At 52.4% G+C, this 70,589-nt stretch overlaps 1 protein-coding gene and 1 long non-coding RNA gene across 2 annotated transcripts; one reads left to right on the forward strand and one right to left on the reverse strand.

Annotated features, from left to right (window-relative positions):
* Positions 1-6,890: 6,890 nt before the first annotated feature.
* Positions 6,891-7,558, reverse strand: LOC137463826 (serine/threonine-protein kinase pim-3-like). The gene is made up of 2 exons (XM_068175218.1): positions 7,102-7,558; positions 6,891-7,045 (listed from the first exon to the last, which is right to left on the reverse strand). Exons 1-2 carry the CDS (start codon positions 7,556-7,558, stop codon positions 6,891-6,893), a joined length of 612 nt encoding a protein of 203 aa, XP_068031319.1.
* A 32,039-nt stretch (positions 7,559-39,597) lies between these two features.
* On the forward strand, positions 39,598-41,075 carry LOC137463856 (uncharacterized). Its single transcript, XR_010993990.1, has 3 exons — positions 39,598-39,976; positions 40,125-40,245; positions 40,844-41,075. It is a non-coding gene; the product is annotated as an uncharacterized lncRNA (long non-coding RNA).
* The last annotated feature ends 29,514 nt before the right edge of the window (positions 41,076-70,589 follow it).

The following is a 70,589-nucleotide window of genomic DNA, read 5'->3' on the forward strand; positions in this document are numbered from 1 at the left end:
GGTACTTGGATTCACTGTCAATTGGAGATTGCACATATCAATGTATTAACAGGGAAAAAAACCCTAAACACGATCTGAATAATGGTTTCTCACTGTCTTTGTAAATAAAATACATTCACTTCAACTACACTACTGGAATCTGCCTAATTAACCACAAATTATTTGAACACTTACATTATTCCCAGAGGTTTGGCTTGTTAATCTGTTCTGAATGTTAATGAGCTCTGGGACACTGAATTCCTGAACTGAAGAGCTGAAGGCTGAAGAAGCCTCTGGAGCAGTAAAATTCAGCAGCAGCCTCCAAGTTGCTGAGGATGTCAGCAGCCCCCACTGAGGCCATCCCTGCCCAGAGACCGTGGGGGAATGGGCAGACAAGGAGAGCGTCCCTGGGGCTGGGGCAGCAGAACTCAGAGGCACCAGCGGCTCCAGCTGGGAAATGGAGTGTGGAATGTGGCTGTGAAAGCCCTGCCTGGGCTGTGCCAAGCAGCACACACAAGCCCTGACCCCCATCCCCCAAACAACTCTCTCAAGGAGACATTTAAAAGGAATTACAATTGTTTGTGTCCTCTGAGTTGGATGCACTGGAGAAATACCAACAAGAGATTCTCTGGAGCTCCAAACAACAAAACAGCCTTTACTGGCAACTTTAGAAAACCAGAGAAACTTTGGCAAAAGGTTTAGCATGACATTCAATCAACAAAAACACTTCCCAAAGCATTACCTTGGCCCATTCAACTTCACAGACTATTAGTTCATTCAATTTTAAGTTAATCAACATTTGCACGAGGACCGAAATAGAAGAAAGAGACACAGAAAGAGAGAAAGACAAAAAATATACAGAGAAGCACCCACAGAGCTACCAACTCCTGGATTCCAGCAGTGTTCAGATAGAAATTTCAAGAGGAGGTAGGGTCAAGACGTGTGCTTGCCTCATGGTCAGCCTTAATTTTCCCTTGGTGTTCCGGGGCCCTTCCCCCAGGTGGGACTTGGGGTCATTTGGTCACTCAGGAGCTGGGCTGGGGGCTCCAGAGGTGGCTGTGGAGCATTGCCTGTGCTGTGCCAGGGACTGGCAGACACTGCTGGGCTGGGATAGAGGCTCTGGGGGGATTGGGGTTCCAGGGCAGGGCAGGGCTGGGGTTCCAGGGCAGGGCAAGGCTGGACCTGCCTCTTCCTCCCCACACATGAAATGTTTCCAGCCAACAATCTCCTCCAGTCTGTCACAACAAGGCAGTGTTGGAGGTGAAACCCCAGTTCTTGACATGGGCACCTGGACGAGAAGGACAGTTCTTTTCCATAGCAATGAAAACCCCAGTTCTTGGCTCATTTCTGGTTTGATTGCCTGGATTCTGTTTGGTTTTGTTGTCGCTTTGTTTCCTTTTCTGTGCCTGCAGTATCCAGTCAGGAGCAGAGTGACTCTTGCCAAGGAACTTTGTGGTGCTGTCACTTAATATTAAATCTGGTTTTTGCTGATCCCTTGCTGGGGATTTTTTCAGCGCTCTCAAGCCCTCATTGGTAACAGGGTGAAGGAGCCCTGGCCCAGGCTCTGGCCCTGGGGGACACGGGGACGCTGCCGGGGGGTCCCTGTCCCCCTGTCCCACCCCCCACAGCCCCAGCCCCCGTCCCCGTGTCAGGCTCTGGGGTCGATCTCGTGGAACATCCTCTGGGGGAGGCTGCGGCGCCGGGGGCGGGGGGACCCGGGGGAACAGGGGACCCCTCTGTGCACGAGCAGCGTTGGACTTCTCTGGGGGGAACTGGGAGGGGGGGCTGGGGTGGAATGACCTCCCCAGTGACCTCACACAGCCCCTGTGATGTCACACAGCCCCTGTGATGTCACAGAACCGACTCTGAGATGTCACCCTGTGATGTCATACAGCTGCTCTGTGATGTCACAGAAGACTGTGAGATGTCACAATGTCACCCTGCAATATCACTATTTGTTCTTTGGTGTCACAGCCTGCTCTATGACATTTCACAGCCACCCGGTGATGTCACAACCCACTCTCTGTTGTCACAGAGCCACCCTCTATGATGGCAGGATCTGCTCTATTGCCTTATACCCTTCTCTATGACGTCACAGCCTGCCCTGTGATGTCACAACCCCCTCAGTGATGCCACAAAACCCTCCCTGTCGTGTCATACTGCCACTCTGTAATGTCACAGCACACACTTTGACCTCACTGCCTGCTCTATGATGTCATACAGCCATGCAATCATGTCACAGCCTCCTCTGTGATGTCACACAGTCCCCTCTGTCATGCCATAGCTGCTTGATGACCTCACACTCTGTGATGTCATAGCCCAGTCTGTGACCTCACACAACCCACTCTGTGCAGTCTCACAGCCCCTCTCTGACATCACAGCTGCTCTGTGCCTCCGTGACACAGCCACAGAGGTGCTGCTGTGACACAGCCCCCTCTGGGACACCCCACAGCCCCTGCCAGTGCTGAGCCCCTGTGAGCTCTGTCTGTGCCCTGCTCGTGTCCCTGGGATGCCCTGGCAGTGCCCCAGCCCTGCTGGGCTGTGCACAGGAGCTGCTCCTGGCCAGAGCTGTCTCTCTGCAGCGCTGCCCTTGCCAGGAGCTGCCTCTGGGCCAGGAGCCCAGCCCAGCTCAGCAGCACAGACACAGCACAAGGACTTTAATGACCTCTGGGGCTTTGGTGCTGTTTGCATCAGACCCAGTCCCTTGAAGTGTGCTCAAAGAACTTCTCAAGAACTCAAAAAGTCGGATTCAAATTCCAAATTTCTTTAACTGTTAATGGGTTCCACTCAAGGACACAATTCATATCAAAGTGTCCCCAGGCCCCAGGCAGAGCAGAGAACTGGAGGCACTGATGACAGGTGGGGACAAACAAGGCAAAGGTGTCTCTGGTGCTGAGCAAACCTGGATGTGTTTCAGGCATGCAAAGGGCCAAGGCTGAGCCCCAGCCCCTAACAAGGAGATCCTGTCCCTCCCTCCTTGCTCAGGGCTCTTCCCGGGATGGGCACTGCCATGTGGGGATGTGCAATGCCAAGGGCAGGACCATGGGGCGGCCCCTGCCAGGCTGCTGAGCAGGGACAAGGAGGCCATGAGGCCCCAGGGCTGCAAGGGTCACTTGTCCCCTCGTGGCCTCAGGCCCAGGGCCAGCAGCCATGGCCAAAGGGCTGCACAGGTTGGCTCTGTCAGGGCCTTGCAGCTGCTGCACATCCCTGTGCCCTCTGCAGCCCAGGCTGTCCTGCGGTGTCCCTGCCCTGGCCTCTGTCCCTGCAGGCTGTCGTCATCCCCCGGCTGCCCCACCTCGCTGGCCCCTTCCTTTGCTGACAGCTCTGCCTCCTGCCTGCCCCTGCCTGGCCACACAAAACCTTGGCCTTGAGACCCAAAGGGTTCATTCCATTTTTACCGTGCCTGTGAACTTCCAGCACAGGAACAAGGCATGCAGGGGCTGCTTTCCCAGCAAGGATGGCTGGAAGACAAGAAGAACACATCTGGCTCAAGGGTGCAGTGATAGAGAAAACAAGGACTGAATCTGGGAACTTGGGGTGGGATTTATGGAAATGGGTAAATTGTAATTGGCATTTAGCGACTGTAGATGAGCAACACACTGGTAGAATTACATGTCCACGTCAGGTTAGGATTTATCCCTCACTGGGCCTCAGGCCTGAATAAATGATCCCCTCTTAAATAGCAAATGAGTGTTAAGGAGCCTCATTCTGACATTTCGTGTTTCAGAAACACGTGGCTTTTGCTCCTCTCTTCTACCTGAGAGCTTCCTGGGCAGGGGCAATTCTTCCAATTGCATCGGCATGGCTAGGGCTGGAAAGGGCAGCGAGCAGATGGATTCAGCTTCTCCTGGCAGCCCCTGAGATGCCAGTTGTCATTTGTGTGCGCCGAGGATTCTGCTTCAGACTCGGAACTTGTGCAGCTGCTCCTCGGGCGCTGCTCGCACGCAGGCGCAGCGGTGCTGCAGCAGCTGTCCCGCACACAGGGAGGGCTCTGCAGCCTCCCCAAGGCCACCAAGGAGCGGAGGAGGGAACGTGCCCGGCATCTGCTGCAGGTCCGTGGGGCTGCGGGGCATCCTTGGGTCTCTTGGATAGGGGAGGGAGCGGGGCAAACGGAATCCAGATGAGACAGGGATCAGACAGCCCCACGCCAGGCAGCGTTTTCTCCTCTGAGAGCTCCTCCGAGCTGAGCGAGCTGGTGAAGCCTGCGGAGCAAATGAGACCCGGGAGTGAGGGAAAGGCTGGCTGGGAAGGAGTCAGATAAACCCGTGTGGGCACTTCCCTTTCCAAGGGGCTCCTGGGCAGACGAAGGAGACAAGAAGGAGGCCCCACCTCAAGACTTTCCTTTTTTTCCTTCAGGAGCTCTATTGCAGTCACTGCACACAAGAGTTGACTTGATCCCCTTGATGCCAGGGAGCACCAAGAGCTTGAACCTCGCTGGAGTCCAGCCCTGCCTGCCTATCACTGAGCAGAGGGAAAAGATGAAGAAACTGGGCAGGGCTTGAGCCAAATTGGCATTTTGCCACTTGTGATTTCCTCCCAGCTTTTGCAGCAGGGCGACAACCCCATGGCTGCAAACCACTCCCTTTTGCAAGGCAGACGTGGACCTCGCTGGTAGCTCAGGGCTCTTGAAGGGGCTGCTGCAGTTGGCAACAGGAGCTGTTGTTGAACTTTTCACATTGCTTAACCCCCCCTGCCAAATGCCATCAAGTGGCTGAGGAAGGACACAAAAAGATTAGCCTGGAGGAAGGGAGGCCAAAACCTTGGAAAAGGATGAAAGAAATGCTGTGATCGTGACATGACAAAAAAAAAACAATTTATTTTTGACAGCAAATGAGCACCCACTGCCCTCCAGCCCTCCCAGACTGGCAGGCCGAGCAGAGCCGTTTCCACGGCATGAGGTGCTGGCAGCCTGCGGAGAGAAACCAGAGAGCCACAGTCAGTCACAGAAGGCTCCTGTCCCCCTGTCCCACCATGGCCTGGGCCCGGGCCAGGCTGCTGGCTGTGCTCAGAGCCCAAACCTCCCGAGCCATTCTCTGTTTCGAGAGAAGGGCAGCGTGGCAGGCCATGTTCCACCTCCTCTGCTTAAGCACAGCACAGCAGCCTCCTCAGCAGCTGCAAGGGTGGGATGCCCGTGTGCCTGCTGCCCTCTGCCCGAAGCCCTTCTGCCAGCCCAGCTGTGGAGCCGGGTGCCCACCTCTGGAGACCTGCTGCCAGGAGAGGAGCCGATCCCGCACAAGGTTCTCGTCCTTCTTGAAGGGGATGTCCCTGCAGACCGTGGCCCCTGGGGTAGCGCTGGCACTGGAGGTGCTCCACGGACGGTGCAGGCGCTTCCCCGTCCGGTCTGGGCACCAGGTGTAATCTTCCTGGGAAAACAAAGAACAATTTCATGAAATCAATTCTAAACAAGACCTGGAAACAAGAAGAAGCTACAAAGCCTGTCACCGTTTCACGGGCCTGAGGAGGGTCTGAGCACTCCATGCGAGAATTAAACCTGTCCATGGGTGGGGAAAAACCCCACCTTTCCCGCCCTTAAACGCACCCCTTCCTCAAGGGCCTGCAAATCAGATCAGCTGGGGCACGGCTTCAGAACCCGTCCCCCTCTGCTGCCCCCATCCACATGGATGGATGCTTTGTCAGGCTGGCTGCCCCCGCCCCAGCCCATGCCAGGCTGGCTGGCAGAAGCTGTCAGCAAGGCCAGGAGCCGGCTCCCCTTCCACAACACCCGTCCCCTGCCCCACCAAAAAGCAGCTTGGCGGCCAGGGGAAAAATTAATATTCCCCAGGGCCGCCGAGCGGGGAACCTGCGGCGCGTGGCCAGCCCGAGCCCTGCCATGCCTGGAAGCACGAGCATCCCCCCGCCCCTGCGCCGGCTGGGGACTCATCTTGATTTCATCGGGGCGCAGAGCGTGTCCTCCAGGAAGGGGCCGCAGCCAAAGCCACTCAGCTTTGCCCCGCCAGCAGCCAGCTCGAGGATGGTGTTCCCAGCTCCACGTGGTGCTCCAGAAGAACACACCAGCTGTGCCTCGGCTCGCGGGCTCATCTCGATGCCATTGAGCTGCAGGGGGATGTTTCCCCTGTTCCAGTCCGTGGCACCTTCACTGCACTGCCACCCCTTCTCCAATGGGACGGGGAGCACTGAGACGCTCCCTCCACAACTCGCTGGGGACCAGCGGAAGCATCTCCTTGGCTGCGCTCTCTCCTCCGGGCCGCGTCCACAGGGAAACGCTCCGGGGTTTTCTTGGAGTGCCACGAGACGTGTGCAGCGGGTACTTGCTGGGCTCCTGGATCCTACTGAGCAGAGGGATGGATCTCTGCTGTCTCCTGGGCCAGGCAGGGCTCCTGCAGCCAAGAATGCTCAAAAAGGTCTTCCAGTGATGGCCTGTCTGCGGGTTCCATGGATAAACACCACCTGATGAGGTGCTGGCACTCTGCAGAGAAACCAGAAACCGCCACTCAGCGGGACAAGGCTCCTGTCCGTGCTCTCCCACATTCCACGGTGCCCAGGCCACACTAGGAATGCTTGGAGCTGCAGCCAAAAGCTTCCCATCGATCCTCCCTTCCGGAGGAGAGCAGCACAGAGGCACACGTGCCACCTCCTCCAGCTAACCCAGGAGATCAACCTCCTCACTAGCTGCTGGAGCGGGACGCTTCTGTGCCAGCTGCCCCCTCCCAACCCCGCTCTTCCTCCCGAGCCTTGAAGGCGCATCCCCACCTTGAGACACCCGGGGCGGGAAGAAGAGCTGGCCTTGGACGATGTCCCTGTTTGTATGGAAAGGAAGGTCCCCGCAGACCAGGTCATAAAGCAGGATGCCCAGGGACCAGATGGTGGCTGGCTGGCCATGGTAGCAGCCAAAGAGGATCCACTCCGGTGGGCAGTACTCCGGCGTTCCTATGGGACACGGGCACAGCTCATCAGGCCCATGCTGCTCCGTCCCTCCCTCCCTCCCTCCCAGCCAGCTCCCGTCCCACAACAGCCAGCCTCTGCCCCGCCGAAAAGCAACTTGGCTGCAGCCGGCTGAAGAAGGATTCCCCCTCCTGCCCTTTCTCCCTGCCTCCCTCTTCCCCCTCTGCCAGCAAAGGGGGGAACCTCCGCTGCCCGGCTGGGCCCCGGCTTTGGGTTCACCTGACATCTGGGTGTAGAACGTGTCCTGGAGGATCGTGCCGCAGCTGAAGTCGATGAGCTTGGCCTCGCCCGTGGCCAGGTCGACGAGGACGTTCTCGGCCTTGATGTCGCGGTGCAGGACGCCGCGGCTGGTGCAGTGCCGCACGGCCTCCAGCACCTGGCGGAACAGCCCCCGCGCCACGGGCTCCGTCAGGAACCCCCGCTCGGCCAGGAAGTCCCAGAGGTCCTGACAGCGCTGCGGACGCTCCATGACCAGCGCGAAGCCGTCGGGCAGCTCGAACCAGTCCAGGAGCCGCACGACGCCGCGGAAGCCAGGGCACGACACCATCCACAGCAGTGCCAGCTCCATGGGCACAAGGGCGCCGTTGTGCTGCGGGGGGACCGCGATGCCCTCAGCGGGGCCGATGCTGCGCCGCGCCTTGGGCACCCCCTGCCTGGCCCCAGCGCCGCTGGCCATTGCCCGGCCCGGGACGCTGCGCAGCCCCCGCTCACTCCCCGCTCGCTGCCCTCGCAGCGTTCCGGCTGCCACCCTGCCGGGCCTCGCCTCAGCCCCGCCCGGCACGCCCCGCCGGCTTCTCCCACTGGCCCCGCTCACTCACCAGCCGCGCCCACTCCGAGATGCGATCCCGGCGCACTCGCTTGATGGCCACCTGCAAGCCAAGGCGAGCGCCGGGCTGAGCTCCCCGCCCGCCGCTCGCCGCCCGCCGCCCCTTCCGCTCCGGCCCCGTCTCTTACCGGGGCGCCGTCGGCGAGCCGGGTCCCGGAGTAAACGCTGCCGCAGCCGCCGCTCCCCAGCAGCGGGCCCTCCCGGTAGAGCTGCTCCAGGGCAGGCTTCTCCGCCCGTGCGGGCGGCACCGCGCTCCCGCTCTTCTGCCCCGGGAACCCGACCGCCCGGCGCGCTGCTGCTTGCCGAGCCGCCCCGGGCTGCGGCGGCTCGGGGCCGGCGGCCGAGCCGAGCAGCGGCGGAGCTCGGAGCGGGGAAGCTGCTGGCGACGCTGTCGGGGCCGGGGCGGGCGCGGGGCGGCAGCGGGGCGGCTGCGGGCGGAACCGCGGGAGGGGCTTGGTTCGGGGCCGGGGCCCCAGCCGGGGCCAGCCCAGAGCCCGCGCCAGGCGGAGCCAAAAGACCGCGCTGCTCCGCCAGCACCAGAGCAAGAGGCACTTCCAGAAGTGCCACAGCCAGTACGGAGAGAGCCCGGCCGAGGCGGCTCCGCGGCGGGACGGGCAGGGGCGGGCACGGGGCGGCCCCGCCGAGCGGCGCCTTGCGGGACGCGGCATGAGCCGGGCTGGGAGAGGCAGAACACGGACGGGACGGGACGGGAATAGAGTGAGTGTGAGAGGGAGAAGGGGATGGGGAGCGAGTGGAAAGTCGAGCGGAAAACCGATCGAGAGAAGCGCTGCTGCTGCTGCTGCTGCTGCTGCTGCTGCTGCTGCTGCTGCTGCTGCTGCGGAACCGCCGGAGCTCGCGAACGTTCTTCCGTTGCCTCCGCGAACCCAACGGAGGAGCCGCCGCGCGCCCCGCGGAACGAAAGAGAGAAACTAACAAATAAAACCCCAAAGTAATTCCTATTAGAGAAGTAACCAAATCAAACAATGTAGCAATAAAGAAGCGTGTTGGCTTGTGGCTTCTTTCTTCTTTGGCTGAGACGAAGCATTTCATGGGGAAGAATTGCCTCTTCAGACACTTTTGCGAGAGTGGACAGGAGTGGAGCATTTAATTTTCAAGTAGAAAAGGGAAATCGTATCAGTAATGTCATCTCTTTTCATCCTCTGTTGAGACAGTTGCAGGCTGCCAAAAGACATGGTCTGCAATGTGGAGCTTGGGGCCAAGATCCTTTTTCTGCCAGAGGATGAGGAGGGGAAGTATCCCAGAATCATGGAGTCGTGGCATGGTTTGGTTTGGAAAGGATCTGAAAAATCACACGGCTGCAACCCCCCTGCTGTGGCTGGGGACCCCTTGCACTAGCCCAGCTTGTCTAGAGCTCCATGCAGCCTGGCCTTGAACACTGTCAGGGACGGGACAGCCACACCTTCTCTGGGCAACCTGTTCCAGGAGAGACTTTTTTCTGAATTCCTTACCTAAACCGACTCTCTTTCCACCTGGATCCATTCTCCCTTGTCCTGTCCTTGCCTGCCCTTGTACAAAGTCCCTGTCCATCTTTCCTGTAGCTTGCCCTCAGGTACTGGAAGGCCACAGTTGGGTCAAGTCTAAGTCTCTTGCCCAGGCTGAAGAAGCCAAGCTGTGTCAGCCCTTAGTTGCAGGAGAGAAGTGTTCTAGATATATATTATAATATTGGCTTTTCGCAAATATTAAAATGGATTTTATATATGTGATGTTAAAGTAACTTTGTTCCAAATATATAGTTTTAAATTTTGTTGTTAATTAGGCTTAGACACAGTAGTGCAATAGCTGATGGAAGTATGCTTGTGTTAAAATGCCTGCTTGGATGGGATAACATCCAATGAACACAGGATGAGCACACCTGTACAGATCTGCCAACCATCAGCACTCACCGTCTGAAGGCAGTGCGGACCAAGGCCCGAACTGGAAGGGATAAAGAGAAGGAGCCAAACCCCAGCCAAGGAACACGCATGCTCTGAAAAGGCAGACCCAAAGAGGGGCCATGTAAAATAGTTGTTGGAAAATGTAAACTCGTTTATGGATATGCATAAGGGGCTATGAATATGCAGCAGGCTGGTGTAAGGGAAAAGGTATTTAAGGGGGATCCCTGAAGGTAACAGGGTGGTCTTGGCTGAGTGCCAAGATGCACCCGGTCATAAATAATCTTTGCTCCATGGTCCTTGTCTCCTATTGTCTTTTATTAAACTTTTTACATTTTGACAGGAGAGTGAACGTGTTTTTCACATGGACTACATATGCTTATACAAATTCTAGGAAGACTAGTAATTTTTTCTACAATAATTGGGTTAATCATCACAAACAAACATCCATTTTGCAGCATCTCTTGTTAATAGAAGTTGATTCAATCTTCTTTCTTGATTCAGTCTTCTTGCAGTCTTCAAAGCTCTGTTTGTTCTTGCCAAGGCATTCTGATTATCAAATTTTTTATGCTAATCAGGTCTGAAGTACATCAACTCACTTCTGTCCTGGCAGCATGGGTGTGTCAACTCAAGGAGGGAAACACTAGCCGAGAGGATTACAGTAAGGTGAAGGTAGACTCAGCCTCCGGTGACCGAGCTACCGGGTATGATCTGTCAGATCCCCTTGAAGGTACCGCTAGTATGAATGCCCAGGGAAGAAAGGATAACCAGGGCTAGAGGGGCCCTGCCTCGAGCCAGGGAGAGGCACGGGAAAACCGGATCTTTGGTCAGTGTAGATCCGATGGCCGGGCACATCAGAACCACAAAAATGCGACACCTTAGTTGATACCATTGGGACATGTGGGGGCAGAACCTGTTTCCATTGCTGGGGTGACGGGGGGATCACAGCAATTGGCCCTGTTGGGAGCTGAGGTGAGCCTGACTGGGAAGGAGTGGCAGAAACATCCTATTGTGACCAGCCCAGAGGCCCTGGGTATTCTGGGCATAGACTTCCTCCAGAACATTCCCGAGTACAGCCAGATTGTGAGCCCTCCCTACCTGGTCACCTACAAGAAGAACGATTTCCTCTGGGGCCCTGAACACCAACAAGCTTTCGCCCAGATCAAGCAGGAGATTGCTCAGGCAGTTGCCCTTGGCCCAGTCAGGATGGGACCAGAGATGAAGAATGTGCTCTACTCTGCAGCTGGGAACAATGGCTTGTCCTGGAGCCTTTGGCAGAAGGTGCCTGGGGAAACTCAAGGCCGACCACTGGGATTCTGCAGCTGAAATTACAGAGGGTCTGAAGCCAACTGCACTCCCACAGAGAAGCAAATCTTGGCTGCCTATGAAGGAGTTCAAGCTGCCTCTGAGGTGATTGCCACAGAAGCACAACTCCTCCTGGCACCCTGACTGACGGCACTGGGGTGGATGTTTAAAGGAAAGGTTCCCACTACCCTCTACGACACTGCTGCCACATGGAGCAAATGGATTACTCTCATCATGCAGCACACCCGGATTGGAAACCTGAATCACCCTGGGATTTTGGAGATAATTACAAACTGGCTGCTGGTGACAACTTTGGTCTCATTGACGGAGAGCAGCAGGAACTAGTGACAAGGGCTAAAGGAGCTCCACCATGCAACCAACTACCAGCAGAGGAAACTCAATACTCTGTTTTCACTGACGGTTCCTGTGGCATCGTAGGGATGAACTGGAAGTGGAAAGCAGCCATATGGAGCCCCACACAACACATAGCACAAGCTACCAAAGGAGAAGGTGGATCAAGTCAACTTGCTGAAGTCAAGGCCGTTCAGCTGGCCCTGGACATTGCTGAGAGAGAGAAGTGACCAAAGCTCGACCTTTATATGGATTCTTGGATGGTAGCTAATGCTCTGTGGGGCTGGCTGGAAAGGTGGAAAAAGGCCAACTGGCAGCGTAGAGGAAAACGTGTCTGGGCTACTGGTGAGTGGAAAGACATTGCCTCTTGGGTAGAAAATGTGTCTGTAGAAGTCTGTCATGCAGATGCCCATGTCCCCAGGAGTCGGGTTAATGAGGAACACTGAAACAACGAGCAGGTAGATCAGGCTGCAATGATAGAGGTGTCAAAGATAGACTTGAATTGGCAACATAACGGGGAATTGTTCCTAGCTCAATGGGCCCATGATGCCTCAGGCCATCAGGGCAGAGATGCCACCTCTAAGTGGGCATGAGACCGAGGGGTGGATTTAACCATGGACAGTATTTCTCAGGTTATCCATGACTGTGAGATGTGTGCTGAGATCAAGCAGGCCAAGTGAGTGAAGCCCCTGTGGTATGGTGGGCGGTGGTCCAAGTACAGGTATGGGGGGGCCTGGCAGATTGACTACATCACACTGCCCCAGACACGCCAAGGCAAGCACTACGTGCTCACAATGGTAGAAGCCAGCACAGGATGGTTGGAGACTTCCCCTGTGCCTCACGCCACTGCCCGGAGCACCATCCTGGGCCTTGAAAAGCAGGTCCTTTGGAGGCATGGTACCCCTGAGAGGATTGAGTCTGACAAAGAGACTCATTTCAAGAACAGCCTTATCAACACCTGGGCTAGGGAACATGGCATTGAGTGGGTGTATCATATCCCCTACCATGCACCAGCTGCAGGCAAAGTGGAGAGTTACAATGGACTGTTAAAAACCACCTTGAAAGCAGTGGGTGGGGGATCTTTCAAAAACTGGGAGCAGCATTTAGCAAAGGCCACCTGGTTAGTTAACACCCGAGGTTCCACCAATGGAGCAGGTCCTGCCCAGTCTGAGTCCCTGAATATAGCAGACGGATATAAAGTCCCAGTGGCACATATCAGAGGTTTGCTAGGGAAGACAGTGTGGATCAACTCTGCCTCGAGTACAGACAAACCCATTGGTGGGATTGTCTTTGCTCAGGGACCAGGTTGTACATGGTGAATAATGCAGAAATATGGAAGAACACGATGTGTACCTCAGGGAGACCTGATTGTGGGGTGAGCCTCATATGCAAATATCACTGTTTGTTGGATGTTACTGCCACTGTCTTTACATTAAACCACACAGACATGAGACAGAAGGAAATGTGTATGTGTCAAAGGTTTGAGCCAGTGATATAGAAGGAAATGTGTGTCAAAGGTTTGAGCAAGTGAGATGGAAGGAAATGTGTCTGAGTAAGTGAAAGATGGAAGTTTTTACTTGATGAAGATTTTACATGATGTGTGGTAGTTATGTTGACGATTTGGAGATAAAGAGTGGAATGTCCTAGGGTGATGTTATGGTACTTGCATCCCCAATCGTGTGTTCTGTTTATGCTTGATGTTATGTTCTGTGCCTTCAGGACTGGCTCCAAAAAGTGAAGGTTTGTTTTGTCTTGTTATCAGCCGGCTCACCTCCCCCCAAAGTCTGTGTCTAGGTGAGGCTAGGGCTTGCTGGCTTGCTTGCTTGCTTGCTGGCTTGCTTGCTTTCACTTTGCTCTTGCTCCTGCTTTTTGCTTTTGCCCTTGCTTTTGCTTATTAGTTAGTTTAGCTAGGCAATCCAATTTTTTCCCTGGACTGTTTTTTTTCTTTTCGTTTCCTGAATACCATTTGAACCTGCTCAGGATTGGGACCTGGGAAACACCAAGAAACACCAAGAGCCAGCATTTTGTGACCTGCAGCAGCCATCCCCAGCACCGGAGACCGAGAACTGGGCAACCACTCCCAGCAGAGACTTTCTGAATTTGTCACCTCTTCAGTGTGGTGAAAGACTTTTTGTCATCTGGTGTTGTTCATTTTTTGTGCTGGGGAGTGCTTTGCCTGCTCAATAAAAAGGTTGTTTTCACTATTCTCTGAGGAAATTCTTCCTGAACCAGGTGGGGGAGGGGCGGTGGGGAGTTTGCTTTCTGGGGGCTCCTTCGGGAGGTTTTCTCCCAAATTTGCCCAAAACCAGGACACATTACTACATCAGTGGGCTGTTCTTTGGTGAGATCCAGCAGGGCCCTGTCCAGCCTGTGCTCAGCAAACTGACTGGCCATGAGCCACTGGTGGATGTACCTCACCATGGCAGGCACCTGGAGAAGGCACGGTGTGAAAAATGCATATTTTATGATTGGCTTTTCGCAAATATTAAATTGAATACTATATGTATTATGTCATATTGGTTAGAAGTGCTGTATTAACATTTTAATAGTATGGTAAATGTAGTTTTGTAGTTAAAATAGAACCTATGTATGTGGGGTTTTTTTTTACTAACTCAAGCAAGAGATGAGATAATGAAGAAACTCTTCACACAGAGATGACAATGATGGGGGCCCATAAAGAATTACTGCCTCTTTATCGGAAAAGACAAACATTCTTCCACCTTCTCTCCGTCTTTATGGAACCACCAGGATTAAGGGGAAGAAGTTGACAAAAACCAGAAAAGTTCTTAATTTGCAAGGAATTTATGCATCATGTATGAGATGTATGAATATGCAACAGGCTACTGCTTTTAAAGATTATTCCTTTGTTCACAAGGCATGCTTATTGGGCTTAAGTGCCCGAGAGCATCCGGACGTCCGTAATTCTTTGCTTTTTATTGTCTTGTAATTGTCCTAACTCTAAATTTTCATTACTCTAATTGTATTACTATTTTTATAACCATTTTATTATTATTAAACTTTAAAAATTTTAAAAAACCAAGTTATTGGCGTTTATAACACACAGGGAGACTTGGAAAGCTGCCAGAGGGAGGAATGTCCCCAGCTTCTCCAGAGAAATGCTTCCTTGCCACCACACTGCCATGGCCACAAAGGCTTCCAGTGAGCAGCAGGCATGGCTTGGGAGGCCAAGCAATTCCGGGGAGGATGAAATCCTGGCCACAGGCTGCTTACTTGCTTTGGATTGCAAATCCCCTCCTCTACGAGCATATCCAGCAGGGCAGCACAGGTCTCCTGTGCAGGGCCAGCTCCAGCGCCTTCTTCCTCTTCCTCCAGCCAGGCCAGCTTGGGCACTCTCGGGGGTCTCTGCTCCATGTCAGTAACTGGATTTGTGGCTACTTGCAGGAGAGATGCCTCGGAAAAGCTCCAAGTCAGCAAGGCCTGCAGTCGTGCCTGGAAGGCACCTTCAAGAGAGAAGCCTCAGGAAGGCGACAGGACAGCAAGTCCTGCACTCTGGTCTCGAGGGCTCCTGCCACAAGGACCGGAGACTCCTGTCAAGGATTGTGGTCTGGCCTCGAGGGCACTGGTGGCAGGGATGGGAGATGCCTCTGGGGCACCAAGTCCCACCGTCTGCCCTCGAGGACACCGCAAGAGAGAAGCCTCGGGAAGGCCATGGGTCACCAAGTCCGGTGGTCTGGCCTCGAGGTCAGCTGCAGAAACAACGCCTCGGAAAAGCTCCGGGTCAGACACGAACGAGTGCGCTGTGCGGGGGCTCCTCACGGCACCGCTCTGTCCCGTCCTGTCCCATCGTGTGCTCCGAGCACTGTGGCGTGGTCTTGTCACCGCCAGCTCCTATGTCAGCCCGTGTCACAAAGGGCCCTTGGACACGCTGTCCCGTTCCATGCCACGGTGACCGTGCTGCACCGTGTCACAAAGGGCCCCTGCACACACTGCCCCCTGTCCTGGGGCCAGCCCCAGCCCACCCAAAGTGGCTCAGGTTGGAAGGAATCCCTCACCCCAAGTGTCTAAGACAGCCTGACAGGATCTTTAGGAACGGCTCAAACCCTCAACAAATGCTGCCCTGCTCTGCGGGCTCAGAGCAGCAGGAGCCCCTGCAGCTGCTGACGCAGCCACGCTGGGAAGGGCACGGGGCCTTCACAGAAGCTGGCACGGCCTCCTTGGGACATGTCCCGGCTGGTGGCCATCCTAAACCCGCGGGTGTGACACAGACAAGGAACGTGTGGGCCAGGGCAGGAATGCTGCTCTGACCCCTGGGGCCCGGGGAGCGCTGACATCAGCAGGTGTGGCAGGGTCCCTGCCCAAGCAGACCTGCCACCCCCCGAGCCCTGGCAGCACCGGTGCCCGTCTCCTGCCCCAGAGACCTGTGCCCGTGGGGGGCTTCTGTGCCAGAGGGAGCCAAAGCCCACGTGCACTGGGGGCTGTGCTCCTGCCTGCAGGGGCTGTTGGCAGGAGCACCTGGAGCAACGCTGGCAACACTTGGTCTCTGTCAGAAGTTCTTACACCATGCTGAAATTATTTTCTCATTGAAGTTATTGCCTTCAGCACAAAAACACCTTAGCGGTGAAGGCACAGAAGAGTCTCCCAAGTAAGAATCCTCAATTCAGGAAAGCTTTACTTCCCATTGCTCGACTCAAGTAGTTCCAAAAAGTTGCCAACTTCCCAAATTAATTGGGATGGCCTGGGGAGTTGAAGATTTGGAATTTTGCTTCCCATCTCAAAGCAGCAACTCATTTGCCTTAACCTCATCCACTGAGGGTCACTTTACAGAACAGAGCACTACAGAAAAAAAGGGAAAAACCAAGGGCCATTCTTTGGTTTTCTAAGTAGGGATGATAATATCCTAATTCGCTTAAGCAATAAAAGCTCTCAAGAAATCAAAGTCCACTCAGTGGTAGAAAAGTAGCCCAAAGAATTGAGTAGATGGCAAAAGGGCTAATCCTCCCCCTGGTACAGAGATCTGAGTGGCCAGTAAAGTACAGCTCTCCCCTCTTGTTCCCTGCAGGAGAATCAGGACCATGAAGAGGAAAAGTCACAGATATTCCTTCTGGCCTCCCTAACCAAAGCTGTGCCAAAGCACAGATGCTGCCTTCAAACTGACTCAAATTCCAGCCTAGACCTCTCACCTTCCAGACAACTCCTTCTCCAACACCCCACCAGCGCCAGCCCCCCAAACTCCCACACAGAAGCCCTCAACACCCCGCCAGGAGCCCCAGCTGTCCCCGTCCCTCCGCAGAGCTTTCCCACCCTCCAGCAGACGCCCTGGTTCCCTGCAGGTGCCGTGGGATGGCACTCAGGAGGATCTGCTCCAAGGCCTTCCCCTGGAGCACGCTCAGGCTGCCAGGCCTATGGATCCTGGATCATCCTTCCCACCGAGCCTTCCCGTGCACGGCTGTTCCATTTGCACCTTTGCGCTCAGCTCGGACTTCTCCACTTCACCAGGAGTGCTGGGAAAGGATGGAGAGCAGCCTGGCAAGCTCTTTCTGCAGCTCCCTCTTTACCCTTGGGGAGGTAGAACATTCCACAGGAAAGCAACTGGTGCCACAAGGAGCGGGTGGCCTCAGGCACCTTTGGGGATGAAACAAGGCCTTGGTTTGACATAAGTAAGCACAAGCAATTCACGTGACTAAACAAGTAATTAGCACAGACATGCCTAAGTACTTAGCAGCAGTTAAAATAACAAAAACCTGGCAGGCCTAACTTGACATGAGAGTGACCTGACAAAAAGCTTTAGACACAGTCTACCAGAAGAACTAAGGGCAAGTGTGGAATCAGCCCTGTGCAGGTGTGAAAAATGCATATTATATGGCTCTAAGCAGATATTTACTATATGTATTATGCTAGGTTGGAAAGTTATGCTGTAGTAACATTTTAATAATATAGTAAATGTAGTTTTGTAATTTAAATTAAGCTTTAGTAGTTAAAACAGAAAATATGTGTGTGTGGTATTCTTTTTGCTCAACAGAAGGAGAAGATAATCAAGAAATTCTTCACACAGAGATAACAATTACAGAAACCCCTAAATCTTCCAGAAGAGAGGAATTTATGGCTTTCCTTATCAACAAAAAACCGAACTTCTCCAAACTCGACTTAGACTTCAAGGCGCCTGGGATTAACAGGAATGCCTCAACAAGTACCGGACGAATTTCTTGTTTTAAATAAAAAATATGCATATTCATGAAGTGCTTTGTATATGACACAGGTTACCCCTCTTAAGGAGGGAATTCTTTTTTATCGGGGTCCTTCTCCTGGCTCACTTTTGTCCAGAGAAAGGTACCCAGCCCAGGCTGTAACTTTTTGCTGTTATTGTCTCTTTAATTGTCCTAACTCTAATTGTTTAATCTTTATTACTATACTTGTATTATTTTTATAACCATTTTATTTTTGTTAAACTTTTATAAATTTTTAAAATAAGTGATTGGCGTTTATTACACAGGGAAGCCGTGAGGAAGACTTTGTGCTGCTTTGGGGCATCGAGACCGCTCCTGGCCAGGGCCTGGACATCAGCTTCAAGTATGGGAATCTGACACAATGCATTTCCAACCGCCTGCCTGTGGAATCACCTCAGCAGTGTAAAGATGGATGGTGTTTTTGATACAACTCCTACATCAACCCTCTGAAATTTGTATGTGGCAGAGAAACACTTTAGTGGGGTGCAGACCCCTGCTCTCCTGCCAGGTCAATGAAAGGGCTTTTGGCTGACAATGCATTTGTCTGCTGATTTCTTTGAATGAGGGAGACCCCTCAGGACTGCTGTATCCTGAGGGAACACCGTTGGCCTTGGCCTGTAGGCACCTGCACAAGCTTAAAATCAGCTGCCTCAGCTTCCAGGACCTCTCTTGGCCGGCATCCTGACGTGGATGCAGGACTGCTGTGAGGCACTGCTGGGACCCAGCGGGACAGGACCGGCTGTCTCGTGTCCACGTAGCACCCCTCACACAGCCAGGGCCATCCCGAAACCAGACAAACACTCATGTGTCAGCACAGGGGAGCAAGGAGCACTGGGCTCCTCTCAGGGTATCTCAAAGTTCGAGAATCCACCACAGCACTGGTAAATTTTTGGGGGGACCAAGGACTTTGAGTATCAAAAGGGAAACTCCAATTTGTAGGGAGGGAAGTAAAATGCCTGGGACATGTGATTTGTCAAGGGAGCCGGCAGCTGAACCCTGAGAGAATTGCAGGGATAGCCTCACTCCCACGGGCAAAAACTAAGAGAGAAGTCAGAAGGTTTTTAGGCCTGTTGGGATATCATAGGCTATGGATTGAAGGATACACGCAGGCAATCAGGTTCTTGTTTGAAAAGTTAGTAGAAGAAGAAATTAGGTGGGAAGAAAACGACAAGCAAATTTTGAAGCTTTAAAGCAAAAATTAGTCAGTACAGCAGCACTGAGTCTTCCTGCCTTAGACAAACCCTTCTATCTGTTTGTGGATATAGAAAAAGGGGCAGCACATGGAGGGTTAGCCCAGGGCCGGGGAGGATCCAGGAAACCAGTGGCCTATTTATCAAAACTGCAAGACCCTGTCAGCTGGGGGTGGCCAACCTGCATTCAGGCGGTGGCAGCGAGCGCCCTACTCATAGAAGAAAGCAAAAAATTAACCTTTGGGGGGGAAATTGAAAATATATACCCCACACTCAGTAAGGAGTATCCTCAGCTAAAAGGCTGAGAAATGGCTCACTGATTCCCAAGTACGAAAATATGAAGCCATCTTAATAGATAATGGTTTAGAGCTAGTCGTGAGTAACCAACTCAATCCTGCCCAGTTTTAGATGAAAACCGTGTGAGGAATTAATATGTAATTGCCTAGAAGTTATAAACTATCAAACTAAAGTAAGAGAGGACCTAACAGATCAAGCACTCCAAGGTGGAAAACGATTCTACATCGCTGGATTTTCACAGGTAATCCAGGGCACAGGGTATTGGGGTAGGCTATAGCAGATGAAGAGTTAGTGGCCCTAGAAAAAGGAAAGTTACCTTCCAACTGGTCAGCCCAAGCATGTGAGTTGTATGCCCTAAAGTGAGCTCTGGAAATATTCACACAGAAAAGAGAAACAATATATACAGACTCAAAATATGCTTTTGGAGTAGTGCATACCTTTGGAAAAAATTTGGGAAGACAGTGGGCTATTAAATTCAAGGGGAAAGGAACTAAAAACTTATTTTAGAAGTGTTAGAAACCTTACAAATACCAGAAGAAGTGGCAGCAGTATATGTTAAAGGACATAAAAAAAGGGTGACTCAAGAAGCACGAGGGAACCATTTAGCAGATTTAGATGCTACAAATGCAGCCGAATCAGGGACAGGAAAACTAATGATAGCATTAACCCCCATGAGAGAAATGGAAGAAGTCTGCGTATTCAGTGAGACAGAAGAGAAAGAATTCCTCAAAACAGGAGCCAAGAAAGATAACAAAGAGAAGTGGAGATCAGTAGATGGGAGGCAAATGTTGAATAAACCCCTTGCCAAGAAAATGCCAGAAGGCATACATGGAACAACACATTGGGGTACACAAGCGCTAAGTGATCAATTTCTGAGGGACTGGGCCTGCATAGGAATTTTTGGGATAGCTAAGCAGGTAATTGAAAGCTGTGTGATATGCCAACAAGTAAATGAGAAGGTCATGAGGAAAACACCAGGGGAGGGCGAGAACTAGCCTTACAGCCCTTTCAAAACATCCAAGTAGACTTTACTGAGCTTCCCCAGGTACAACGGTAGAAGTTTTTACTAGTGATAGTAGGTGACCTGTGAGTCATTGGGTAGAGGCAGTACCCACAGTTAAAGCCAATGCCAATGTTGTGAGTAAAGCACTTCTAGAATCAATTATTCCCCAACTTGGGATGGTGAACAGGATTGATTCAGACCAAGTGTAAGAGGCCATCTGAAGCCCCCACTTTTGCCTACCGATTGCCACAAGGAGAAACCCCCTTCCCCACTACAGTACCGGCTTGGAGAGAGCGGCAGTGCAGGTGCAGTTGCTGCACCGTTACGTTAGCTGTTCCAAACAAGGCCTGGCAAGAACTTGACAAGGAATCGGCACGGACTTCGCAAGGAATCGGCAAGGACCTGGCATGAACCCAGCAAGGAACGGCTTATTGCATATTTGCCCACTCTCCTCCTGAAGCTGAATGAACTTTTGGGGTGACGCTAATGATCTCTCACTGAAGACCTCTCATCTGTCCCGTTACCACTGTGACAGACGGACGCAGATCAAAAACCCTCCTCCCAAGGACTGAGACTGAGACCCCTACCACAGGGAGTGGGGAAACCACTAATGACATGACCTGTTCTTCTTCAGCAATTCCAATGGACTTATTCTTCATTGTGTTCGTCCTGCCTTGGTGGTTTCAGTGGACTCACCTGTTCCCCCGCAGCAATTACAATAGACTCTCATTGTCCTGCATGTTCCCCCCTCTTTCCTCTGTGGACTATAACTGTGAGGATCTCGCCTGTGTTGGTAGCTATTCCCATCCCCCTCTTTTCTCTCTCTCTTTATCCTTTTATCTCCTTTCTGATCCCCACTATCGCATTTACTGTTTTGGCTCTTAATAAAGGTACATTTGTTGTGATTAACTGATAGTCCCTTGTTGTTTGCCTTTTTGCACTTTTGGGATTGGCGAAAAGAACCATCGCAACAACCCGCACAAGTGGATCGTGACAGATGGCCAGGGTGTCAGACCCAGCCAGCAGGGGTTTAGCAGGGGCAGGTCGTGTTTGACCAACCTGGTCTCCTTTCATGACCAGGTGACCCTCCTGGTGGATGCAGGACAGGCTGTGGATGTTGTCTTTTTGGACTCCAGCAAGGCCTTTGACACTGTCTCCCACAGCACACTCCTGGAAAAGCTGCAGCCCACGGCTGGGCCAGGAGCTCTCTGTGCTGGGTTCAGAACTGGCCGGATGGCCGGCCCAGAGAGTGGTGGTGAGCGGTGCTGCATCCAGCTGGGGACAGTCACCAGTGCTGTCCCTCAGGGCTCTGTGCTGGGCCAGCTCTGTTCAATATTTTTATTGACCACATGGATGAGGGGATTGAGGCTTTCATTAGTAAATCTGCAGATGACACAAAGCTGGGAGCGTGTGTCCATCTGTTGGAAGGTAGGAGGGCTCTGCAGGGACACCTGGAATGGTTGGATGGATGAGCAGAGGCCAAAAGGATGAAAATTAACAAGTCCAAGTGCCCAGACCTGCATTTTGGCCACAACAACCCCCTGCACTACTCTATGCTGGGGACGGTGTGGCTGGACAGTGCCCAGGCAGAAAGGGACCTGGGGGCACTGGTCGACAGCAGGCTGGACACGAGCCAGCAGTGTGCCCAGGTGGCCAAGAAGGCCAATGGCTCCTGGCCTGGACCCAGAATGGTGTGGCCAGCAGGAGCAGGGAGGTCATTCTTCCCCTGTACTTGGCACTGGTGTACTTGGCATTCTTCCCCTGTACTGGCACCATACCTCAAGTGCTGTGTCCAGTTCTGGGCCCTCCCATTTAGGAAGGACATGGAGGGGCTGGAGTATGTCCAGAGGAGGGCAACAAGGTGAGTGAGGGGTCTGGAACACAAGTCCTGTGAGGAATGACTGAGGGAGCTGGGGTTGTTCCGCTTGGAGAAGACTCAGAGGTGACCTTATCACTCTCCACACTCCCTGAAAGGTGGTTGCAGTCAGGTGGGGGTCGGTCTCTCTCCTCACAGCAACTGACAGGACCAGAGCACAATGTCTTAAGCTGCACCAAGGGAAATTTAGGTTGGATATTAGGAAAAAAGATTTTTTTATGGAAAGGGTGATAAAGTACTGGAATTGTCTGTCCAGGGAGGTGCTGGAGTCACCACCATGGGATGTGTTTAAAAAAAGACTGGATGTGGCACTCAGTGCCATGGTTTAGCTGAGGTGGTGTTAGGGGATGGCTTGGACTTGATGATCTCAAAGGTCTCTTCCAACCCAGAAATTCTGTGATTGTGTGACATCACAGACCAGGTTGTGACATCATACAGTTGGCTGTGACATCACTGGTTTATTATGTGACATCACATAGCAGGCTGTGACATCAGAGCATGCCTGTATGACATCACAGAGCAGGCTGTGACATCACAGAGGAGGTTGTAATGTCACAAAGTCGGCTGTGACATTACAGGCTGGCTGTGTGACATCACAGAACGGGCTGTGAGGCCACAGAGAAGACTCTGCCATCATAGAAAAGGGCTCTGTGACATCACAGAGCAGCTGTGTGATGTCACAGAGAAGGCTGAGACAATACAGAGTGGGTTGTGACATCACAGAGCTGACTGAGAAATCACAGAGCAGGCTGCGACATCACAGCGAGGCTGCATAACATCACAAAGGTGGCTGTGACATCATAGAGCTGGCTGTGATATTACAGGCTGGGCTGTGACATCACAGGGCAGATAGAACAAACTGAGACCTCAAAGAGCAGGCTGTGACATCACAGGGCACCAGTATGAAATCACAGGAGGCCGGTTACATCTCAGAGTGGGCTGTGACATCACAGGGCAGCTGTGTGACATTACAGGGGCTGTGTGACCTCACAGGGGCTGTGTGAGGTCACTGGGGAGGTCACTCCACCCCAGCTCCCCCTCCCAGTTCCCCCAGAGAAGTCCAACGCTGCTCGTGCACAGCGGGGTCCCCTGTCCCCCCGGGTCCCCCCGCCCCCGGTGCCGCAGCCTCCCCCAGAGGATGTTCCACGAGATCAACCCCAGAGCCTGACATGGGGACGGGGGCTGGGGCTGTGAGGGGTGGGACAGGGGGACAGGGACCCCCTGGCAGCGTCCCCGTGTCCCCCAGGGCCAGAGCCTGGCCCAGGGCTCCTTCACCCTGTTACCAATGAGGGCTTGAGAGCGCTGAAAAAATCCCCAGCAAGGGATCAGCAAAAACCAGATTTAATATTAAGCGACAGCACGGCAAAGTTCCTTGACAAGAGTGACTCTGCTCCTGACTGGACACTTTAGGCACACCAAGGAAACAAAGCAACAACAAAACCAAACAAAATCCAGGCAATCAAATGAGAAATGAGCTGAGACCTGGGGCTTTCATTGCTATGGAAAAGAACTGTCCTTCTCATCCAGGTGCCCATGGCCAGAATTGGGATTCCATCTCCAACACTGCCTGTTGTGACAGACTGGAGGAGATTGTTGGCTGGAAACATTTCATGTGTGGGGAGGAAGGGGCAGGTCCAGCCTTGCCCTGCCCTGGAACCCCAATCCCCCCAGAGCCTCTATCCCAGCCCAGCAGTGTCTGCCAGTCCCTGGCACAGCACAGGCAATGCTCCACAGCCACCTCTGGAGCCCCCAGCCCAGCTCCTGAGTGACCAAATGACCCCAAGTCCCACCTGGGGGAAGGGCCCAGGAACACCAAGGGGTGTTTAAGGCTGAGCACAAGGCAAGCACAAGTCTTGACCCTACCTCCTCTTGGAATTTCTATCTGAATGCCACTGGAATCTCTGAGTTGGTAGCTCTGTGTGTGTTCTTCTCTAAGTCTTATTTTTCTCTCTTTCTTTGTCTACTTCTATTTCTGTCCTCTTGCAAATACTGGTTAACTTAAAATTGAACAGGCTTTGAGTTTGTGAAGTCGAAGGGGCCAAGTTAATGCTTTGAGAAGTGTTTTGTGTAAATTAAATGTTATATTAAACCTTTTGCTAAAGTTTCTCTGATCTTCTAAAGTTGCCAGTAAAGGCTGTTTTGTTGTTTTGAGCTCCTGAGAATCTCTTATTGGTATTTCTCCAGTGCATCCAACTCAGAGGACACAAACAATTGTAATTCCTTTGAAATGTCTCCTTGAGAGAGTTGCTAGGGGGATGGGGGTCAGAGCTTGTGTGTGCTGCTTGGCACAGCCCAGGCAGGGCTTTCACAGCCACATTCCACACTCCATTTCCCAGCTGGAGCCGCTGGTGCCTCTGAGTTCTGCTGCCCCAGCCCCAGGGACGCTCTCCTTGTCTGCCCATTCCCCCACGGTCTCTGGGCAGGGATGGCCTCAGTGGGGGCTGCTGACAGCCTCAGCAGCTTGGAGGCTGCTGCTGAATTTTACTGCTCCAGAGGCTTCTTCAGCCTTCAGCTCTTCAGTTCAGCAATTCAGTGTCCCAGAGCTCCTTAACATTCAGAACATCTTAACAAGCCAAACCTCTGGGAATAATGTAAGCATTAAAATCTTTTGTGGTTAATTAGACCAATTTCAGAAGTCTATTCCAAGTGAATACACTACATTTAAAAAGACAGTGAGAAAAGGTTTTTTAGGTCCTGTTGGGTTTTTTTTTTTTTTTGTTAATACATTGATAAGTTCAATCTCCAATTGACACTGAATCCAAGTACCTCCTCATGCAGTTTGAACAGACATGAAAATCAAGACCCTTCATGGCTGACAATCAATCAGACTCTGTCCCTACCCCCACCCCACCATTTCCCCCATCCAAGCCCTGGCACTCAGAGCAGCCTTGTGCAAATCTGAGCTCCCTCCAGCCCAGGCTGCACCTGCAGGTTTCAGCTCCTTGGTTCCAACTCCCCCCTCCCTTCCTTGGAGAAGGAGCTGCTCCAGACACAGAGGGATGTTCATTTCTTGTCAGCCAACAAAGCCAAGGGAAGGCACAGCTCCATCAAATGCAAAAGTCCTTCTTCCCTCGGCTCTGCCCTGCCCCGGATCCCCCCAGCCTGTCCTGTTTCCTTCATCCCTGCATTGCCAGGGACTTTCTGGGACAAGGGAGCTCTGCTCTGGGGATGGAGGGAGGTCCAAGTGCAATCACTGGAGCGGGAACCACAACTCATCAGGTTTGTGTCCTTTGGGGGTCAGGAACTGGTGAGACTCAGAGGCACAGAAAGTTTCTCTTCATGGCCAACAGACCACAGTTGAACAGGACACAATTTAATAACAATCACACTCTTCCCTGAGCTATGTGCAACATCCCAGCAGTGTCTGATGAGTCCACCATCCACAAGTGACTTGCATACTAAAACTAATTTTAGACAAATGTGGTTCTATGATAAATAATAAACACAATTAAGTTCTTGTATCAGGATGCTCGTCCTGGAGTGGAGGCAAAACAGTTCAAACAATTCCTGATTTACAAAGCTGTCAGTGGGGGATGGAGAAGGGAGGTCAGGCTGCTTTTGGCTTCTGTCTCCCACCAGGCCCCTGGTGAAGAGCCTGGCTCTGTGTTCTCCATCCCCTCCTCGCTGGCACTGCCAGGCTGGGATGAGGAGCCCCTCAGCCTTCCCTGCTCGGGGCTGGACCAGCCCAGCTCCCTCAGCCTCTGCTCACAGCCCAAGGGCTCCAGCCCCACCTTGGAGGCCCTTCCCTAAACCTGCTCCAGCTGCACGACATCCTTCCTGCCCTGGAAATGCAACCCAGGCCACAGGGACCTGGATAATCCATGTCCTTGATGTCCTGGTCACACAGCCCTGGCCCCTTTTCCCCATGTCAGGCTCAGGGGTGGATCCTGTGGAACATCCTTTGGTGGAGGCTGTGGCTCCAGGTGGACCGGGGCGATACCAGGGGACAGGGACCCCGCTGGGGCATGAACAGCATTGGACTTGTTGGGAGAAACTGTGAGGGGGAGCTGGGGCAGAGTGACCAACCCAGTGACCTCACACAGCCCTCCTGGGATGTCACACAGCCCCTCTGTGATGCCACAGACTGCTCTGTGATGTCATAATCTGCTCTGTGATTTCAGACGTCTGTCCCATGATGTCACAGCTGGCTCTGTGATGTCACAGAGGCAATCTATGATGCCATAGCGTCTCAATGACCTCACATAACCCCCTCTGTGATGTCATAGCCCACTCTGTGACCTCATGTTACCAGATGATAAATTGGCTTTGGGAGGAGCTATCCCCCATGCACCCGGCAGAATAAAGAATGCTGCTTCTTAATGCTGCATTGGGGTTAAGGAGTACCTGGTACCCCCTTTTTGGGAAACCCTGGACTCCCCTTTCCTGGGCTCAAGGACCCCCTGGAACTCCCTTCTACCTCTCCACGTCCCTGCCCCCCATTTCTGTGACCCTGAGACCCCCCTGCACCCCCATTCCTGAGAACTGACACACCCTTTTACCCCTTTGCCCGGCACTCAGACCCCCCTGCACCCCCTGACCCGGCACAAACACAACCTGTTCCCGGCCCCCCGCCTCTCCCAGCCCCCAGCCCCACCCTTTTCCCTGACCTGGGACCCCTGGGCCCCCATTCCTGCCTTTCCCAGCCCCCAGCCCCTCCTTTCCTCACACTCAGGAGCCCTGGCACCCCCTTTCCTGGACACAGGATTCCCTGGACACCCCATCCCAGCTCTCCCAGTCCCTGCACCCCCTTTCCTTGGCTCTGAGCCTCTGAACCTCCTTCCCAGCTCTGCCAGCCAGGACATTGGCATAGCCAGAGTCGGGATATTGAGATAGCCAGAGCTGGGATATTGAGATAGCCAGAGCTGGGATATTGGGACAGCCAGAGCTGGGACAATGGGATAGCCAGAGCTGGGATATTGGGACAGCCAGAGCTGAGATACTGGGACAGCCGGAGCCGAGATATTGGGACAGCCAGAGCGGGGACATTGGGATAGGCAGAGCTGGGACACTGGGATAGGCAGAGCTGGATATTGGGATAGCCAGAGCAGGGATATGGGGACAGCCAGAGCTGGGATATGGGGATAGCCAGAGCTGGGATATTGGGATAGCCAGATCCGGCTCAAAGACAGGAACCGGCCCGTGACCGACAGTGACCTGGAGACGGGGCAGGTACAACCAGAGCGGGGGGACTGGGGGGAGCCAGGGGCTGGGCTAGGATCTGTGGAAATGGAGGACTCTGAGGGGCTGGGATAGGATCTCTGGGGATGGGGGGGATCTCTGGGGCTGGGATGGGAATCCAGCTGGGACACGACTCCATGGGTCCCTTCTGTCCTCGTTGCCAGGTCTGCACAGGGTCCAGGTGGTTTCCAGCTGTGACCTCCTGTCCAACGGAGTGTCCATGGATCCCACCGGTACGGCTACGAGGGCTGGGATTTAATCTGCTTCCAGCGGGGATCCAGGAGCTTTGCAGTGTCCGATGGTGCTGCCTGGATCACCCAGAGGTGCTGGGAATCCAAAGGGATCATGGTGGAGCAGACGAAGCATTACCTGGGACAAACCTGTGTGGAAGGGCCCCCAAAATACATCAGATATGGTCGGGAGGCTCTGGAGCACAAAGGTGGGTGTGGGAGGGGAAGGGCAGCGCCAGGGGAGTGCCCTGTCCCTGCCCTGAGCCCAGCATGAGCCTTTCCTTGGGTGTTGTGTGCCCTGCCTGGGGCAGGAGGGCACTGCCGGAGCAGCTTTGGTGGCCCCGGGCAGCCGGCCGGGCTGCAGCCACTGCAGGGCTCCTGGGGAATGTTCCAGAGCAGAGCTGAAAGCAAACAACAGTTTCTGGAGGGGATTCTGACCCTGGGCCTGGGCTGGGAGCCCAAGGGCAACAACCCAAAGTGCTGGAGCTCAGTGTCCCTCGGCCAGGCCGTGTTCCCTGGCTGTGCCCTGTCCCTCGGCTGTGCCCTGTCCCTGTCTCTTGTCCCTCGGCTGTGCCATGTCCCTGTCCCTGTCCCCTTTCCCTCAGCTGTGCCCTGACCCTTGCCTGTCCCCAGTCCTTGTCCCCTGTCCCCTGTCCCTCAGCTCTGTGGGGCCGGGGGTGGCAGCAGGACCTGGGGCAGTCCTGAGAGAGAACAACCCAGAGCCCCAGCTGGGCCAGTTCCCCCAGTTCCCCCCAGGTCACTCCCAGCATGGGCCCTGTGGCTCCCTGTCACCCCCAGTATGGTCCCAGTCACTTCCAGTTACACTCAGTGTGATCCCAGTATCATCCCAGTCACTCCCAGTATCATCCCAGTATGGTCCCAGCATGTTCCCAGGTGTGTTCCCATTCACCCCTATAATAGTTCCAGGCACTCCTAGTATGGTTCCAGTCCTTCCCAGTATGATCCCAGTATGAACCCAGTCACTCTCATTATGTTACCATTTGCCTCCAGTGTGGTCCCAGTCACTCCAAGTCACTCAGTATGATTCCAGTCACTCCCAGTATGATTCATGTCACTCCCAGATACTCTCAGTATTATTCCAGTAACTTCCTTTATGATTCCTCTGTGATCCCAGTCACTCTTGGTCTCTCCCAGTAAATCCCAGTTGCCCCCAGTGTGCTTCCACTCACTCCATCCCGCCGCCACCGGAGCTCTGGCATGTCTGGACTTGTCTCCATGCTCCCAGCTGCAACATCCAGCCAGGCAAAAGTGTCTCTGGGGTGAAACACCACAGTGGCTGCTATTTGGTTCAGCAGCAGGGCCAGACAAGCCAAGGCACATCCTGTCCTCGATATCGGTAACACCAATATTTTGGCAACCTGACGTGGAGGCTGGCCTGACCCTGCCGCACCGATGGGACACTCCGGAGCTCTCAGAGCCTCACAAGACCACGGAGAGGCTTTAAGGCAGCTTGGCGTCCACTGGCAGATCTTTTAGGACATAGCTCTCCAGGAGAGACTTTGGGCTTTATCCACAGAATACTTGTGGATGTCCTGCACCTCTGGGAAGCGCACCTCCTTTTTGGTGAGCCAGACCTTCCCAGAGGAAGAATAGGGCAGCTCCTCCTGCCCCGAGGAGTCCTGTTCAGGTGAAGAGAAGACTCCGCCGGACCAGGACACCGATTTGGGTGAGTATCCCCGCTCCATAGCGGGGTGGGGAGCTCAGAAACCGTCCCTGACGAGGGACTTGTTCTTTTTCGCTCTTATTTCGAGCACGGCAAGGCTGCGCAGCCCCGCGGGGTCGGGAGCGATAGCCCCGGACGGCGCGGCTCTGCCGTTTTGAAAACCCGCGTGGCAGCGGCAGCGCCGCTGGCTCAGGGGGAGCGGGGGGCTCTGCCCGCCCCCTCAGCGCAGTGCGGGGCGTTCGGATTCTCCCGCGGCGCAGCGGGCGGCGGCGGCGGCTCCCGGGAGCGGCGGGAGGGCGCGGGCAGCGGGGGCAGAACCATGGCTCGGGCTTTCTCGCCGGGCGTGGGCGGCGCTGAGCCGCGGCTCCTCCGCACGGCGCGGGGGATCCCTGCTGCTGCCGGCGGCAGTTTTAAAAGCCGCACAGGCTGCTGCGCTGGGCAGGGCTAAAAGCTGCGTGTTTTCGCTTCTTAACCGCGGTGTTTGGAAATCGGTACCGAATTCGGGTTTGTTTTTTGTCGGTGTGAGGTTGGGCTGTGCCTTTTACATCTACAATGGGGGCTAAGCTAAGCACAGCACAGAAAGGCGTATATTATCAGATTATAGGAATGTTAGTTAGTGGAAATGTATAGTTTTCTAAGGGAAAATTAAAACAGTTTATAAGGTGGCTTTTTCTATGCTTCCCGCAAGTTTCTCCTGAACAAGTCCACAATACCCACTTTTGGGACACAGTGGGTCACAAATTGATAACCTTGGGAAGGTCTGGGGACACGTCTTCAGCCGAATTTGTGTTTTGGAGTTTGCAAGTTCGATCAGCTTTACTCAAGCAAAGGGAAGTGAAGGAAAAGCCAACTAACAAGGAATGTACCTCTGCCCTTCCTATTTCTCCCCACCCCAGTTCTGAACCCTCTTCCCCAAAACTCGGTATTTTAAGGAGAGCAGACTCTGCTCACGCCCAGGGAAGCCAGCTCCCTGAGCATCTTAAAATGCCCGAGTCCCACTGTCCACAAAGTCCTGGCCAGACCGCGTGGAATTCTCCCCACCCTGTCTCCCCAGCCCAGAAACCCCGAGCACGTGTTGGTTTTTTGGAGAGCAGTGACCACCCAAATGGCTCCCAGTCCCCAGAGAGCCAAGAAAATGGAGGATGCCACGTGGCACCGCGCCCTACCTGGTCTCCTTCTTCCCATGATTCCCCTCAGCATCCCAAAAATCCTTTCTTTCCCCTCACCCTCCCCCCGATCCTCGTGACACCTTCCCTCCCCCACCTTACCTGGCACTCCCTCAGCTCCGCCCCTCCCCCCCAGGGGGCGTCTGCCGATGTGACGTCACCAAAGATCCCCGCCCCCTGTTCCCACGGTGGCCCCGCCCCCTGTTCCCACGGTGGCCCCGCCCCCTGCCCGGGTTCCCACGGTGGGGGCTCGCCCACTGCTCGCCCCTGTAGCCACACCAGTGATCCCAATGCTTCCCGTTCAAGGGAAAAGCAGCAGGGAACTGCAGAGCCAATGCAGGGTCCCGATTTCTCACTCGCCCCTGTCACATATCAGCATGCAGGGCAAGGGGGAGGAGCCACAGCTGCTAATTGGAAAGCTTTTGCACAGCAAATAATAAGAGAGATTTGCAAAACACACCAACAGTATGGCCCACAGAGCCCGTGCTTCCGTGACCTTTTAAAGGCCGAACCAGGTAGGACTGTGCTAGTCCCACATGATTTAAAACAGCTTTTTTCGTGCCTCATGACCTCTACAGAATTCAAACTATGGGAAGTGGCATGGAAACAGCTGCTGAAAGAGGCCCTCCCAGACTTGCATGCTGATCCAAACACAGCAAAGGATGCCAGTGGCGTGCCAATTACCATCGAGCATCTCCCCGGTGAGGGCCAGTGGTCTCTGGCCCCAGTCCAAGCTGCAGTAATCCCTGTGGTAGTCCTTGAGAGAGTCAGAGATGCAGCTGAAAAAGCCTTCTTTGCCCTTCAACCTGACGGCCCTCTCGAGCCATATAGTAAGATCACACAGCTACCATCAGAGCCTTTTTTGAAATTGGTGGAAAGGTTAACTAGAGCTATTAAAATCCAAGTTAGGAAAGAAAATGCAAGGGAAGAAGTTTTAGAGGAAATGGCATTTGCAAATGCAAATGAACAGTGTCGAGCTGTGATTTTAAGCTTACCTTTGGAGCCCCCCACACTAAAAGATGTGCTTCTAGTTTGTAACAGGAAAGTGCCTCTGAGGAGTGTGGCTCAGGACACCAGACCAAAGCTGCTGCCAAGGCCACCACAGAGAGTCGCCGTTGCCAGCCCAGTGCCCGTTCCATCAGCACAGTGGCACACTGGGCAGCAGCGAGGACCAGCAATGGTTGACCCCACAAAGCCATGCCTGCTTTGTAAGAACCTTGGGCACTGGGTTAACCAGTGTCCCCTGAAAATGCAATTGGAGGAATTTAAAAATAGCAGGGGTGGAGAACTACAAGTGCTCCCAGGGAGTCAACAACAACAAAAAAAACCTAAAAGGGCTTCTGTGGTTCTGTGCAAGCACGGGGCTCTGGCACCTCTGGGACCTCAGAGCCTGCTGTGACCTCAGCCTGCTGTGACCCCAGAGCCTGCTGTGACCTCATGGCCTTAGCTGCACCCCCAGAGTGTACCCCCATCTGTACCAATTGACTGCCCTGACTGTAAATGTTTGGCTTGATCCAAGATCATTCCTCAGCAATTCCTTTCTTTTGCCTGCTGACTTTGACTGTGACCATGTCGCCCTGATTTTTTAGGATTTTCTAAAGCCTTCTGAATTTACATTCTTGTAGAGAGCTTTCTCACGCAACTTTCTGTAAACAACCTATTGTTTTGCATTCTTTCATAGAGGCGGAGAAATTTGATAGTCTGGTAGTTTGTCCAGTGTTGTTGGAGAGGTGGCACGTTCACCTTCCAATCCACTGGCACCTTTTGAGAACTATAAATGATTGGAGTCAGAAAAAATAAATTCGTCTCTTCATGGTGACCAAAGCTGTGGTGCGTCATTTTTCCTTGTGTCCTCTGGTGACATCTGGTGGCCGCCGGCGCGTACTACAGCTAAGGTCGGGTCAGAGTGTGCTCACCCCCCCCTCCCTTTGGCGTTTTGCCTGCTGTGTTAGTTGTGAAAAATGCATATTTTATGATTGGCTTTTCGCAAATATTAAATTGAATACTATATGTATTATGTTATATTCATTAGAAGTGCTGTATTAACATTTTAATAGTATGGTATATGTAGTTTTGTAGTTAAAATAGAGCCTATGTATGTGGGGGTTTTTTTACTAACTCAAGCAAGAGATGAGATAATGAAGAAACTCTTCACACAGAGATGACAATGATGGGGGCCCATAAAGAATTACTGCCTCCTTATCGGAAAAGACAAACATTCTTCCACCTTCTCTCTGTCTTTATGGAACCACCAGGATTAAGGGGAAGAAGTTGACAAAAACCAGAAAAGTTCTTAATTTGCAAGGAATTTATGCATCATGTATGAGATGTATGAATATGCAACAGGCTACTGCTTTTAAAGATTATTCCTTTGTTCACAAGGCATGCTTATCGGGCTTAAGTGCCCGAGAGCATCCGGACATCCGTAATTCTTTGCTTTTTATTGTCTTGTAATTGTCCTAACTCTAAATTTTCATTACTCTAATTGTATTACTATTTTTATAACCATTTTATTATTATTAAACTTTTAAAATTTTAAAAACCAAGTGATTGGCGTTTATAACAATCTACAATATGCTAAAAATTGTAAAACCTAAACTTCTCATCCATGTGACATACTAAACTACACTCTCCAATCCCTAAAATCCCTAAATGCCCGTTGCCCCCGGGGGATGCTATGTTGGTATTCTCCTTCCTCAGCCCCGGGGATGCTCCGCTGGTTGCCCTGGTCCTCCCAGTTCCATCGTCCTCGTTCCAGGGCGATGCCCCGCCGCTCTCGGTGCTCACTGTCCCATGGGATGCTCTGGCGGGGTCCTCCCCCCTCTCCCCAGGGCATTCCTCACCGCCGTCCGTTGCCAGAGGTGGCGCCGGGGCGCTCCCGGGGCTCTGACGCCGCCAATGCCGCCGCTCCCATCGCCGGGCCCGCACTGAGCCCTGTGTGCCAGCACACGCCTTTTATAGTCCGGGCAAGCCCCGCCCTCCCGCCGACAGCCAATGGGAGTGCAGTGATGTCATAGTGGTGAGGGGCTGAGTGTCACGGCCACTTGTGATGCCACAATGAAGGGGTGGGGCCAGAATGAGAGAGCGATCTGATTGGATGATGCGGAAGGCGTTCCTGCACTGATTGTTCCAGGCGCTGATTGGTTGGATTGATGCTGGGGGAGGGGCAAGGCGGGGAGTGGGCGTGGCTCACATGGGGGGAGTCCCAGCCCCATTCTGGGGACCCCAGGCCCATAGGGAGGGGTCTCTGGGGGTCCCTGTCCCATTTCTGGGGGTTGTAGGTTCATGGAGATGGGTCTGTGGTGGTTCCAGTCCCATGGGGATGGGTCTCTGGGGGTACCACCACCATTCTGGGGGGTTTTAGGGTAATGGGGAGGTTTCTCTGGAGGTCCTAGCCCCATTTCTGGGGTGGCCAGTCCATAGGGAGGGGTCTTCTGGGGCTCCCTAGACTATGGGGAAGGGTCTGTGTGCTCCCAGTCCCACTTTTGAGGGGTAACTTTATGATTCGTGTGGGTGGCGAGCGACTCGTGGAGACAGCAAAGATCAGCCACAGAATTTAATAAGATTTTTTGCCAATTTTGCTTTGGAAAACACCTTACCTTTGGAGGATGCTCCGGTGGGGTCCGTGCTCCTTCTGCCTGATCCCGGCACTGTCTTCGTCGTTGCCCCGGGGGGACGCTCTGCTGGTGTCCTCCCTCCTCACCCCGGGGCATTCCCCGTCGCTGGCCGCCGTCCATGGCCGGAGGTGGCTCCAGGGCGCTCCAAGGTGCCGAGGATGTCAGCAGCCCCCACTGAGGCCATCCCTGCCCAGAGACCATGGGGGAATGGGCAGACAAGGAGAGTGTCCCTGGGGCTGGGGCAGCAGAACTCAGAGGCACCAGCGGCTCCAGCTGGGAAATGGAGTGTGGAATGGGGCTGTGAAAGCCCTGCCTGGGCTGTGCCAAGCAGCACACACAAGCCCTGACTCCCATCCCCCAAACAACTCTCTCAAGGAGACATTTAAGAGGAATTACAATTGTTTGTGTCCTCTGAGTTGGATGAACAGGAGAAATACCAACAAGAGATTCTCATGAGCTCAAAACAACAAAACAGCCTTTACTGGGAATTTTAGAAAACCAGAGAAACTTTGGTAAAAGGATTAGCGTGACATTCAATGAACAAAAACACTTCCCAAAGCATTACCTTGGCCCATTCAACTTCACAGACTATTAGCTCATTCAATTTTAAGTTAATCAACATTTGCACGAGGACTGAAATAGAAGAAAGAGACACAGAAAGTGAGAAAGATAAAAAATATACAGAGAAGCACACACAGAGCTACCAACTCCTGGATTTCAGCAGTGTTCAGACAGAAATTCCAAGAGGAGGTAGGGTCAAGATGTGTGCTTGCCTCATGGTCAGCCTTAATTTTCCCTTGGTGTTCCAGGGCCCTTCCCCAGGTGGGACTTGGGGTCATTTGGTCACTCAGGAGCTGGGCTGGGGGCTCCAGAGGTGGCTGTGGAGCATTGCCTGTGCTGTGCCAGGGACTGGCAGACACTGCTGGGCTGGGATAGAGGCTCTGGGGGGATTGGGGTTCCAGGGCAGGGCAGGGCTGGGGTTCCATGGCAGGGCAAGGCTGGTCCAGCCCCTTCCTCCCCACACATGAAATGTTTCCAGCCAACAATCTCCTCCTGTCTGTCACAACAGGCAGTGTTGGAGGTGAAATCCCAATTCTGGCCAACCATTTTTTATTCCTTTGGGATATTGTGATTAGTATTCTTGGAAAGAAAACTTGCTGAACAAGTGTGATAACACAGAGAGCGGGAAAACAGAGATTGAAAGGAATGAAGATTTTAAAATTGCGCGGTGCAGAAGAGACCCACAGACAACCACTGTAAACACAGCTGAGAGATTCAGCTTGGAGTAGAGTGGAACTCATTCACTGAAGATCTCTGGTGCCCAGGAATGCAAAGACTGAGGAGAAAAGGAGAAAGTCATTCCGTCATTTAGACTCCTGGAAGCATTGTCTAGAGATCTAAAAAGCTATTACATTACAAACCTAAAACACCCCCAAATGGATTGATAAGTGTGATGTGCACATCTCTGCTGTTTTCAGAGTCAATGAAACTGACAATTAGGAATGGGAACCCAGATGTTTATCTCCATTACTCTAACAACACCTTAACGAGGCACTTTAGGAGCTGAGCACTAACATTCTCACCCTGCTGTATTTCCTTTACATTTGAATACAGGCTGGTAGAAGAAGAGATCTGGCTCTAATTGCTCCCCAAGTTAGCTGTTGCACTTTCAGGTTAGGAGTACGTGTAAAATTCAGCTAATCACTCTCTCTATCCATGAATATTCCACTACTGAACTGACATACAGAAACATCCTTTTTCTCTTTGTACCTTCCTAAGTGGTGCCCTAATTAACAGGAGACTTGTGTAAATCACACAGGGAATCACCAAAATTGCTGAAATTGACTCTCAATTTCATTAAAAAGGCTTCTGAGAAAAGGCTCGACAGGATCACTAAACAAACTGAAACTTGGAAGAGAAACATGCATTTTAGCACTGATCAAGAGAAAATAAGAATAAATCCTCTGAAAATTCCAAGCAGAAGATAAGGAGAAAGACAGGAAGCACAGGGAGAAAAAGGCAGGGCTTTAGGGAGGTGGGAGGGTGTCCTTCTCCTTCCTCCCCTCTCCTGCAGGGTGTGACACCGGCAACAGAGAGCAGCCCCTGATCCTCAGCCCTCCCCAACATGCTGCAGCAGCCAAATATGGCCACAGAGACAGATGGCAACTGTGCCATCTGCCAGGACACCTGGGATGAGGTGGCTTCTACTCTGCCCTGTGGCCACCAGTTCTGCCGGAGCTGCATCCTGCGGTGGGCACAGACAAATCCATCATGCTCACTGTGCAGAGGAGCAATAGAGACTGTCAGGTTTTCTGATGATGCCGGTGACTCTCTAGAGATTGTCATCACAGACCCTGAGCAGCTGCCAGCAGCCACGAGCTCATCAGAGCGAGCTCCCGGCGGCCAGGACGAGATCATCCCCCATGGCCCTGTGCCGGCCCATCCCTCTTCTCCTCAGGAGACACCAGCCAGAGCTGTCAGCGGTGTCCTGCCCAAGGTCTGGGCAGGACTTTTCCGTCGACGACGGGAACTTCTGGACCCTGTGCGGACTTGGCTGAACCAGAGGATGGAGGCCATCCAAAGGGAGCAGTGGTGGATGGCAAGGAGCACAGAGTGCCATCCTATATGTTCTCTGTGTGTGTGGGCCAGACCAGGAGGACATGATCCAGAGTCTGCAGGGCTTCCTGGAGGAACACACAGTGCCACTGGTCCAGGGCACCATCGACATCACTGTGAGACACTGCAGCTCAGGGGCCCAGAGTCTGCTGCACTCCCACGCTGCCGCAGATGAGGATGACAGCCCAGCAGCCAGCAGCTGCTCCAGCAGCTCCAGTTCCATCTTCTCCAGCTCCCCCAGCCTCTCCAGACCCAACAGCCACAGTTCCCCCAGCTTCTCCAGCCCAAACAACCCCAACTCCTCCAGCCCTAACAGCCCCAGACCCAGCTCTTGGACTCTACCCAGCAGCCCTCAAGTCCCCACAGAGGAAGAAGAGGAAGCTGCCACAATGGAGGCCACCCCCAGCAGGGGTCAAAGCCATCCCCCAGTTGTGCCGGTGTCCCCAGAGCAGGACCAGCCCCAGGATGAGGCAGGTCCCTCTGATCCACCTGTCCAGAGCACCAGCCTCAGACCCTCTGGTCCCACCCAAGGCAGGCACTGCTTGCCTGGGTGGCCCCGGCGGTCCCTAAAGAGAAAGGCCTCAAACTCTCCCCACCTGGCGCCTGCAAGAGGCCCCCCTGCCAGCAGAACTAGCAAGGCTCTTCAACTCCTTATTTTTAGAAAAAAAAAAAAATTGTTGTTATTTCCCCCACACAGTCTCTGGGCTCTGTTTCCTCAGCCTTCCCCTTGTACCCCACCGTGGGTGGCACCCATGTCCTGTGGGGCACCAGCCTTGCGCCCAGGGCCATATGGGCAGCTTAATTGTCTTCAAGGCCAATCTTGCCTAAGAAGAAATTGTCTGGACTTTCATTCGTCTCAATGTCAATTCCACTCTTGGAGTTTTTCCCAGCTTTGTCCTTCCCAAGGCCGTTTGTGCTAAAATATCTCAATACTCCATCCTGGATCTTATCAGCATCTGCAAACAGCTGTTTTGTGATGCTAATTACATATCACTTTCCCCTATTACTTTTTAACAAATATTTTCTAAAATATCGATATAGTTACAATTATTGGCACAAATCATATTCATTTATCACATCTCTATCTGGCTTTGTTTGAAGGTGTAGGCTCAAAGCAAACTCCCTTAGTTCCTCCCTGAGCCCTGGCCAAGAGGAGGATGAAACCAGATCTTCCCGCACTAGAAGTTGTGGTAGCTTGTTTATTCAACAGTATAAAATCTGGGCCCTCTCACTTGGCGCAAAGTTGGCGGCCTCGCCTGAGGGTGGGCGAACCACATAGGAATTCCCAGTTACTGGGAGTGCTTCTCCAATCCCTTGGTGTGACAGGGCATCCCCAGCTGACGTGTGTGTCAGGACAATGGTCAAGTATGAGGGTAACTGGTGATGTATCTTTCTGAATCCCTACAGGCAATCTTTTCTAGTAATAATCAGGTGCATTGCTTAGCTTATCCTTTTGTACTTCTGTGCTGCTTTGCCCTACAGTCAATGACACTTCTTCCTTAAGCTGGGGTGGGTGTCTTTGGTGCTGACCCTGCCAGCAAGCCATTCCCTTCAGAATTGGACTCGGTGGATCCCTTCCAACACAGAACATTCTGTGAGTCTGTGATCACTTCTACAAAGTTTGCTCAGAATGAGTTTCAGCTAAAACACTTGGAATTATTTGCTGAAATTAGAGTTGGTAGATGGAACTCTTGTTGGTAAACAATGGAGGGAGAGAACAGCTTCATGTGGGTTTTTGGGGCGTTGCCCCAATTTTGTGGGTTCCTCCCTCCATTCTGGGATCTCACACCTCCGTTTTGGGGGTCTCCACCCAGCGATTTTGGCTTCCACTCCTTCCACTTTGGGGTCCCCCTTTACTTTTGTGCACCCCATCCCTATGTTCCACACATGCCCAGCGGCCCCAGTGTGCACTGAATGGCCAGCAAGGGACTGGGGAATGCTGGGACCCACAGTGATGTCAGTCATCCCTCCTGGTTACACACAGGACTCCTCGGCCCTTTTTGGGGTGCCCTGGAGTGCCAAGGCCACGGGGAGGAAATGTCTCTGCTGCCATGCTGGGAAGGATCTTGCTTGGCCCATTGTGGCCTCCTGTCCCCTGTCTCTCATTGTCCTCTGACAGCCCCTGTGTCCCTGCACCCCTCTCAAGAGCAGGACTTTGGTGCCAGCACCCCCAGGCTCCAAATCCCCGCGTTGGCTCTGTCCCTATGGTATCCCCACGCGGCCGTTGCGCCGGGGCCGTTGTGGCGACAGCCGGCGAGCGGCGCCATGGCGGAGCTGCCGCTGCCCGCCGGGCTCAGAGCCAGCGCCTTCCCCGCCAAGCTGTGGCGCCTGGTGAACAGCCCCCGCGTCCGCTCCGTGCGCTGGGACAGCCGGGCCCGGGGGCTGCTCATCCACCGCTCCCTCTTCAAACGGGAGCTGCTCAGCCCGGGCGACGCCCAGGGCCCGGCCCCGCACACCTTCAGGGCCACGCAGTTCCGCAGCTTCGTGCGCCAGCTCTACCGCTACGGCTTCCGCAGGGTGCCGGGCCGGGTTGGCTCAGCTGCGCCGGGCGATGCCGGGGCTTGGCTCCACTACAGCAACCCCTGCTTTCGCCGCGACCGCCCCGACCTCCTGCTCCGCGTCAGGCGCCGGAGCGCGGCCAACAGGCAGCGGCCGGCGGCGGGGCGGGAGGGCCGCAGGCGCCCGCCCCGCGGCTCCCAGCAGCTCCCCGGGGCGCGGCCGCTGCCGCACGGGCGGGACGGGCGCAGTCGCTTCCAGCCGCTCTCCAGGGAGCGGCCGCCGCTGCCGCCCGGGCGCCCGCCCAGCGGCTTCCTGCTGCTGCACAGGGAGCGGACGCTGCCGGACGGGCGGGAGCTGCGCAGCCCCCGGCCTGGCCGCTTCCAGCCGCCCCCCGGGCAGCGGCCGCTGCTCGCCCGGCGCCCGCCCTGCGGCTTCCACCTGCTGCACAGGGACCGGCCGGTGCCGGCCCGGCGGGAGGGGCCGAGCCGCTTCCAGGAGCTCTATGGGGAGCAGCCGCCGCCCGCCGAGCGGGAGCTGCTGCGCATCCCGCCCTGCGGCTTCTTCGGGTTCTACGGGGAGCCGCTGCTGCCGCTCGGGCGGGAGGGGCCTCGCAGCCGCTTCCAGCAGCTCTACGGGGGGCAGCTGCCTCCGATCGACCGGGAGGTGCTCAGGATCCAGCCCTGCAGCTTCCAGCAGCTCCACAGGGAGCAGCAGCCCCCAGCACACGACCCGCGAGGTAGGAAAAGAGTTGTAGCCTTGCTTTTCCCCAAAAGGTCTTGAAAAGTGACTGTTTGAAGTATTTTTCCACAAGGCTCTGTCATTCTCGGCCCAAAATTCTCAAGCTTATTTAGAAGGGGCACCTAGAAAGGCAAAAGATTCTCTGCCTGGTTTTCCTGCCTGCTTCCTGTGATGGTTGATCCAAGGCAGCAACAGAGATCTGTGTCCCAGAGCCACATTGTGGAGTGTGACCAATGTCTTTGGATTCTTGCAGCCACCTCGGGCACTTCAGCCCCCAGCGCTCCACCTGGCAGTGCAGGATGTGCAGCATCGACGGCCTCCGGCTCAGCCTGGAATGCACCTGGTGAAGAGCAATTGCCACCAGTGGATCTTGGCTTTGCCGTCGAGCAAATGATCCGGGAGATCAGGAGATCCCTGCCTGAAAGGTCTCCCTCTGCTCAGGTAACCCATTGGAGGGGAATGGAAGAGGCTGGGCTGAAAGCTTTTGAACGCTGTTACATGGAGAAGGAGAGCAACTGTATCCTTGATGCGATTCCAGCAAAATACTGAATGATCTTTAGTTTTCTTTTTTTTCTATTGTTCTTTCAAGGGCAATATGAATGTTGCCCCTGCGTCTTCAGGAGGGGAGCCTGTGAACCGGGCTGCAGCAGAGGAAACTTCATCTGGCACCGAGAGCTGCGAGAACAGTTCCCCAGAGCCCGAGGAGCCTGGTAAGGACAGAGCCCCCGTTGGTTTAGAGAGGTGTGAGACGGCTGCTCTGAGCCTGCCTCTGGCAGGAAGGGAGACGAGAAGAGTTGAGCTCTTGTCTGCAGGGTTGGTGCTTCCTGGTGCCTTTAGTTCAAAGGCACATGCACAACCTGCCCGAGCCCTGCCCTCCACGCTTCGCCAGAGGCTTGGGCACTGAGTCCTCTGCTGTGGCAAGAGAGCAGGGAATAAACCTGACCTTGTGGGAGTTGTGCCACCAAGCTGGGTGTCCCAGTCTGGTTCATACCTCAGCCCCCAGCAGCCTTCAGCCATTTCAGTGAGGACTGTGGTCTCTCTGTCACTGGGACTGTCTGTGTTTCAAGCTCTCGTGGGTGCCATTTGCACTGTGGGTGCTGAGACTTTATTAGAATACTTAAATACTTTACACAGTTCCGTTTTGACAACTTGGAAGGATCCCTGTTCTTTATAGAGCAGGCTTCAAATTGCCAAGTGAGAGTCTGCCTTTCAGGCCGTCTTTTAATGTCCCTGATAGAAGGACAATTGGTGCTCAAGGGGTGCTTGCACAAGGGCCAGTATTGTCTCAGTGTTCCCTTTGCTTCCCAGATCCCGTGTGATCAACTTGTCCAGGAGGGCTGCCCTGTGTGCCAGGAAGAGACAGAGGGAGAGCCTGTTACCATTGGGCAGGTAGAATTCCTCTGTCTCTAGTTATATTTATAGATGTGTATAGTTATATTTATTGATATATGTAGTTGTATTTATAGATTTATGTAGTTATATGTATCTATCTACATAGATATTTGTCTAGTTAATTTATTTTTAGTTTTAGGTGTATATATTTATATTTTTTGATGTGCAGTTATAGTTGTAGATGCCCATAGTTGCCTTTATACATGTGTATAGTTACATTTACATATATATACTTATATTTGTAGATAGGCATATTTATATTGATATATGGGGGTTTAGTTACATAGATTGATATCTGTATAGGTGTAGGCCTCTTTTTAACCTCTTCCCCTGCTCTGCTTCCTCCCTCACCTCTTGCTTTTCCCCCGTGCCCCCTGTGTCCCCTCTCCCTGTGCTGGGTCCGAGCTGGCGGCCGGGCCGGGCGGAGCAGCAGTTCCAGCCCCGGGTGTCCCTGGAGCGGTGGGAGCTGCCGGTGGCCCCAGGCAGTGTCCCCTGAGGAGCTGCTGAAGGACGGTGAGACTGAGGGGGCTGAGGGGGCGGTGACGCTGAAGGGACGGTGACCCTGAGGTGCTGCTGGGGCTGAGGGCTGTGGGGCAGCCGAGGGCGATGGTGGCACTGAGGTGACAGGGAAGTGGCACAGGCCGAGGGGTGGCGGGTCTAGGGGGACGGGATGGGTCAGAAGGGACTGAGGGGCTGAGAGGACTGTGAGGGGCTGAAGAAACTGAAGGGGGCTGGGGCTTTGCCGAGAGCATGGCGGGGCTGAGGGGATGGAGGGGGCCGGCAGGGAGCACAGAGGGCTCCGGGACTGCAGCTCTGCCAGGCCTTGGAACCAATTGCAGAGCCTCCGCTTTTGCCACAGCTGCAGCGGAGACCTTGAGGACAGCCGGAGACTGACGGGAGCCAGCAGGGAGAACCTGAAGGCCAGCAGCAAGAGCAGGGAACGGGGACCTGCTGCTGCCACGCTGGAGAGAGCCCGGGTGAGGCCCCAGGGCCGGGAAGGCAGGGTGGGGCTGAGGGTGGCGTGGGCTGTGGCCGTGGGCACTGCCCGGCGGGGCAGCAGCGGGCCCTGCCCGTGCTGGGGCTGCTCAGCGCAGCTGCCCCGGCCGGCACAGGGGCTGTCCTTGGGCAAGGCAGCTGTGCCGGCAGGGCCCGGGAGCTGTGCCGGCTGTGCCGGGCTGCCGGGGCTGCGGGACAGTCCCGCCGCGGCTGCGCTCACCACAGCCTGGCCCGCTCGGCTGCTTTTTCTTTCTAACCCTCCTGGGGAGGCTCTGAGATCTTCCCTTCCCTGATGGAAGTGCAGCTGCTGCCAAGGAAAATGTCCGCATACTGACTCAGTGCTCCCTTTGCTTCCCAGCTGTGCCATCTGCCGTCCCTGTCCAGGAGAGCTGCTCTGCACAGGAGGAAGAGCCCGAGGGAGAGGCTTTGAAGATGGGGCAGCAGCAAGAGCAGGGAACGGGTGTTATAAGTTAAAGTAAATAATTTGTCTGATCCTTTAGGGATTGATAAAAATAATTTTATTGATTACAGCAAGCAATGACAAGCAAACAGCGCTGGGTGCAGCCGGGGAGTCAGTGCTCCGCCAAGGCTCACGCCGCTTCCCTTTTCCCACGGTCCTTTATTCTCCCCCTTCTTCCGCGTGCCTTGTGGCTTTTCCGGGAGTACTCTGCGCGTGCGCCTCCAGTTGCTAGGGGGTCACCACCTGCTCTCTGGTGGTCATCTGGATGAAGGCTCTCCTCCTCTTCCTCGTTGGGGGTTTATGACCCTGTAACAATCTTTCCATAGATGGTTACACACCTCCCGACCCTAGTTGTACAATCAACTTAAGGAGTCAGCATATCCTCGGGTTTCCTGTTATTCACAAAAAACCTCTTCTTTTGCCTGAGTTCCTGTTTAATGATGAACAAAGAGACTTCTCTTATCTATTACAAGGGGTCTGGAACACAAGTCCTGTGAGGAATGACTGAGGGAGCTGGAGTTGTTTATCCTGGAGAAGACTCAGAGGTGACCTTATCACTCTCTACACTCCCTGAATGGTGGTTGCAGTCAGGTGGGGGTTGGTCTCTCTCCTAACAACAACTGACAGGACCAGGGGACAGTGTCTTAAGCTGCACCAAGGGAAATTTAGGTTGGATATTAGGAACAAAGTTTTTTATGGAAAGGGTGATAAATTCCTGGAATTGTCTGTCCAGGGATGTGGTGGCGTCACCATCATGGGATGTGTTTAAAAAAAGACTGGATGTGGCACTCAGTGCCATGGTTTAGCTGAGGTGGTTTTAGGGCATGGGCTGGACTTGATGACCTTAAAGGTGTCTTCCAACCCAGCAATTCTGTGATTGTGTGACATCACAGACCAGGTTGTGACATCATATAGTAGGTTGTGACATCCCAGGTTTATGTGACATCACAGAGCAGGCTGTGACATCAGAGCATGCCTGTATGACATCACAGAGCAGAGCAAGCTGTGAGGTCAAAGAGTGTGCTGTGACATTATAGGGTGGCTGTGTTCCATCACTGAAGGTGTTGTGACATCACAGGGTGGGTCTGTGAGCCCACAGAGGTGCTGTGTGACATGCTAAGTGAGTTCTGCCATCACAGAGCAGGCTGTGCCATCACAGAGCAGGCTGTGACATCACTGAGGAGGTTGTGATGTCACAAAGTTGGCTGTGACATTACAGGCTGGTTGTGTGACATCACAGAACGGGCTGTGAGGCCACAGAGAAGACTCTGCCATCATAGAAAAGGGCTCTGTGACATCACAGAGCAGCTGTGTGATGTCACAGAGAAGGCTGAGACAATACAGAGTGGGTTGTGACATCACAGAGCTGACTGTGAAATCACAGAGCAGGCTGTGACATCACAGCGAGGCTGCATAACATCACAAAGGTGGCTGTGACATCATAGAGCTGGCTGTGACATCACAGGGTGTCTGTGACATCACAGGCTGGGCTGTGACATCACAGGGCAGATTTTGTGACATCACAGAGCAGACTGGGACCTCAAAGAGCAGGCTGTGACATCACAGGGCACCTGTCTGAAATCACAGGTGACCTGTTACATCTCAGAGTGGGCTGTGTGACATCACGGGTGTGTGACATCACAGGGCAGCTGTGTGACATCACAGGGGCTGTGTGACATCACAGGGGCTGTGTGAGGTCACTGGGGAGGTAACTCTGCCCCAGCTTCCCCTCACAGTTCCCCCAGAGAAGTCCAACGCTGCTCGTGCACAGCGGGGTCCCCTGTCCCCCCGGGTCCCCCCGCCCCCGGCGCCGCAGCCTCCCCCAGAGGATGTTCCACGAGATCGACCCCAGAGCCTGACACGGGGATGGGGGCTGTAGACAGCTGGGGTGGGACAGGGGGACAGGGACCCTCCGGCAGCGTCCCTCTGTCCCCCAGGGCCAGAGCCTGGCCCAGGGCTCCTTCACCCTGTTCCCAACGAGGTCTTGAGAGTGCTGAAAAAATCCCCAGCAAGGGATCAGCAAAAACCACATTTAATGTTAAGTGACAGCATGGCAAAGTTCCTTGGCAAGAGTCACTCTGCTCCTGACTGGACACTGCAGGTACAGAAAAGGAAACAAAGCAACAACAAAACCAAAAAAAAAAAAAATCCAGGCACTGAAATCAGAAATAAGCTGAGAACTGGGGCTTTCATTCATATGGAAAAGAACTGTCCTTCTCGTCCAGGTGCCCATGGCCAGAATTGAGATTTCACCTCCAACACTGCCTGTTGTGACAGTCTGGAGGAGATTGTTGGCTGGAAACATTTCATGTGTGGGGAGGAAGGGGCAGGTCCAGCCTAGCCCTGCCCTGGAACCCCAGCCCTGCCCTGCCCTGGAACCCCAATCCCCCCAGAGCCTCTATCCCAGCCCAGCAGTGTCTGCCAGTCCCTGGCACAGCACAGGCAATGCTCCACAGCCACCTCTGGAGCCCCCAGCCCAGCTCCTGAGTGACCAAATGACCCCAAGTCCCACCTGGGGAAGGGCCCAGGAACACCAAGGGGTGTTTAAGGCTGAGCACAAGGCAAGCACACATCTTGACCCTGCGTCCTCTTGGAATTTCTCTCTGAACCCAGCTGGAATCCAGGATTTGGTAGCTGTGTGTGTGCTCCTGTGTATCTTTTTTGTCTTTCTCTTTCTGTGTCTTCTTCTTCTAAATATGTCCCCTCACAAATTTTGATTAACTTAAAATAGAACAGGCTTAGAGTTTGTGAATTTGAATGGGCCAAGGTAATGCTTTGAGAAGTGTTTTGTGTGAATTGAATGTAATATTAAACTTCCGCCAAAGTTTCCCTGATTTTCTAAAGTTGCCAGTAAAGGCTGTTTTGTTGTTTGGAGCTCCTGAGAATCTCTTGTTGGTATTTCTCCAGTGCATCCAACTCAGAGGACACAAACAATTGTAATTCCTCTTAAATGTCTCCTTGAGAGAGTTGTTTGGGGGATGGGAGTCAGGGCTTGTGTGTGCTGCTTGGCACAGCCCAGGCAGGGCTTTCACAGCCCCATTCCACACTCCATTTCCCAGCTGGAGCCGCTGGTGCCTCTGAGTTCTGCTGCCCCAGCCCCAGGGACGCTCTCCTTGTCTGCCCATTCCTCCACGGTCTCTGGGCAGGGATGGCCTCAGTGGGGGCTGCTGACATCCTCAGCAACTTGGAGGCTGCTGCTGAATTTTGCTGCTCCAGAGGCTTCTTCAGCCTTCAGCTCTTCAGTTCAGCAATTCAGTGTCCCAGAGCTCATTAACATTCCAAACACCTTAACAAGCCAAACCTCTGGGAATAAGGTAAGTGTTCAAATCATTTGTGGTTAATTAGCCCAATTATAAAAACCTCTTCAAAGTGAATACACTACATTTAAAAAGACAGTGAGAAAAGATTTTTTTGGTCCTGTTTAGTTTTTTTTTTCTGTTAATACATTGATATGTGCACTCTCCAATTGACACTGAATCCAAGTACCTCCTCATGCAGTTGGAATAGATATGAAAATCAAGACCCTTCATGGCTGACAATCAGTCAGACTCTGTCCCTACCCCCACCCCACCATCTCCCCCATCCAAGCCCTGGCACTCAGAGCAGCCTTGTGCAAATCTGAGCTCCCTCCAGCCCAGGCTGCACCTGCAGGTTTCAGCTCCTTGGCTCCAACTCCCCCCTGCTTTCCTTGGAGAAGGAACTGCCCGAGACACAGAGGGATGTTCATTTCTTGTCAGCCAACAAAGCCAAGGGATGGCACAGCTCCATCAAATGCAAAAGTCATTCCTCTGCTGGATATTAACTCCACTGTGCACAGCAGACAGTCCCAGAGCAATGGAAAACACCTTCTGTGCCCAGCACAGATCCCAAGGCCCCCCAACCCCTCCCTGTCCCGATTCTGCCCAGATTTGCTCTTTGCACACACGAGTCACAGGCTGAAGTCAGGAGCTCCCTCCATGCCCAGAGGGAAGAGGGAAAGTGGATGAAGAGCTCTCCTGTGCAGAGCCAAGGTCCAAGTGCCTCTGCAGTGGGAACCACAACTCATCAGGTTTGTGTCCTTTGGGCTCAGGGATGGTGACACTCAGAGGCACAGAAAGGTTTCTGGCCAACAAACACAAGTTGAACATTTGAACAGTTTAATAACCATCCCAGCTCTTCCCTCAGCTCTCTGTGATGTCCCAGCAGCATCTGACATGTCCCCCATCCCCAAGGGATTTCTGTACAGGAACAGTTTTAGACAAAGACAAAAGAAAAGGTAGTTCTGTGATAGATATGAACACTAATAAGGATGTTGACTAATATGTTTTTTTTTTGAACTTCAGAAAGATTGGACCACTCCCTAAAGCTCAAAGCACAAAATCAGTCAGGTGAGAGGCACTTGAATGACCAGAAAGCATCTGGAGGAGAAACACTTGGAGCAATAGGAAGTACATAGATCCAGCTGGTCGAGTGAAGAGATTTCCTTAAACAAGGCCATTTAAACAGGAGAGTGGGAAACACCTGAAGGAAGAGGGAGATGATATAATAAAGATAATATTGGTGACTCAAGGAGACAGGAAGATCAGTATTTCTTCTCCTTCTCCCATTAGTACACTTCCAGGAAATTCCTGTTCCTGGAGGGAAAACTTTGCTATTTCTTAAAAATACTCAAGTGACCTAGATAATAAAAATGTGCCATTATATTAATAAAATAAAAGATATTAAAACTTTTGCCCCGTTTCCAGGCAGACATCAGCTGTGTGCCCATGACCAGGCAGTGCCACTTGTGCCCTGAGGTGCCGAGCTGGGATTGGATCTCTCAGAGAGGAGCTGAGGGAGAGCAGAGCACCTTGCAAGCTGCAGGTCCCTGCCAGCCTCGCAGGGCTCCTGTGCCATCAACATCTGCTCTGCTCCAGCCTGGAACAGGGCCCAGCATGGTGCCGGGACCATCAGAGAGCTGAGGTGTGTGCTGGAATTCAATGCCCTCCCCATGGCGCAGCAGCCCTGCATTTCCCTGCTCCAGCCTTGGTCTCCAGCACAGCCATGGAGGCTCTTTGGGCTCCTGAGTGTTCCTGCTGTGTCCGTGCCCCCAAGGGCACAGAGCAGCCTCCTCTCTCGGGCACTTGCCTGTTTTCCATGCCTTGCACAGGCGCTGGCCCTGCCCCACAAGGCCTGGGCTGAGTCCTGCCCTGCACGCTCAGCCAGGCTGGGATGGACACTGATGGTTTCTGTGCCAGGCTCTCTGAGCCCAGCCCAGCTCCCTGCAAGCTCTGCCAGCTGCCCTGAGCTCTGTGCAGCACCAAGGGCCTCTCCCCAGCACAGCCCAGCCGGCTCTGGCCCCACAGCTCTGCTCAGCCCAGGCTGCTCTGGCCACTGGCCCCACGGCCTCAGCCCCTGGCCAGGGCACAGCAGCAGCTGCAGCTCAGCCAGGACTCAGCCCCAGCCATGGGGGAAGGGGCTTGGCCAAGGCCAAAGGAGGCTCCCTGGGTGCCCTGCTCCCCTCGGGCTGAGGTGCTGAGAGCTCTGCAGCCCCTGCTGCCATCCCATCTGCCCAGGCCAGCACAAGAGCCCGGCCTTGGGGCCCTCCAGAGCTGCTCCTGCTCCAGGCCCAGGGCCCATCCCAGAGCTGGGGCAGCCACAAAGCTGTGCCCATTGCTGGTCACTGCTGCTCTGATGGGGATGGATCCTCAGCCACTTGGAGGCTGCTGATGAATTTTACTTCTCCACAGGGCTCTTCTTTCTTGAGCTCTTCAGTTCAGGAATGCAGTGAGAAAAGCTCATAAACATTTGTTCAAAACACCCAAGACAAGAAAAGCCCTTGGGAATAATTGAAGTTTTCAATTCTTCTGTGATGAATTAGACAGGTTTCAGTAGTGTATTTAAAGTGAATGTACTGTTTTGAAAACTTTGCAGAGAGAACTATTTTGTCCTGTTTTCTTTTCCAGTTTTTCCTGTTTAGAGATGGATATCAGCAATGTCCAGTTGATATTGACCCCCAGCACCTCCTAATGCAGTCTGAATAGATGTGAAAATCAAGACCCTTCATGGCTGACAATCAATAACACTTTGTCCCCAACCCCTCCCCACCATTTCCCTCATCCAACCCCTGGCACTCAGAGCAGCTGAGGAATGGAGTCACACCCAGGGATGTCCCCAGGGCTCAGGATGGGGGCCAGGTCAGTGAAATCTCTTGATTGCTGATCTGGATGAGGCCATCGAGGGCACCCTCAGTCAGTTTCCAGGTGAGCCCAAGCTGGGTGGGAGTGTGGCTGTGCTGGAGGGCAGGAAGCTCTGCAGAGGGATCTGGACAGGCTGGAGCCATGGGCCCAGGACAATTGGATGAGGTTCACCAAGGCCAAGGGCCGGGTCCTGCCCTGGGCTCACAACCACCCCAAATCCCTGGCCGTGCCCTGCCCCTGATCCCCACAGCCTGTCCTGTTTCCTTCATCCCTGCATTGCCAGGGACTTTCTGGGACAAGGGAGCTCTGCTCAGGGGATGGAGGGAGGTCCAAGCGTCACCGCTGGAGTGGGAACCACAACTCATCAGGTTTGTGTCCTTTGGGAGCCAGGAACTGGTGAGACTCAGAGGCACAGAAAGTTTCTCTTCATGGCCAACAGACCATGGTTGAACAGGACACAATTTAAAAACAATCACACTCTTCCCTGAGCTATGTGCAACATCCCAGCAGCATCTGATGAGTCCAGCATCCATAAGTGATTCCCATACTAGAACTGATTTTAGACAACCGTGGTTCCGTGATAGAAATAAACACAATTAAGTTCTTGTATCAGGATGATTGTCCTGCAGTGGGGGCAAAACAGCTCAAACAATTCCTGATTTGCAAAGCTGTCAGTGGTGGATGGCGAAGAGATGTCATAGAGCCCTTTTCTATGATGGCAGAGTCTTCTCTGTGGCCTCACAGCCTGTTCTGTGATGTCACACTGCCAGCCTCTAATGTCACAGCCGACTTTGTGACATCACAACCTCCTCTATGATGTCACAGCCTGCTCTGTGATGGCACAGCCTGCTCTGTGATGGCAGAACTCACTTAGCATGTCACACAGCACCTCTGTGGGCTCACAGACCCACCCTGTGATGTCACAACACCTTCAGTGATGGAACACAGCCACCCTATAATGTCACAGCACACTCTTTGACCTCACAGCTTGCTCTGCTCTGTGATGTCATACAGGCATGCTCTGATGTCACAGCCTGCTCTGTGATGTCACTTAATAAACCAGGGATATCACAGCCAACTATATGATGTCACAACCTGGTCTGTGATGTCACACAATCACAGAATTGCTGGGTTGGAAGAGACCTTCAAGATCATCAAGTCCAGCCCATGCCCTAACACCACCTCAGCTAAACCATGGCACTGAGTGCCACATCCAGTCTTTTTTTAAACACATCCCATGGTGGTGACTCCACCACATCCCTGGACAGACAATTCCAGGAATTTATCACCCTTTCCATCAAAAACTTTTGTCCTAATATCCAACCTAAATTTCCCTTGGTGCAGCTTAAGACACTGTCCTCTGGTCCTGTCAGTTGTTGTTAGGAGAGAGACCGACCCCCACCTGACTGCAACAACCATTCAGGGAGTTTAGAGAGTGATAAGGTCACCTCTGAGTCTTCTCCAGGACAAACAACTCCAGCTCCCTCAGTCATTTCTCACAGGACTTGTGTTCCAGGCCCCTCACCAGCCTTGTTGTCCTTCTCTGGACACGCTCCAGCCTGTCCATGTCCTTCCCAAATTGGGGAGCCCAGAACTGGACACAGCACTCAAGGAAAGGTGCCAGTACAGGGGAAGAATGCCAAACACACCAGTGCCAAGTACAGAGGAAGAATGACCTCCCTGCTCCTGCTGGCCACACCATTCCTGGTCCAGCCCAGGAGCTATTGGCCTTCTTGGCCACCTGGGCACACTGCTGGCTCATGTCCAGCCTGCTGTTCACCAGTGCCCCCAGGTCCCTTTCTGCCTGGGCACTATCCAGCCACACCGTCCCCAGCCTAGAGCATTGCAGGGGGTTATTGTAGCCAAAATGCAGGACTGGGCACGTGGTTTGACATGGAAGTGATTTTTTTTTTTTTTCAGGAAGTTGGGTCAAACCAATCAGTGGTCAAGTTTGGATATTGGCACCTGAAGTGACCACTGAAGATAGGGATACGCCTCTGAGAACACAGGGTGTTAAAAGCAAGAACTCTCAAGAGCTCTCTCTCTTTGGTTCCGGTCAAGGTGCTGTGCAGACCTCCCCTGCCCAGCCATGGGGCTGGGTGGGGGAGGGGGAGCCATGAGGCCTGGTCGAGGTGAGCCGAGGGGTAGAAGGACTGGAACTGAGCCAGCTCCTGTGGACGGAAGGGTGGAGAAAAGCGGAGAAGTCTTTGTCATTCCCCCCCCAGAGGGAAGAGATAGAGAGTCCGGACGGCACCTGTAACTTTGCCGGCGCGGAGGAGAAGGAGCGGGGGGAAGGCGCCCAGCCTTGGCCTTGAGAATCAGCTGCTGGGCAGAGATATCAGCCGTCCAGAGAGTCTGAGCTTTTAACCCTTTCCTGAGAAATGAAGGCTTTGTAAAATATTGCTCCTCCTTGATTTGAAGTAGAAGAGAGACAGTCTGGGATCCGAGATGATGGAAGAAGAAATTCTCGAGTTGGAAGGAGATGATGGAGTGGCTTGTGGCTGGACTTCTCTTGTTAGCCATAGACTGAACCAAATTCTCCTAACAGAAGCTGCACTTAGGGTGGTGCGTTGGTGTGCCAGGAGACCTGTTTCAGTGATTACCAGCAGAGGAGTAGAGAGAAGGTGTGGAGAAGCCCTCTATCTTCAAGGAAGAAGAAGAGGAGAAGAAGACCTCTGTTCTTGGACCCTCAGCCCCAGGGGAAAATGGGGGGGACTGTAGTCCCAAAATGAGAAACTGAACTGTTGTCTCTTTTGGTCCACGGCAAAGCATCCTTAAAGGAGCCCTATGAGCAGTCTGTCCATGCACGGTGGTGAGAGCACTGTGACATGGAAAGGAGAGTGTCACCATGGCAGATTTTCTCCGGGCGGTTGCCATGTGTGACATGGAAACACAAGGGTGGCAATTGTGTTTCCTGGGGAGTCTGTGGCACAAGAGAGACTCCTGTCTCCCTTGAAAGATTGAGTATTTGGATATCTGAAGGGTGGCAACTTGATCAGGATCCTGGGTAGTGTCTCACTGTTGAGTTTGTTTAGAAATTAGGTGGGAGGAGGAGGGGTGTTTTAGAAAATCTTCATCCAGGATTTAGTGTTTGTAGTTTTTTCTAGTAGTAGTAGTTTAATAAAGTTCTTTCCTTTGTTACTAAGATGGGCCTGCTCTGCTCTGTTCCTGATCACATCTCACAGCAATTATTTAGAAAAGTACATTTTCATGGGGGCGCTGGCATCGCGCCAGTGTCAAACCATGACACCAAGTCTCAGGAGCATTCCAGGAATGTCTGCTTTTACTGTAAGAGCAAAGGACATTATAAGAGAGATTGTCCTAAGAGAGCAACAGATCTGAAAATCTTCTGAGAGATTAGCAAAGAAGAAGAATAGGAATATTAGAGGCTCTATTTTTTAAGGGAAAAATACCATCTAGAGTCTGTGATAACTTTAAAAGTGGGTCCCCAAGAAAAAAGAATTAGAATTTGTAGTAGACACAGGGGCAAAAAGAACCTGTCTGTTAAATATTCCAAAATATTATAGTGTGAGCAAAGATACTGTAAAAGTAACAAGAAAAAAAAATAACAAGGAAGTTTGGGCTAGAGAAGGAAATAGGGAAGGATGCTTCATACTGAGCAAATATCTTCATTGAGCTGTTAATTCAGCTAATTCTTTTCCCATTACTGTGTACAAGTAGTTTAAATTATTTCTTCCAATTTGCATTGTGATTTTTCATCTTGAAATTTGTAACTTGCTATACTCTAAAGTTGAGAAACTAGTTTACAGTTGTGACATAGCCAGACCTACTTTTATTTTATTTTGAATCGGTGTGAAGCTGTTCAATCACATGGTTCTCAGTGTGTAAAGTTAAACTAAAGGTAACACCAGCTACTTGGCAGGTCAATGAGAAACATTTTTTTCTTCCAGCCAGTCCTTTTACATGTACCCAAATGTGTTTTGCTTTTTTAGTTTTTTGTTTTGTTTGTGTTTCTGGAAATGCTGACTACTTGCAGTGCACCTAGAACAGCAGCTAGAGTTGTGCATGCATAGCACTTTTGAAAAATAAGGCTCATTTTTTTGACCTCGAATTGGAGATGGCTACATATATAAATGGGAACACACAAAGCTGGATGAAGAAAAGGTTTCAGTATCTTCTAATGTAAGCTGTTAATTTGTTACTTTCAGCATCACTGTGGGTGTGTGACACACACACACATAAAAAAAAATGGTGGGGGGGAATCTCTGCTTGCTGTAGTTTTATTTCTGGAATGAGTTAGACAGCTATGAAGAAGTTGTGGGTTCCTTGTGTAGTTTACCCAAGCCTGCAGGGAGGGCTTGGTCATGATTCCTTCTGTGCTGCAGGTAGCCCTGCAGCGTGGCAGCAGTAGCTTGCCTCTAGTGAGTTTGCAGGCAGGGTGCTTCACCACTGCAGTGCTCAGGTGCTGTTTCCTATTGTGACATTAAAGCTTAAATTCAAGAGTGCCTCTTTCCATCCAATTATTGTTTGTAGCACAGGAGCCTCTTTGAACAGCGTTTCCTAGCACTCAAAGAGAAAGTATTGCAGAGACAAATTCCTTACTTTCTGTCTCCCCCCACTGTATTCATGTTTTGTCCATTCTCTCTTCAAAATATGGATTTGTAAAACTCATGCTCTGTGTCCTCAGATGCCCTTCCCAAATCAAACCTTGGCTTCGTTGCAAATTGCATTGCACTAACTAACATTGTCTTAAATTTTTGGGTGCAGGTAGAGTCACTTTGGAAGTAAGTTATTGTTTACCTTGTTCTTACAACCTTTTTGAGCTTGTGAATGGAAAAAAAATTGTGATAGAAAAACAAGTGTTTAGTTTTAGTACTGTGTCAGCTGTGAGTGGCTAGTAGCCTTGGTGGAGAGTGCCATGATTTGCATGCTTGCAAAACGCACATAACAAAAGTAATTTAATTTGTAAAGAAGTTGAAAAAGGGGGAGGGGTGGTTGGCAGACTTACCTCTCTGAGACATTGGAATGTGGACTGATCTTAGAAGGTGGACTGATGCTGGAATGTGGATGTTAAAATGTGAAGAGAGAGAAAGAGAGGGAGAGAAAAAGAGAGAGGGAGGTGAAGGACAGAGTTAAACGCAAGACTGTTAAAAAAAAAAAAATAAAAGAAAGGGACCACCACTAGAGAGAGATAAGATCAAGGCAGAGATAGCTGACTTTCACAAAGTGATTTATTTGTTTAAGCAAGAACTCTTTTCTCTTTCTGGTTTTTGTTGTTAAGAAGAGGAGGCTTTTTGTTCTGAAGAATGAGTTAAATGTTGCCCAAAAAGTAAAAAACAAGAGATGTGATACATGTCGTGTTAAAATTGGCCTGGTCTTTCTATTTAACTACTTATAGCTCACAAGAAGAATTGGCCTCTGCAGCTATTAAAACAGCTGGACACAAGAAGAAGAAGCGGCTGTAGAAAAAGCTTTTAGTTAAACCCAGAAAGTTTTGAAGAAAACTAATGGTAAAAGTTAATGCAGTATTGTCTTTCTTTTAACACTGTGTTATTAAGAAGTCCTTTCCAGGTACCACTAAAGCAGCAATCTGAACCACGGAAAGAGGGTGAATTCACGACAGCAAAATCAAAGAACTTGTGAAGAACCTTGAAGAATGGACTATCACATCTAAACAGGGTGATACCAAATTGACTTTCAACTGGGACTGGGTGGTAATAGTTTGGGAAAACCCAAATGAACCATGGAAAGTACAAAAAATAACACCTAACTGAGAAATAAGGCAAAGCTTACATCACTGGTTTTAAGCACTGCCTAAATAAGTCCTCAGACGCCTCCGACACCTCCTTAGGAGAGGAACATTGCCACTTCAAACAGGAAGATCAAGATTATTTTAATCAGAGTTCTCACATTCTGGCCTTAGCCTGTGACTTGTACAAGGAAGAAGGGAAATTACCATCAGTATTATACTGTATACTTTATTTGATTCATCCCAGTGCTGGACACGCTAACTGGGTTATAAGTAAATGTTCAAATTATGAGAATGATTGGTATTGGAGCTCACAAAATCTATGTTCTCATTGCAATAAGTATTGAGTACTGAATCTATCCCCTATAGAGATAGAACTCAAAGCAACTGAGGTAATAACTTTGTTTTGTGGATAGGAATTATCAATGCCTGTTGACTGAGAGATAACTGAGGAATGGTAAGAAACCTCAGTTAAGGAGTGTGGAAAAGGACTTGCCTAAAAATAGTTAGTAAAAAGAGTAACAAAGGAAACAGAGGGCAAGCCTGGATTGACCACTGTACTCGCCACCGAGAAGATCACACATACCTGCTACGGGAAGCAACTCCATAGGCAGGGGAGGTGGGGGTATAAGCCATACCAGACCTCTGTTATTCCTGTTTTTGTCTTTCATTTGTTGTCTTTTACCTTTTGAGATACTGGCAAGATCGTGTCACAAATGCTACAAAAAATATTACATGGAAAGAAACCAAAGTTCCTTTTTTGTTACACACCCCCATGTCAACAGCCACTGTCATAACCCATCCAAATTGAGTACCTGCAGGAAAAATGGGGGAAAATATTGAATTACAAGGAACTTAGGAAAAAGTGGTAATAGATGGGGCATTGAATGTCCAAAATGAGAGAGATTAATTTGTTTTACATTTGATTTCAGGATTACAGTCCAAGATTAAGCAAAAAGGCCATTAGTAAAAAAAAAAAAAAAAGTAAAATCAGCACAGCAATCTACCTCTGTATTAAACCCAAATTATATACTGAATCGTATTATAAGACTCCAAGCAGTCATAAAAAAGATAACAAACAAAGCCGCTCAGGCATTAGAATTAAAGAAATAACCCAGATACCGGTCCAAAAGTGGGAAAACAATGTTAAAAACTAACTGATGGGGTAATGTATTGAAGAATAGATAGTGGAATAAATTAGGATTACAACTGTTCTGATGTTTCTTCCTTGTTTAATCCCATCTTTTATTTGATTACTAACATAGTCTAAAGAATGCAATTAGATAAGAAATATTGCTCAAGCCAAATGATTTATAAAGAATAAGAGGAGGGATTGTGAAAAATGCATGTTTTATGATTGGCTTTTCGCAAATATTAAATTGAATACTATATGTATTATGTTATATTGATTAGAAGTGCTGTATTAACATTTTAATAGTATGGTATATGTAGTTTTGTAGTTAAAATAGAACCTATGTATGTGGGGTTTTTTTTTACTAGCTCAAGCGAGAGATGAAATAATGAAGAAACTCTTCACACAGAGATGACAATGATGGGGGCCCATAAAGAATTACTGCCTCCTTATCAGAAAAGACAAACATTCTTCCACCTTCTCTCCGTCTTTATGGAACCACCAGGATTAAGGGGAAGAAGTTGACAAAAACCAGAAAAGTTCTTAATTTGCAAGGAATTTATGCATCATGTATGAGATGTATGAATATGCAACAGGCTACTGCTTTTAAAGATTATTCCTTTGTTCACAAGGCATGCTTATCGGGCTTAAGTGCCCGAGAGCATCCGGACATCCGTAATTCTTTGCTTTTTATTGTCTTGTAATTGTCCTAACTCTAAATTTTCATTACTCTAATTGTATTACTATTTTTATAACCATTTTATTATTATTAAACTTTTAAAATTTTAAAAACCAAGTGATTGGCGTTTATAACAATCTACAATATGCTAAAAATTGTAAAACCTAAACTTCTCATCCATGTGACATACTAAACTACACTCTCCAATCCCTAAAATCCCTAAATGCCTGTTGCCCCCGGGGGATGCTATGTTGGTATTCTCCTTCCTCAGCCCCGGGGATGCTCCGCTGGTTGCCCTGGTCCTCCCAGTTCCATCGTCCTCGTTCCAGGGTGATGCCCCGCCGCTCTCGGTGCTCACTGTCCCATGGGATGCTCTGGCGGGGTCCTCCCCCCTCTCCCCAGGGCATTCCTCACCGCCGTCCGTTGCCAGAGGTGGCGCCGGGGCGCTCCCGGGGCTCTGACGCCGCCAACGCCGCCGCTCCCATCGCCGGGCCCGCACTGAGCCCTGTGTGCCAGCACACGCCTTTTATAGTCCGGGCAAGCCCCGCCCTCCCGCCGACAGCCAATGGGAGTGCAGTGATGTCATAGTGGTGAGGGGCTGAGTGTCAAGGCCGCTTGTGATGTCACAATGAAGGGGTGGGGCCAGAATGAGAGTGCGATCTGATTGGATGATGCAGAAGGCGTTCCTGCACTGATTGTTCCAGGCGCTGATTGGTTGGATTGACGCTGGGGGAGGGGCAAGGTGGGGAGTGGGCGTGGCTCACATGGGGGGAGTCCCAGCCCCATTCTGGGGACCCCAGGCCCATAGGGAGGGGTCTCTGGGGGTCCCTGTCCCATTTCTGGGTGTTGTAGGTTCATGGAGATGGGTCTGTGGTGGTTCCAGTCCCACGGGGATGGGTCTCTGGGGGCACCAGCACCGTTTTGGGGGGTTTTAGGTTAATGGGGAGGTTTCTCTGGAGGTCCTAGCCCCATTTCTGGGGTGGCCAGTCCATAGGGAGGGGTCTTCTGGGGCTCCCTAGACTATGGGGAAGGGTCTGTGTGCTCCCAGTCCCACTTTTGAGTGGGAACTTTGTGATTTGTGTGGGTGGCGAGCGACTCGTGGAGACAGCAAAGATCAGCCACAGAATTTAATAAGATTTTTTGCCATTTTTGCTTAGGAAAACACCTTACCTTTGGAGGATGCTCCGGTGGGGGTCCGTGCTCCTCCTGCCTGATCCCGGCACTGTCTTCGTCGTTGCCCCGGGTGGATGCTCTGCTGGTGTCCTCCCTCCTCACCCTGGGGCATTCCCCGCCGCTGGCCGCCGTCCATGGCCGGAGGTGACTCCAGGGCGCTCCAAGGTGCTGAGGATGTCAGCAGCTCCCACTGAGGCCATCCCTGCCCAGAGACCGTGGGGGAATGGGCAGACAAGGAGAGCGTCCCTGGGGCTGGGGCAGCAGAACTCAGAGGCACCAGCGGCTCCAGCTGGGAAATGGAGTGTGGAATGGGGCTGTGAAAGCCCTGCCTGGGCTGTGCCAAGCAGGACACACAAGCCCTGACTCCCATCCCCCAAACAACTCTCTCAAGGAGACATTTAAGAGGAATTGCAATTGTTTGTGTCCTCTGAGTTGGATGCACTGGAGAAATACCAATAAGAGAATATCAGGAGCTCCAAACAATAAAACAGCCTTTAATGGGAACTTAAGAAAATCAGATAAACTTTGGCAAAAGTTTTAATATGACATTCAATGAACAAAATACACTTTTATATGCATTCACTTGGCCCATTCAACTTCACAAGCTCCGATCCTGTTCAATTCTAAGTTGATCAAAATTTGCAAGGGGACAAAAATAGAAGAATTAGACACAGAAAGAGAAAGACAAATAAGATGCAGAGAAGCACAAACTCAGCTACCAACTCCTGGATTCCAGCATTGGTTCAGATAGAAATTCCAAGGGGAGGTAGGGTCAAGATGTGTGCTTGCCTTGTGGTCAGCCTTAAATACCCCTTGGTGTTCCTGGGCCCTTCCCCAGGTGGGACTTGGGGTCATTTGGTCACTCAGGAGCTGGGCTGGGGGCTCCAGAGGTGGCTGTGGAGCATTGCCTGTGCTGTGCCAGGGACTGGCAGACACTGCTGGGCTGGGATAGAGGCTCTGGGGGGATTGGGGTTCCAGGGCAGGGCAGGGCTGGGGTTCCAGGGCAGGGCAAGGCTGGACCTGCCCCTTCCTCCCCACACATGAAATGTTTCCAGCCAACAATCTCCTCCAGTCTGTCACAACAGGCAATGTTGGAGGTGAAATCCCAATTGTGGCCATTGGCACCTGGACAAGAAGGACAGTTCTTTTCTATAGCAATGAAAGCCCCAGGTCTTGGCTCATTTCTGGTTTGATTGCCTGGATTTTGTTTGGTTTTGTTGTTGCTTTGTCTCCTTGGTGTGCCTGAAGTGTCCAGTCAGGAGCAGAGTGACTCTTGCCAAGGAACTTTGTGGTGCTCTCACTTAATATTAAATCTGGTTTTTGCTGATCCCTTGCTGGGGATTTTTTCAGCACTCTCAAGCCCTCGTTGGTAACAGGGTGAAGGAGCCCTGGCCCAGGCTCTGGCCCTGGGGGACACAGGGACGCTGCCGGGGGGTCCCTGTCTCCCTGTCCCACCCCCCACAGCCCCAGCCCCCGTCCCCGTGTCAGGCTCTGGGGTCGATCTCGTGGAACATCCTCTGGGGGAGGCTGCGGCGCCGGGGTCGGGGGGACCCGGGGGGACAGGGGACCCCTCTGTGCACGAGCAGCGTTGGACTTCTCTGGGGGAACTGGGAGGGGGGGCTGGGGCAGAGTTACCTCCCCAGTGCCCTCACACAGCCCCTGTGATGTCACACAGGCCCTGTGATGTCACACAGCCCCATGTGATGTCACACACCCCTGAGATGTCACACACCCCTGAGATGTCACACAGCTGCCCTGTAGTTTCACACAGCCAACTCTGAGATGTAACAGGCTGCCTGTGATTTCATACAGGTGCCCTGTGTAGTCACAGCCTGCTCTTTGAGGTCCCAGTGTGCTCGGTGATGTCACAAAATCTGCCCTGTGATGTTGCAGTGTGCTCTGTGACATCACACAGCTGCTCTGTGATGTCACAGAGCCCTTTTCTATGATGGCAGAGTCTTCTCTGTGGCCTCACAGCCCATTCTGTGATGCCACACAGCCAGCCTGTAATGTCACAGCTGACTTTGTGATGTCACAACCTCCTTGATGATGTCACAGCCTACTCTGTAATGTCACAGCCTGCTCTGTGCTGGCAGAACTCACTTAACATGTCACACAGCACCTCTGTGGGCTCACAGACCCACCCTGTGATGTCACAACACCTTCAGTGATGGAACACAGCCGCCCTATAATGTCACAGCACACTCTTTGACCTCACAGCTTGCTCTGCTCTGTGATGTCATACAGGCATGCTCTGATGTCACAACCTGCCCAGTGATGTCACATAATAAACCAGGGATGTCACAGCCAACTATATGATGTCACAACCTGGTCTGTGATGTCACACAATCACAGAATCACAGAATTACTGGGTTGGAAGAGACCTTTAAGGTCATCAAGTCTAACCCATGCCCTAACACCACCTCAGCTAATCCATGGCACTGAGTGCCACATCCAGTCTTTTTTTAAACACATCCCAGGATGGTGACTCCACCACCTCCCTGGACAGATAATTCCAGTACTTTATCACCCTTTCCATAAAAAAACTTTTGTCCTAATATCCAACCTAAATTTCCCTTGGTGCAGCTTAAGACACTGTCCTCTGGTCCTGTCAGTTGCTGTGAGGAGAGAGACCGACCCCCACCTGACTGCAACCACCTTTCAGGGAGTGTGGAGAGTGATAAGGTCACCTCTGAGTCTTCTCCAGGATAAACAACTCCAGCTCCCTCAGTCATTTCTCACAGGACTTATGTTCCAGACCCCTCACCAGCCTTGTTGTCCTTCTCTGGACACGCTCCAGCCTGTCCATGTCCTTCCCAAATTGGGGAGCCCAGAACTGGACACAGCACTCAAGGAACGGTGCCACTACAGGGGAGGAATGCCAAACACACCAGTGCCAAGTACAGAGGAAGAATGACCTCCCTGCTCCTGCTGGCCACACCATTCCTGATCCAGGCCAGGAGCCATTGGCCTTCTTGGCCACCTGGGCACACTGCTGGCTCATGTCCAGCCTGCTGTCGACCAGTGCCCCCAGGTCCCTTTCTGCCTGGGCACTGTCCAGCCACGCTGTCCCCAGCCTAGAGCATTGCAGGGGGTTATTGTGGCCAAAATGCAGGACTGGGCACTTGGACTGGTTAAACTTCATCTTACTGGAAACCATTCCAGGTGTCCCTGCAGAGCCCTCCTACCTTCCCACAGATGGACACACACTCCCAGTTTAGTGTCATCTGTAGATTTACTAATGAAAGCCTCAATCCCCTCATCCATGTGGTCAATAAAAATATTGAACAGAGCTGGATCAGCACAGAGGCCTGAGGGACAGCACTGGTGACTGTCCCCAGCTGGATGCAGCACCGCTCACCACCACTCTCTGGGCCGGCCATCCAGCCAGTTCTGAACCCAGCACAGAGTGCTCCTGGCCCAGCCGTGGGCTGCAGCTTTTCCAGGAGTGTGCTGTGGGAGACAGTGTCAACGGCCTTGCTGGAGTCCAAATAGACACATCCACAGCCTTTCCTGCATCCACCAGGAGGGTCACCTGGTCATGAAAGGAGACCAGGTTGGTCAGACACGACCTGTCCCTGCTAAACCCCTGCTGGCTGGGTCTGACACCCTGGCCATCTGTCACGATCCGCATGTGCAGGGTGTCGCGATGGTTCTTTTCGCCAATCCCAAAAAGGCAAACAAATGTACCTTTATTAAGGGCCAAAACAGTAAATGCAATAGTGGGGATCAGAAAGGAGATAAAAGGATAGAGAGAGAGAGAGAGAGAAAAGAGGGGGATGGGAATAGTTACCCACACAGGCGAGATCCTCACAGTTATAGTCCACAGAGGAAAGAGGGGGGAACATGCAGGACAATGAGAGTCTATTGTAATTGCTGTGGGGGAACAGGTGAGTCCACTGAAACCACCAAGGCAGGACGAACACAATGAAGAATAAGTCCATTGGAATTACTGAAGAAGAACAGGTCGTGTCATTAGTGGTTTCCCCACTCCCTGTGGAAGAGGTCTCAGTCTCAGTCCTTGGGAGGGGGGTTTTCCATCTCCATCCATCTGTCACAGTAGTAACGGGGCAGATGAGAGGCCTTCAGTGAGAGACCACTAGAGTCACCCCAAAAGTTCATTTGGCTTCAGGAGGAGAGTGGGCAAATATGCAGTAGGCCGTTCCTTGCTGGGTTCATGCCAGGTCCTTGCCAATTCCTTGCCAAGTCCTTGCCAGGCCTTGTTCGGAACAGCTAACGTAATGGTGCAGCAGCTGCACCTGCACTGCCGCTCTCTCCAAGCCGGAACTGCAATGGGGAAAGGGGTTTCTCCTCTTGGCAATCGGTAGGCAAATGTGGGGGCTTCAGACGGCCTCTTACACCTTCCCCGAGCTGTCTGCAGAGGAATCCACATCGGCTCAGGCCAGGCTGGTCAGTGGCCGGTCAGTTCCATTGGCTGGACATGGCTCGGGACACTTTCCTTGGAGCCTCTTCAGGGAGGGAAAGCTGGGGCTGTCACCGCTGGGGTGTCACAGACAGGGGAACGCTGGGGCTGTCACTTTGGGATGTCACAGACAGGGGAACGCTGGGGCTGTCAGTGCTGGGGTGTCACAGACAGGGGAACGCTGGGGCTGTCACTTTGGGATGTCACAGACAGGGGAACGCTGGGGCTGTCAGTGTTGGGGTGTCAGACAGGGGAACGCTGGGGCTGTCAGTGTTGGGGTGTCACAGACAGGGGAACGCTGGGGCTGTCACTCTGGGGTGTCACAGACAGGGGAACACTGGGGCTGTCACTCTGGGGTGTCACAGACAGGGGAACACTGGGGCTGTCAGTGTTGGGGTGTCACAGACAGGGGAACGCTGGGGCTGTCACCGCTGGGGTGTCACAGACAGGGGAGCGCTGGGGCTGTCACTCTGGGGTGTCACAGACAGGGGAACGCTGGGGCTCTCACTCTGGGGTGTCACAGACAGGGGAATGCTGGGGCTGTCAGTGTTGGGGGGTCACAGACAGGGGAACGCTGGGGCTGTCAGTGCTGGGGTGTCACAGACAGGGGAGCGCTGGGGCTCTCACTCTGGGGTGTCACAGACAGGGGAATGCTGGGGCTGTCAGTGTTGGGGTGTCACAGACAGGGGAACGCTGGGGCTGTCAGTGTTGGGGTGTCACAGACAGGGGAACGCTGGGGCTGCACCACTCCTGCCCTGTCCCCAGCAGCTCTGCCAGCACCTCGAAGGGACACAAAGGCTGATGCAAAGGGTGAGAATTGCAGAAGGGGCTGAGCTGGGAGGGACCCATTGGGATCATCAAGTCCAGCCCCCAGCCCTGCACAGACCCCCCAACAATCGCAGCCCGTGCAGCCCTGGGAGCGGGGTCCAAAGGCTCCTGGAGCTCCGGCAGCCTCCGGGCTGTGCCCATTCCCTGGGGAGCCTGGGCAGTGCCTGAGCCCCCTCTGGGGGAAGAAGCTTTTGCTGATCTCCAGCTCAGCCCTGCCCTGGCCCAGCTCCAGCCGTTCCCTTGGGTTCTGTCCCTGCTCACCTGGGCAGAGATCAGAGCTTGCCCAGAGAAGCTGTGGCTGCCCCTGGATCCCTGGCAGTGTCCAAGGCCAGGTTGGACAGGGCTTGGAGCAGCCTGGGATAGTGGAAGGGGGCATGGAACGAGATGAACTTGAAGGTCTCTTCCAAGCCAAGCCCTTCTGTGAGTCTGTGATTTTGGGGGAGATGCTGAAGCTCTGTCTCGGCTTTATCTCACCCAGTGTCTGGACCCAGCAGCAGCCACGGGTGGGATCATCTCCTCCTCCCTCTCCTTGTGGCTGGAACTCACCCAACGGCAGCAACTGAATAATGTCCCTCTTGGGGCAGTGAGTGCCAGAAAGGAGCGTTGCTCCTTGGGGAAACACAATGTCCTTGGACTTCAGCAGAGCGTTGAAATGGGCCCCCTCGAGCACCTCAGCCCCACTGAAATCTCCTCTTACTGGACTGAGCCCCAGAGATCTCCCAGAGCAGCTGCAGAGGAGTCGCTGTCAGGAGGAGGGAAGTGTATCAAAGGCTGATGTAGATCAAAACAAGCTCTGGCACCATTCCACATTTTTGTTTGTCACTGGGAAATAAACACAGATGTCCCCATGCCACAGTCTCAGTCCCCCCAGGGTTCCTGTGTTTGGTTTTATCCCCTGGTATGGAGACACGGGAGCTCTCCCAGCTGAACAGGGTGTCAGGAATCCCTTCCTGAGCTTGACACCCTTGGAGAGGGTGAACAAGGAGGTTCCTTGCTGCAGGAGACTGTGGGTTTTGGAAACAGGCCAGACCTGGAGAAGGCTCCTCCTACAGCCCCTCAGCTCCCAGCAATCCCACGTCTTTATTTGTGTGACTCTTGTCAGGGCAGGGAGAGGGGAGAGAGAAGCCTCCTTGGGGCAGGGACAGGAGGCAGAGACCAAAAGCAGGAGTCCCAAAGGGATCTGGGCAGGTCTGGATCCAATGGCTGCAGTAGGTGTGCCATTCCTAAATCCAGTTTGGGAGAGTCACGGCCGTGTTGCTGTGTAAGCTCTGAGGTATCTGCTGGTGGAAGATGCTCAAGTTCATCCTGTTTGCATCCCCAGTTCCTGCAGAGCCAGTGTTAAACAGCGCCAGGGGATGCTCCTGGCACTGACCCTGGCATGGCTCAGGGTTCAGGTTTCCTCCATCAATCCCACTTCAGAGCTTCACTGTGGTGGGAAGGTTTTAGTGGGTCAGGTACAGCACAGTCCAGAGAATTGGAGGATGGTTTTATGTTGGTAATTCTGGGAATGGGTTTCTCTGGCAGGATGCTGGACACCAGGGATTTCTGCCCTCCTTTCTCAGAAGAGTTTGGGTTTCTTGTGTTAGTGCTGTTCCACAGCTTCCACCATCCCTACTCCTTTCATTGACACTTCCCCAGCTTCCCAGTGTCCTTTCTGAGGGGCAAGAAAGGAACCTTGATGGCGGCACCACTTGGCTGCCTCAGACTCCAGCTGCTCCTGGAGTTCCAGCATGTCCGGCACAGCCGCTCTCCGTGGGGCTGGGACTTGGTTCAGGCCCCCACAGGCCCTGCCAGTGGCCACTCCCCACTGGGCTCACGCTCTGGCCACATTGGGCTGCTGAAGGGTCAGCGGGTCTGGCTGAGCACTCCCAGCTCTGCAGTTCCTGACTCACCCCAGGGATGGGGTCCCGCAGCCCCGGTCGGTGCCGTGCTGCCAACGGGGCCCTGTTTTGGGGTGGCCATCGGTCCCTGCTGTTCCTCCACCCTCAGCAGCCCCACAGCAGAAGGGTCCTCTGCGAGCCCCGACAAGGGATTCAGCTGTGGAATTCCCTCTGTCTCCACAGCAGCTCTCCCAAAAGTCCTTTGGGCTCCCTGGAATACTGTCTCCTGAGGTGATCCATGCCAGGGAGTCCCGGGCCTCTGGGCCAGTCCCGGTGGGGTGTTTTTGCCATTCCCAGTCGTGGTCACTTCAGCTTCTGATGTGCCTAGGCCTGAGTGGCAGACCTCAGCCAGAGCTGGCTTACAGGATGAGCCCTGGGCATTGTGTGACTAACACCATCAGTTTTATTGAGCTAAAAATGGATGATGTCCTAGGGTGATGCTATGGTGCTTGTATCCCCAGTCATGTGTTCTGTTTATGCCTGATATTATATTCTGTGCCTTCAGGACTGACTCTGAAAGTCAAGGATTGTTTTGTCTTGTTATCAGCCAGCTCACCTTCCCCCATGGTCTGTGTCTAGGAGAGGCTTGGCTTGCTTGCTTGCTTGCTTTTCGCTTTGCTTTTTTCTTTTTGCTTATTAGTTAGTTTAGCTGGGCAGTCAAATTTTTACCCTGGACTGTTTTTTTCCTCCTTCCCTTTCCCTTTCCTGAATATCATCTGAACCGGCTCCGGATTGGGACCTGGGAAACACCAAGAGACATCGAGAGCCTGCACTTTGTGACCTGCAGCAGCCATCCCCAGCACCGGAGGCCGAGAACTGGGCGACCACCCCCAGGAGAGACTTTCTGAATTTGTCATCTCTTCAGAACAGTGAAAGAGTTTTGTCATCTGGTGTTGTTTTTTGTATTGGGGGGCATTATGCTTGTTACATAAATGTTGGTGGTTTTTTTCCACTTCTCTCCGAGGGAGTTCTTCCCGAACCAAGTGGGGGAGGGGCCGTAAGAGGTTTGCTTTCTGGGGGCTCCTTCCAGAGGTCTTCTCCCAAATTTGCCCTAAACTAGGACAAATATTTTGGCGCCCAACTTGTGGCTCGAGAGAGTGGAAAAAACCCTGTTCTAATCATATTTTGGTTGCAATTACTCTGGGATGGTATAGAGCAGTTACTGGCTATGTTTTTTGAATTCATAATGTCTCTTGGGTTGCAGAGGCCTGCATGTGTTTCTGGTCCCTAGAGTTTTTTGAGGTCTTAATACCTCTATGGTCCTTAGGTTTATTTTCTTATCCCAAAATAGCTCCGGTATTGTCCCTAATACGTAGTTTTTGCAGTAGAGGGGCACTGACCAGAATATCCATTGGGCTGGGCTTGGTTGTAATGGCTTGCAGGAGGTTTATAAAGGTGCTGGAGTCTGTTCCAGGAATGTTTGGTTCATGGTTATGGTTGTGCACCCAGTTTGTCAGAGGAGAAGCAGGAGATGAGGCTTTTCAGCCTTTGCTTTCCTTCTTCTCCTCTGAATCTGTTACATCCCAATTAGAGAATGTTCAGTTTCCCCTGAATGTTAAAGAGACCATCTTTCTGGTATTTAATTTGGTAAGCTTTCTCTACACAGTCTGCAGCTTCTCTAGAATGAGGGCTGAGATTTCTAGAAGGGCTGATGAGACCCCTGACCCAGGAGTAGACACAGGTGTGAGAAATCCTGAGTGGTGTGGGAAATGGACCAAATCTTAAAGGAGTTTTCTGACCCTCTAGTCTGGGACTTTCCATGTGAAGAAATTCAGAACCCAGCTGAGGTGGCAAAGTACCTGAAAGAGAAGTGCCATGATACCCCTAAGGAGAAAAAGATCATTGCAGTGAGCTGGGCCCTGGCATATGCTTACCGCACTCTGCTAGGTCCTGTAGGGCAGCAGACGAAGGGGGGCAGGGAGATAAATCATCAGTGATCCCAGTCACTCTGGCTGCAGCCAACAGCCCAGGCTCGAGGCCAGCAGCTAAACCAGACTGTAAGCCTCAATCAGTGGCTGTTGCTACCAGCACGAGAAGTGGAAAGTGCACAGACAAGACTGATCGACCAGTGGATGACAATGATGATTATGATGCAGGAGAAGGACCCTCAACCCCTCCTGACACAAAATCAGGAGTCAAAGAAACAAGATCAGAAGCCAATATTGAGTCCTTTTCCCTAAAGGACCTCCGTGGCCTAAGAAAGGATTACATTCGCTGACCTGATGAGTCTATAATTAGCTGGTTGGTCTGTCTTTGGGATGCTGCAGGTGAAGCTACAATTCTGGACGGCACTGAAGTGAGGCATTTGGGATCCCTGTCACGTGATCCTGTCATCGACCAAGGAATGATGAGGGGGGCTAACCCTCACAGCCTCTGGGCCCGGCTCCTGGAAAGTGTAGCACAAAGATACCTGTGTGCAGATGATCTTTATATGCAGCAGACCCAGTGGAAGACTATAGAACAAGGGATGCAACACCTAAGAGAAATGGCAGTGGCAGAGATTATCTTCTCAGATGACATAACAGCTAGGAATCCAGACATGGTACCATGTACATCTGTGATGTGGTGAAAACTTGTATGGCTGGGGCCACATGAATACGCTTCTGCTTTAGCAATAATGAAGTGGGATGAGAAGGATGAGACCGTGCTCAATATGGCGAAGAAGCTCCGGGCATATGCAGATGCTGTGCATGGCCGAACAGACGCCAGAATTGCAGCAGGGGAAACACGTCTGCAGAAATTAGAAGACAAGATAGAGGAGAATCACAAGAAACTCAGGGAGGAGATTAAAGAGGACCTTCTCCAAATCTCGGCAGTACAAATTAGAGGCCCTGGTATCCAACGCAGACGTTCCCCAGATGGGGAGAGAAGGTACACCCCACGAGCTGAGCTGTGGTTCTTCATGAGTGATCCCCCTGAAGGAAGCTCTAAGACATATGCCCAATGAAAGAAGGATAAACAGGCTTAGAAGGGCCCTGCCTCTAGCCAGGTAGAGGCGAGGGAAAACTGTGTTTTCTGGACTGTGTGGATTCGTTGGCCTGGTACATCAGAACCACAAAAATAGAAGGCTTTGGTCAATACTGGTGCAAAATGCACATTAGTCCCATCAAGACATGTGGGGGCACAACCTGTCTCCATCGCTGGCGTGACAGGGGGATCACAGGACTTTACCTTGGTGGAATCTGAGGTGAGCCTGACTGGAAATGAGTGGAAAAAACACCCTATTGTGACTGGCCCAGAAGCCCCATGCATTTTGGGCATAGATTACCTCCAAAGGGGGTATTTTAAAGACCCAAAAGGACTGAAGTGGGCATTTGGGATAGCAGCTGCAGTGACAGAGGGCGTCCAGCAATTGAACACCTTGCCTGGACTGTCCGAGAATCCAACTACAGTAGGACTTCTGAAGGGAGAAGAGCAAAGGTACCAATTGCCACTTCAACAGTGCATCGCCAACAGTACAGAACAACTCGAGATGCTGTGGTCCCCATCCATAAGATGATTCGAGAGCTGGAGAGCCAAGAAGTGGTCAGCAAAACCCACTCACCCTTCAACAGCCCCATTTGGCCTGTGTGTTAATCTGAAGGAGAATGGAGATTGACTGTGGACTACCATGCATTAAATGAAGTGACTCCACCACTGAGCACTGCTGTGCCAGACATGCTGGAACTCCAGTACGAGCTGGAGTCCAAGGCAGCAAAGTGGTACGCCACTGTTGACATTGCTAACGTGTTTTTCTCCATTCCTCTAGCAGCAGAATGCAGGTCTCAGTTTGCTTTCACCTGGAGGGGCGTGCAGTACACCTGGAACCGACTGCCCCAGGGGAAGAAGCACAGCCCCACCATCTGCCATGGACTGATCCAGGCTGCACTGGAAAAGGGTGAGGCTCCAGAACATCTACAGTATATTGATGATATTATTGTGTGGGGGAACACAGCAGCAGAAGTGTTTGAGAAAGGAGAGAAAATCATCCAAATACTCCTGGAAGCTGGTTTCACCATCAAGAAGAGTAAAGTTAAGGAACCTGCTCAAGAGATCCAGTTCTTGGGAGTGAAATGGCAAGATGGACAGTGTCAGATTCTTATGGATATCATCAACAAGATCACAGCTATGTCCCTACCAACCAATAAGAAGGAAACACATGTTTTCTTAGGTGTCATAGGCTTTTGGGGAATGCACATTCCTGAGTACAGTCAGATCGTGAGCCCTCTTTACATGGTCACCTGCAAGAAGAACGAGTTCCATTGGGGCCCTGAGCAGCAACAAGCTTTTGCCTAGATTAAGCAGGAAATCGCTCATGCAGTAGCCCTTGGCCCAGTCAGGATGGGACCAGAGGTGAAGAACGTGCTCTACTCTGCAGCCAGGAACCATGGTCTGTCCTGGAGCCTTTGGCAGAAGGTGCCTGATGAGACTCGAGGCCAACCACTAGGATTTTGGAGTCAGAGCTACAGAGGGTCTGAAGCCAACTACACCCCTACAGAGAATGAAATCTTGGCTGCCTATGAAGGAGTCCAAGCCACCTCAGAGGTGATTGCTAAGGAAGCACAACTCCTCCTGGCACCCTGACTACCGGTGCTGGGGTGGATGTTCAGAGGAAAGGTTCCCTTCACCCACCATGCCACCAGTGCTACATGGAGCAAGTGGATTGCTCTCATCACGCAGCACGCCCATATTGGTAAACTGAATTGCCCTGGGATTTTGGAAGCAATTACAAATTGGCGCCAAGGTGAAAGTTTTGGTGTCACAGATGAAGAACAAGAAGCACTGACATGGGCTGAAGAAGCTCCACCATACAACCAACTGCCAGCAGAGGAAACACGCTACGCTCTTTTCACTGATGGTTCCTGTCATATTGTACGGATGAATTGGAAGTGGAAAGCAACTCTATGGAGCCCCACACAATGGGTCACAGAGGCCACTGAAGGAGAGGGTGGATCAAGTCAACTTGCTGAACTCAAAGCCATTCAACTGGCCCTAGACATTGCAGAAAGGGGAGTGGCCAAAGCTCCACCTTTATACGGACTCATGGATGGTAGCCAATGCTCTGTGCGGCTGGCTGAAGAATGGAAAGAGGCTAACTGGCAGCGTAGAGGAAAACCAATTTGGGCTGCTGAAGAATGGAAAGACATTGCTACCTGGGTAGAGAAACTACCTGTGAAGGTTCGCCACATAGATGCCCATGTCCCCAAAAGTAGAGCTAATGAAGACCAGCAAAACAATCAGCAGGTAGATCAGGCTGCAAAGATAGAGGTGTCAAAGATAGACTTGGATTGGCAACACAAGGGAGAGTTGCTCCTAGCACAATGAGCCCATGATGCCTCAGGCCATCAGGGCAGAGATGCCACTTTTAATTTGGCACGAGACCAAGGGGTGGCTCTAACCATGGACAGTGTTTCTCAGGTTATACATGACCGTGAGACGTGTGCTGCCATCAAGCAGGCCAAGCGAGTGAAGCCCCTGTGGCATGGTGGGCCATGGTCCAAGTACAGGTATGGGGGGGCCTGGCAGATTGACTACATCACACTGCCCCAGACACGCCAAGGCAAGCGCTACGTGCTCACAATGGTAGAAGCCACCACGGGATGGTTGGAGACCTCCCCTGTGTCTCATGCTACGGCCCGTAACACCATCCTGGGCCTTGAAAAGCAGGTCCTTTGGAGGCATGGTACTCCTTAGAAGATTGAGTCTGACAACGGGACTCATTTCAAGAACAGCCTTATCATCACCTGGGCTAGGGAACATGGCATTGAGTGGGTGCACCATATCCCCTACCATGCACCAGCTGCAGGCAAAGTGGAGAGGTACAATGGACTGTTAAAAACCACCTTGAAAGCATTGGGTGGGGGATCTTTCAAGAACTGGGAGCAGCATTTAGCAAAGGCCACCTGGTTAGTTAACACCCGAGGTTCCGCCAATGTAGCAGGTCCTGCCCAGTCTGAGTCCCTGAATATAGCAGATGGAGATAAAGTCCCAGTGGCACATATCAGAGGTTTGTTAGGGAACACAGTGTGGATCAACTCTGCCTCGAGTACAGACAAAATCCTTTGTGGGATTGTCTTTGCTCAGGGACCAGGTTGTAGATGGTGAATAATGCAGAAATATGGAAGAACACAATGTGTACCTCAGGGAGATCTGATTGTGGGGTGAGCCTCATATGCAAATATCACTGTTTGCTGGATGTTACTGCCACTGTCTGTACATTAAACCAGACAGACATGAGACAGAA

Source organism: Anomalospiza imberbis, chromosome 30, assembly GCF_031753505.1.
Source record: "Anomalospiza imberbis isolate Cuckoo-Finch-1a 21T00152 chromosome 30, ASM3175350v1, whole genome shotgun sequence".
NCBI classification, from domain to species: domain Eukaryota; kingdom Metazoa; phylum Chordata; class Aves; order Passeriformes; family Viduidae; genus Anomalospiza; species Anomalospiza imberbis.

Excerpts from the sequence above, each read along its gene's own strand:
- LOC137463826 (XM_068175218.1), bottom strand. The coding sequence starts at position 7,558 with ATGGCCAGCGGCGCTGGGGCCAGGCAGGGGGTGCCCAAGGCGCGGCGC. Across the intron at positions 7,046-7,101 it reads GTTCTACACCCAGATGTCAG|AGGGGGAAGAGGGAGGCAGG; the intron begins GTGAACCCAAAG and ends CTTTGCTGGCAG.